This window comes from Solanum pennellii, chromosome 9, assembly GCF_001406875.1.
Source record: "Solanum pennellii chromosome 9, SPENNV200".
Taxonomy (NCBI): Eukaryota; Viridiplantae; Streptophyta; class Magnoliopsida; order Solanales; family Solanaceae; genus Solanum; species Solanum pennellii.
Genome location: NC_028645.1, coordinates 78744687 through 78795278, shown reverse-complemented (window position 1 = coordinate 78795278; position 50592 = coordinate 78744687). Strand labels below are relative to the sequence as shown.

The 50592-nt window shown below is 30.5% G+C and overlaps 9 protein-coding genes across 12 annotated transcripts; 8 read left to right on the top strand and 1 right to left on the bottom strand.

Moving 5' to 3' along the window:
- The first annotated feature begins 7042 nt into the window (after window positions 1–7042).
- LOC107029742 (2-hydroxyisoflavanone dehydratase-like) lies at window positions 7043–9109 on the top strand. Its single transcript, XM_015231189.2, has 2 exons — window positions 7043–7645; window positions 8319–9109. The coding sequence occupies exons 1-2, from the start codon at window positions 7114–7116 to the stop codon at window positions 8777–8779; spliced, it is 993 nt and encodes a 330-aa protein (XP_015086675.1). The 5' UTR covers window positions 7043–7113; the 3' UTR covers window positions 8780–9109.
- An 812-nt stretch (window positions 9110–9921) lies between these two features.
- Window positions 9922–11074, top strand: LOC107029868 (WASH complex subunit 3-like). The gene is made up of 2 exons (XM_015231317.2): window positions 9922–10221; window positions 10301–11074. The coding sequence occupies exons 1-2, from the start codon at window positions 10045–10047 to the stop codon at window positions 10685–10687; spliced, it is 564 nt and encodes a 187-aa protein (XP_015086803.1). The 5' UTR covers window positions 9922–10044; the 3' UTR covers window positions 10688–11074.
- Window positions 11075–11248: 174 nt separating this feature from the next.
- Window positions 11249–12377, bottom strand: LOC107030763. The gene is made up of 2 exons (XM_015232019.2): window positions 12055–12377; window positions 11249–11749 (listed from the first exon to the last, which is right to left on the bottom strand). Exons 1-2 carry the CDS (start codon window positions 12136–12138, stop codon window positions 11510–11512), a joined length of 324 nt encoding a protein of 107 aa, XP_015087505.1. The 5' UTR covers window positions 12139–12377; the 3' UTR covers window positions 11249–11509.
- Window positions 12378–16126: 3749 nt separating this feature from the next.
- LOC107031520 (protein FAR1-RELATED SEQUENCE 11-like) lies at window positions 16127–22357 on the top strand. Of its 4 annotated transcripts, none has more exons than XM_027919710.1 (5): window positions 16127–16284; window positions 17623–18674; window positions 19703–20146; window positions 20245–21144; window positions 21317–22357. In XM_027919710.1, exons 2-4 carry the CDS (start codon window positions 17706–17708, stop codon window positions 21103–21105), a joined length of 2274 nt encoding a protein of 757 aa, XP_027775511.1. In that variant the 5' UTR covers window positions 16127–16284; window positions 17623–17705; the 3' UTR covers window positions 21106–21144; window positions 21317–22357. The 4 variants fall into 4 exon arrangements, with proteins under 4 accessions (XP_027775511.1, XP_015088414.1, XP_015088413.1 ...); XM_015232928.2 differs by having other exon boundaries at window positions 21304–22357; XM_015232927.2 differs by having other exon boundaries at window positions 20245–22357.
- A 2454-nt stretch (window positions 22358–24811) lies between these two features.
- LOC107030832 lies at window positions 24812–27378 on the top strand. Its single transcript, XM_015232070.2, has 3 exons — window positions 24812–25512; window positions 26039–26419; window positions 26907–27378. Exons 1-3 carry the CDS (start codon window positions 25107–25109, stop codon window positions 27272–27274), a joined length of 1155 nt encoding a protein of 384 aa, XP_015087556.1. The 5' UTR covers window positions 24812–25106; the 3' UTR covers window positions 27275–27378.
- Window positions 27379–29052: 1674 nt separating this feature from the next.
- LOC107030749 (GATA transcription factor 23-like) lies at window positions 29053–29804 on the top strand. The gene is made up of 3 exons (XM_015232008.2): window positions 29053–29236; window positions 29326–29415; window positions 29501–29804. Exons 1-3 carry the CDS (start codon window positions 29216–29218, stop codon window positions 29705–29707), a joined length of 318 nt encoding a protein of 105 aa, XP_015087494.1. The 5' UTR covers window positions 29053–29215; the 3' UTR covers window positions 29708–29804.
- A 1611-nt stretch (window positions 29805–31415) lies between these two features.
- Window positions 31416–34681, top strand: LOC107030610. The gene is made up of 2 exons (XM_015231876.2): window positions 31416–31634; window positions 32498–34681. The coding sequence occupies exons 1-2, from the start codon at window positions 31497–31499 to the stop codon at window positions 33056–33058; spliced, it is 699 nt and encodes a 232-aa protein (XP_015087362.1). The 5' UTR covers window positions 31416–31496; the 3' UTR covers window positions 33059–34681.
- LOC107029524 (extensin-2-like) lies at window positions 33729–34784 on the top strand. The gene has a single exon (XM_015230956.2). The coding sequence runs from the start codon at window positions 33859–33861 to the stop codon at window positions 34324–34326; it is 468 nt and encodes a 155-aa protein (XP_015086442.1). The 5' UTR covers window positions 33729–33858; the 3' UTR covers window positions 34327–34784.
- A 9382-nt stretch (window positions 34785–44166) lies between these two features.
- On the top strand, window positions 44167–44990 carry LOC107029658. The gene has a single exon (XM_015231091.2). The coding sequence runs from the start codon at window positions 44378–44380 to the stop codon at window positions 44804–44806; it is 429 nt and encodes a 142-aa protein (XP_015086577.1). The 5' UTR covers window positions 44167–44377; the 3' UTR covers window positions 44807–44990.
- Window positions 44991–50592: the final 5602 nt, after the last annotated feature.

Below are 50592 nucleotides of genomic sequence, written 5' to 3'. Positions count from 1 at the left end.
GCATAACTGCTTATTTTAAAAATAAGTTTAGCACTTTAAAAAGTACTTTTTTAAAGCTGGTTTTATTAAGCCCATCCAAACGGGCCCTTAAAAGTTCATTTAAAATGTCAAAATGTCAATATTTTACAAAATAATTATATTCAAATATTATTATTTATTTTACCTTTTTTTACCCCAAAACAGTCCATCATTGAATCAAATTCTAAACCAATATCAGATAAAAAAAAGGAAAAAAGAAAAAAAAACCTATCCATTAAACTTCTTTTTCCGCATCATTCACGTTTCTTTTCCCCCATCATTTTATATTTTCTCTTTCTTCAAATTTCTTGGCAGATCAAGAAATAAAAATTATGAATAGTTTTCCTAATTTCTTTAACAAATATCTAACTTAACTCAAGAAATCTTTCAATTGTTAAAGGTGATATCGATTATTTAGTGATATTTACGTTGATTTTGTTCTTAAAAATATCGATTACGGATTCTATATATTACGAATTTTCCATTTTTTTTAATTTTACGTGAATTTGGTTAGATAATCATCAAATATTTGTGTTTCAGATTTTTAAGTCTTTTAAATATTTTTTTTGATTTTCTTGTGATTTAGTTTTAATATTTTAGATTTAGTAGAAGGTTAGTTTGGTTATATAATCATCAAATATTTATGTATTTCAGTGTTATTGTCTTTTTTTAAATAATTTTTTGTGATTTAGTTTTACGGATCGGGCGATTTTCTTGTCGAGTTTCAGATTTTCGTCGACGCTTTTTGGATGATTCGAAAAGACTCTTCTTGAATCATTGGAACTTGATGAATCAGTTGCCATATAGAAGTTTTTAATTGTTCATTCATTCTCAATTCTTAATAATTAAAATACAATTAATTATGTATTCATCCTAATTGCATGTGTAAAACAAAACTTTTATCTTATTTTGCTTATTTTGTATTCACAATATCTCTTTGTATACCAATAATTTGTATTTAGATTTGATTTCGTATTCGTCATAATGATATACCATCAAATTTTGTATTTATGTTTAATTTCGTATTCATTCTCAATTCTAAATAATCAAAATACAATATATTTATTTTAGGGATAATGCACAAGTACATCCTCAACTTATGTCCGAAATCTCAGAGACACACTTATACTATACTAAGGTCCTATTAACCCCCTGAACTTATTGTTAATTAAAGGGTGTGTCAAGTCAATAGTAGACAACTATTGATAAAATTTGGGAGTATTATGTCTTGAATAATGTTGAAGAATAGTTTTTAACGCTAAGAATAAAATGTGAAAAAAAATATAATTATCTTTTCTTAATATGATAAAAATAACAAGTAAAAATGAAATTAATTTTAAAAATAAATGACAAGAGTAGCATGTCATAACTTTAAACTTTTTTTTTACAATATATATATTTTCTATTATATAGAAGAGTCAAGTTAAGGACGACCAAGGACAAATTTCTATTATATAGAAGCATGAAGAGGAGGACAACCAAGGATATTTTTGTCAACCAAAAATAATTTCAAGTTTAGTTTAATTGTACCTAGTGTAATAAAATATTCAAATTTCAAAAAAACCAACAAAAATTTATGTAATTCCCAATGAATCCACCACTAAGTCAATAATTGTGGATTCTAATGGCCACACATGTACCAATACATTTGGAGGAGAAAAAGAAATCATTGCAAAGTTATATGGACACCATTTATTGATTTATTTTAGCTTCAAAAGCCTGTATATTCAAGTTGATACATTTTTTTAAAAAAAACTTTATTATTTTTGAATGTATATTTTTTAATGAGATTTTTTATACCAAAGTTCAAATTTAAGGGCTTTTAATCATTTCCTTTTTAAGTGTGGTTTGGTCATGAAAAAACTATTTATTTTATTGAAAAAATTTATAGTTGAAGTCGTTAAAGTTTGTGCAAAAAATATTTAGAATATAAATATAATTTTTCTAAAGGCATAATACATAAATATGTCATTTAATTTGGTTTATCTACCATTTATGTCCTTTAATTTTAGATGTTTACAAATAAAGATATAATCTAGTATAAAATTGAACAAGTTGACACTTGTGTTCTACTTGACGTCCTACATGACAATATAATTCACGTCTATGCGACATTTTATGTCGCTCCTACGTCTGTTATTCCCTACAATATGCGTGTATCTACTTCAACTTTAGAAAATCTGAAGTGCTTACTTGTGCATGCCCTAAGTTGAATGTCATAGATGTCAAACGAAGTCAAGTTAAAAGATATATTTATATATTATGTTTTTCTAAATATGGTTTATGTTCCTCAGTTTCTAAAAATTACTTGATTAATTTACATGAGAAATACAACCAAAGTGCACTAAATAAAATAATATCTCAAAATAAATAGTTGTATAATGTCATAGATCAGATCTCATATAAGAACTACCACATACTATTACAAAAAAAACACTTTATTTAAAAAAAAATTTAAGTTGAACTTGTGTTAATCTATTGATTTTGCAAATAATATATAACTATTTGAATGTATTTTTTTTATAAAAAAAAGGATCAGTTTTATAAGAATAAATAATTTGTGATAAAATTTTAAAAATGATAATATAGTTAGGAGCCATTTGGTTATTAGTTAATATTAGTTATGCATGATTTATTTATGCAGAATTTAGTTATGTGGTATTAGTTATGTAGAGATTACAACAATACATAAATTATTAAATGCTTAACATATTATTTACAATTAATAAGCAAGCAAATAGTATAATTTCACACACACAAAAAAAAAACTCTATACTTAAGTGGAATTTCTATTTTATTTCGGGAAAATGCACAAGTACCCCCTTAACTTATGACCGAAATTCCAGAGACACGCTTATACTATACTAAGGTCCTATTACCCCCCTGAACTTATTTTATGAGTAATTTTCTACCCTTTTTTAGCCTACGTGGCACTAGTTTGAAAAAATTAAGTCAATCATCGTTGGGCCCACAAGATAGTGTCACGTAGGTCGAAAAGGGGTAAAAAATTATTAATAAAATAAGTTCAGGGGGGGTAATAGTGTTAAATTTGACAAGATTCAAAAATGGATTAATGAGAAGATATGGTAGTTAGGAGGATAATTCTTCATTGGTATAAAAGTCAAACATAGCAACTATTGTAGGTGAAATTTAGGTGAACCATAAATTGATTTCACAAGTAAATGTTGACATTTTGACATATTGTGATGTCATGGATGACATCAATAGGAAGAATTCACTCCTATAAATAGGTAGCTCCTAATTCATTTGTAACACACCTCTCACTTGCCTTCTCATCTCCTAAGGCATTTGTTCTTCTTTCTCTCTTGTAGTATTTCACTTGTACTCTTTTGGAGTGAAATAAATATTGGTTGGTTGTGTCCGAGGAGTAGGCAAAAGAAAACAAAAGTTTGCCGAACCTCGTTAATTCCTGGCGTTCTTTCTCTTGTTGTCTCATTTACTATTTATTAGCTACCTTTAGATATAGTAGTTGTGATTCCATCACTCTCTATATATTCGGCTTCCGCAACAAATAGGACCTTAGTATAGTATAAGTGTGTCTCTGAGATTTCGGGCATAGGTTGAGGGGGTACTTGGGCATTGTCCCATTTTATTTCTCTAAAAACATAACTCTTTCTCTGTTTTGACATTATTACTCAAAAATCTTTCTCTTAAAAGAGATGATACTCAAACTGCTCAAAACTCTTTCGAAAATCTTAGTTTCCTCTCATCTTAAATGTAAAAATATTTCTTCTTGGGAATATTTAGTTCTAATATATCATTATAAAGAAAATGAACTCAAATCTACTCTTCCTCAACTCATATGTGCAAGTCTTAGAAAAAAATTAAAAAAAGTTTGCAAAAGACTTCTTAAAATAGGGTTTATGCTGAATTACGGGCGTGAGTGACTCAATTCAAAGACTCAATGATCTCTCTCATCTAAAGATTGTTCGACTCATAAGGTTTCATGTGAAATTATGGACATGAACTGCTGAACTCAAGGATTTCATGGGTAACATGTTGTAACCCCATGATTAGGAATATAATCCCTAATTGTTAAGGAACTCAATACTCAAGACTTAGAGATTGAAGATAATGTCGCTTTCAAATATACTCAACTTATGAAGTTTATGTGGAATTTATGGGCATGAATGATTCGACTCGACTCGAGTATCTAAATAACAATATGGAATTCATGTATACGATTCTTTTCATTCTCATACTTACTTTCTCAAAACTTGGCTCAAATCAATAGTTGATCTCAAAGGATTCACAATTGAACTCAAAGACTTTCTTGAACTCTACTGTTAGCTCTTTCTTGAATTAGAATTATGAATTCAAGAGTTATGGTTCATGATATGAAGGATCTCGATGATAATGTAGATCCATGAATACATTTTCATCATTCCCATACTTACTTACTCGAGTTTTGAAACAAGTTATTAGAAATTATAGAAGACTCCTTAAAAAGACTCAAAGGGACTTTCTCAAAAGATTCGAAAGAACTCTCAAGACTTAACTCTTAGTTCTATCTTGAATTTGAATTATGAATTCAAGGTTATTATTTTTGGTATGAAAGATACCGTAATGATTAAATGAGTTTTCGATAGTTAATCGTGATAAATGATCAAGAAAATATTATTTGAAAGCAAGTCCACGATACGGAGATGCATTTTAATATTTGATCGCGAAGTAATATATTTAAGATTGTAATATTGGGCTCATTAACGGGTCCTTTCATATCTAGTCTATTATATAGAATTGGGAGGACGACCAAGGGCAAAAATATAATTTCATACTAATAAAAATCTATGAAGAAAGATAATAAATAATTCTAGAATTATCTTTCTATTTCACACTAACAAAAATCTACCAAGAATGATAACAAAAAAAATTAAATAGTTCTAGAAACATCTCAAGTTATTTTTATTACCATTAACTTATTTGTTATTCACTTTCTTTTTCTTTTCTTTTGTGAGTTATTGTGATATTCATTATGCTTATAAAAAAAAAGCCTATTTTTTATATAAAAATATCATGAATTAATTATTTCAATATTTATTTTGGCTCTAATTAATATACTTGAAAATAAATTAGTGTGATAAAATTAATAATGTATATTAGGTTGAAATTGAAGAAAAAGATGTTAAAAGGTAACTTTACAAATAAACATGAATAGGATGATATATTTATATTAATGATAACCAAGAATAAAAATGTAATTTCATTCTAACAAAAATCTATCAAGAATAAATAATTCTAGAAACAAATTTTAATATATGAAGTGAATGATGATCAAAGGTAAAAATGTAACCTCATGCAAGCAAAAATCTACCAAGAATGATAAAAAATTAGTTCTAGAAACATCTTTAGTTATTATTATTAGTATTACCTCATTTTTGTTATTTCTTCATTTTTTATGAGTTATTCTGATATCTATTATTATATGAAAGTAAATAAATAATGATTACGCTTAACTCTTAATAATTATATATCAAGTATAATATTAGGTGGAACCAATCAAAATTAAAATTAAAATTTATATGTACATATAAATTTTGTATATTGAAATATTTTTTAAATTTGTGATTTAAAATATGCAATATAAAAAAATTAAAATTCAAAACTTATTTTCTTTTTGAAATGAAATAAAAAATAAGTTTATAGAAATGGAAAAGGAGGGAGTCATATATTAAAAATGAAATATATATGTGTTATCACTGAAATGAACTTTCATATATTATTATTTTTTAAAAAAAATTATTTGGCTTCCTTCTATTAATTTTTGCATATATGTGAAGTTTTAAAGATTTGAAAATTTAAATATAGAAATAATTATTTGAGAAATTTAATTCTTTGTTTTAATTTCTAATTTTGTTACATATTTGAAAATTACATAAAAAAAAGAAGCTTAAAAACACAATGTAACAATATAAGATATTTTTAGAAAAACATAGTTAAAAAACATAATGAAATTTTGTTGATTCCCTTATTTTTATCGAAACAAAAAAAAGTTACTTATATTGTTTGAAAATAACGTAAGAACTAAAAAGTATTAAAATGACAACTAAAAATATGTGAGAATCATATAAAAAATTTCGTTTACTTTCCTAAAATTACTTGTATCACATAAAAAAATGGAGTAACATATATTATTCAAAAATAACATAAAGGTACATAAATTAACAATTTAAAATATTCTTTTAGAAAACACATAAAAAATTCAGTTCACCTTTTCAAATTATATTTGTATCATATAAATTGAAAGAAAAAAATAATATATATTTGGCATATGCTGACACGAATATATAATATCTAGTATATATAAATAAATGTTCCACGTGAAAAGATACTTCGTCTAGATTAACGTGGTATACACTTCCAAAGTAGAGTATAAATAATTTATACACTTTAAAATTATGATTAATCCGTGAACATGATTTGACACGTTCAATAAAATATCCAATTCTCCAAATAAACTTTAAATATTACAAAAAAAAAATATAATTCGAAGTGCACAATGACTGATAATGTCTTCCACGTCTCAACATTGCAATATGAATCCATAATTTTAATTTTAAAATTATAAGATAAAGTTTTCTTTTCAGTTTTAAAAATTAATGAAAACAAAAAAATAGAGTAGCAGCATGTCATAACTTTGCTACTCCTTCTATTTCATTTTACGTGACACTTTTCATTTTTTTTGAGAGTCAAACAATTTAATTTTGATCAGATATTTGCGTATGAAATTTTTAAATTTTTGAAATGAAATTTATATATTTGTAAACTACATAAAATATACTATAAGTTATTATAATTAATAATTTAAAATATTTAAAGGATCTATATAAAACTTACAATCAAATACATATTTATTTAAATCTCAAAATACGAAAAGTATCACATGAATTAGGATAGAATTTGAGAAAGTATTTAATTTTGACTTGGTCAAAATCTTTGATATCTTAGTCCAACGTAAATATTCGCTCTTCTTTTTTTAAAAGAAATAATAGGAGTATTGGTTTTAGCTAACACATTATAAATTGGAAACAAAAAGAATCACAAAAAAAAAAAAATATCTTTCTTTCTTCCGCCATGGCTTCAGAGGACAACGAGGTACTCGTCGATCTCCATCCCGTTTTCCGACTCTACAAAAATGGCCGCATAGAACGTTTCAACGAAAATTTTAACATGTTATATGTTCCTCCATCGTTGGAAGATCCAGCTACGGGGGTCTCCTCGAAAGATATTACCATCTCAGCTCACGTTTCTGCGAGACTCTACCTTCCAAAAAATACTAATGTTTTTTGTAACGAAAAACTTCCTGTATTAGTATTTTATCACGGTGGCGGACTTGTAGTTGGATCTGCTTTTTTCAATGACATACATTATTTTCTGAATCACCTGGTTTCTAAATCTAATGTGATTTGTGTCTCACTAGAGTATAGATTAGCCCCAGAGAATGATTTGTCAATATTGTACGAAGATTGCTGGACTGGGCTTCAATGGGTTGCTAGTCATCACAGTGAAAATGACAACGGATCTAGTAATGCTAGTTATAAAGACTCATGGTTAACTAGCTATGCTGATTTTAACAGGGTGTTCATTGGTGGAGAAAGCGCCGGAGGTAATGCTACACGTTTTGTTTCAATTTATCTGTCTTATTTTTTAGTTTGTTATAGAAATAATGTTATTTATCATAGTTAGTAACTTTTGATTAATTATCAACAAGAGTTACGATGGAATGGTAAATATTTCATCTGTAACTAAGAGTCTCGAGTTCGAGCCCCCTTTGGTATGGAGTCGCCTTATCCAAGAGGTCTCGGGTTCGAGCTCCCTTGGGTACGGATTCGCCTTTGTTAAGGGAGCGCCCAATGTGGGACTTTCCAGCGCGAATCTGAATTTATTCGGGCTCCAATGTGAATATCGCACACCCGATGGAAAAACCAAAAAATTAACTTTTGATTAATTATAACATCTTAAGATTATTGTATTCAAATGACATTATAGTAAATTGTCTTCATTTTATATATATATATATATATATAATAAAGAAGAAAAGAATTTGAGATTTGAACCTGAAACCTCATGGTGAATATTGAATCCATCGTGAACGGCTAAGCAACCTCTAATCTTTTGTACAAAAAGGTTCCAAATCTATATAAATATACATAAAAAAAAAAGTTTGAATCCCTTCCACCCTTTTTCATCCTTAGATGACTCGAACTTAGAACCTTAGGGTTGAATGTGGAAGTTGCTTATTATTTGAGCAACCTTCGCTTATGTAATTTTTGTAACAGGTAACATAGCCTACCACATGGCTATGAGAGCTGGCAAAGAAAGTTTAAACGAAGTTAAAATCTCGGGTTGTATTCTTGCGTGTCCCTACTTTTTGATGCAAGATGATAGTCTTGATATGGAGAATAATCCAGCTTACCATATTTGGATCACCATATGTCAAAAGGAGTATAAATACTCGCCAATTGATAGTCCAATGATTAATCCACTTGCTGAAAAGGCTCCAACTCTATCGAGCCTAGGCTGCTCGCGGTTGTTTATGGTTATAGCTGAGAAAGATGTATTGGTTCCTCGAGAAATTATGATTCAATTTGTTGATGGTGTCAAGAAAAGTGGATGGAATGGTGAATTGGAGTTTCTTGAAGTTGAAGGTGAAGAACATTGCTTCTTTGTAAAGAATCCTGAGTTTGAGAAAGCTAAAGATGTCATAAATCGTTTTGCTTCTTTCATCCAACATAAGTGATCTTGAGTTTTAGTAATGTCACAAAGCTAAACGTGCAATGTGTTATGAACCAAGTCCAGCCCAATGTAGATACTAATGTCATACAAGTTGTTATTGGGCTGCCAAGAGTTATTAGGCCGAGAATGAACAATAAGGCCAGGTTAATTTGAGATTCGGGTTGAGTGGGCATGAAACGGTTCCGTAAAAAAGGATAGTGATATGTGATTTACACTTTGTTTGGTTTGTTGTTACCATTATTTCATAATGTATTAGTATTGTATGGTAGATACAACGTTTGGTTGGACTGTATTGTTTGTTGTTTTTTAATAACATTTTAATTGTTTGGTTTGATCGTATCGTACTGTAATGTAGTTTATAAATTTACTAAATATCCTTAATTATTCTAAGGTAGGAGGTTTGACTAAATTTAAATAATTAAGGTAAAAGGTAAAATAATATTTTGAAATATTATGTAAAAGTATAATTGAAAAAGAAATTAAGTAACAATGGGAGCACACCAAATAGGTTGTTCCATAAAATAGGAGTTTTCATTGTTACGTAACAAAGAAATTTAACAATACAATACAATACATTTTAAATAACAATCAAAACAAAATTGCAGGTATAAAAACGATACAATACAATACAATGCCTAACAATGATCCTAACATAGTGTAATAGGAATTATGCAAATTGTTGAGAAAAATGTCTAGTTCTCTCATCCCCTTTCTTTGAGTTCAACTTCTCATCCCTTTCTTCTTAGTGTGTTCTTAAATTGCTTTATAATTTCAATTATAAGTTTGTGAATAGATTTATTGATTGTTTGAATTTGAATTGTGTTGATCTTGCTATTGAATTTGCTACACAATGTCTTTGGTTAGGTGCACATCATAAATTTAAACTATATACTTTGGAACGAAGAAAATAACTTTGTTTCAAAACACGAATTAATAATAATCTTTTTTCTTATGGTTATAATAGACATTTTAGTAGTTTTGTTTTCCAACTTATTCCTAGCTAAGTTGTAAACCACACAAATATTCTGAGGTGGTTGGTTATATAGTTATACCGTAACTAATTATTCAACAAAGTATCAAACACCAAACGTTACAAATTCTACCTTCCCCTTTTTATAGCATCTCTATATATATACAACGAAAGAAGGTTCATTTCTTCGCAACGTCTCTATAAACAACTCGACCTGCATTGCAGGGAGGGCAAATTAATAACTACGTCCACCATTGTTTGTTGACAAACAGAGCGAAGCCATATTTTTGGTGGAAAGGATGACGGAAGAGATAGTCATGAACTCGACCAACAACATTGACAACAATAAAAAAACTCCGATGGATGACATTATTGTCAAACATAAGAAAAAACAGGGTGCTTTTGGCTTTCTCAGAGCTGCATCACTCAAGTTTCGTCGTCGTTCCCTTGATCTAAAACAACAGAAATTTACTCCGGTAAGCTTGAAAATTTCATTATTGTAGACACATATATAGTCATAATTCACTGATTTTAAATTCCGAATACATACTACAGGAACCCGCGCCCCCTGTTGATTCAAAGGGGGAAAATTGGAAAAAACTGGTAGGGTCCATGAGGCCTTTACATCTCCAAGACAACCAATCACCACCGAGTCCTCGTGACACTCAACCACCACCACCGGCGAAAACTACATCACTGCCTGTAGAATTCAGTGAACAATTTTCCTCAATGTACTCTCCAACGCCGTCAACGTCCTCCATTAGCACCATGAGTCAATATGCTTCAGCAAATAATCTACAAGATCTCTACGACGACGATGAAGAGGAAGAGGAAGAAGATCCTGATCAGGTATTTGATGCCATTGGAGGAGATGACATGATTGATGCAAAGGCAGAGAATTTCATTGCTCAATTTTACGAACAAATGAGACTTCAAAAATGATTCAGGCAATTAATCAAACACATACAAGGCATCAACAGAGCGTAATCGTAACCATCAAATTAATTTCCTTCATTTTGTAGTAGTAATGCTTTAAATTTAATTTAACTACTTCTTTTTTTTTAGCAAAAGGTATAATATTTCACAATTAACGTAGAAATATCACTGCCTTTTTTGCTTTAACGTCTCTTAGATATCTACGGTTAATTCGTTCCAAAGGGAGCAGAATTTTTTCTCTCTCTCAATATCAAGAAACTAGTGAAAGAAAATCCAAATTATTTGTGTTCTTTCATTATGTTTGTTCTAAATTGCTGAGGAAATTACGATGGATTACATCGTAATTAAAGAATATGTATCGAAATCTAAGAGAATTTTTTGTTTAAGATACAATTGTTGTTGCTCTCTTATTTTGCTCACATTCGTTGCCAATTTTTGGCCAAAGTTGGGTCTTCAATTTTATAAATCTACTGTCAAAGTTACCATATATCTTGAAAAATGATAAATCAATTTCATAGATTTGATAATCAAAAAAATCATAACGATAAAATTTGGCAAACCATTAACTAGAGGAATAATGACTTAAAACTTCTACGGAAAAAATAATCTCAATTTTAAACATAATTAAATAACATGCAAACAAATTAGAATTTCAATTTGAAAAAAAAAAAAACATCCCCCAAGTACTATATGAAATTAGACCAATCATCTCTATGTTTTCCACCCTCCTCAAACAAACGAAGAGACGAAAAAATATTCGATGCTCGTATTAGTAGAGTTCAAATGCTTAAAACATCTTATGTTAGTAGAGTCGGAAAGGATAATTAATCAATATCCATGGATGATTTCAGAGCATTTATTTTTGAACCATCTTAGTCCATTTCTAATTGAAGTTTTGACCTTTCCTTCAATAGTGTAAACTTTGTACTTAGCTATTCTCTTTCGTCTCTTCATCTCTGGATCATTGAATCCCCATGGCTTATTCGACGGTGGTGCTGCTGCCACCTGACTCGGCCACGTCCCCTTGCTCGTTACCCCAGCCAGATCCGGTGACCGAGCCCGATTTACCTATACAGGTGAACAGCAACAGAGCCAGAATTTTTATTAAGAAAATTTAAAGTATAAAAACATGAAAAAACAACATTTATTATATTTAATGGACCAACATTTAGATAAGCTTATTTTTTACCATGTAGATACTCAAATAAACCCCTTGCATTCCTAGCTTCGTAATTTAAGGGGTGTTATTTGAACTTCATCAAAATTATAGTTTAAAAATAATTATTCCTTTTATTTGCATATACATATATTTATCTTTGGATAATTACAAAAATTAATAGGTTCAGTTGAACATTCGCGTTACTAATAATTACCTGGTTGATGTTGAACCCCTTTCCGCTAACGATCTCCAATCTCCGGTCATCGGAACACCGGAAACTCGGCCGGAACTCTTCCATATGCAATATATTATATAAAAGTGCAAAATGTAAAATTGCCAAGAGAATATAGAAAAATTCAAGAATACATTTGAAATGTGAAATGGTAATATTGTAATAGGCTTTCTAAATAAACTATAGTACAAACAATTATTATTTTTTTCAAAAAAAAAAGTGAGACACCTGTAACATGGAACAGTACTTTAGCTGTAATTGGGCTAATTTATTTTTTTCAGATTAGATTCTGTAATGGTGGTAACCCAGTACTCGATGACACTTTTATTTTATTTATTTATTTGCAGCATTATTTAAATATGGTATTTTTATGACTATTTGGTACTATGGTGTTAAAATTAATTTTGAAAAATAATGGTTTTAGTGATTTATTATTATGTCGTGCAAACCTCGATGGTATCGATCTTGTCACCTTAAAAGTAATCATAATTAATTTTGGTTGGCCATGATGAGAAAAGTCCACAATTATTCTAGTTACACCAAAAGGGTATCCAAAGTGATGATTAATACTTTAATTAATAAAATTAATAAATATGACTATAAGAATTTCATGCACATTATTCAGAATATTCATTGAACATAGTTGTAAAGTTCTAAAATAACTACTTTCGTTTAATTTTAAAAAAATACTCCTTTTTGACAAGATTTTAATTTTGAATTTACACGTGACTTGTCTAAGACCACGTAATTAAAGGTTATGTTAGTATATTTGAATATAACTGTAATTTTGAATCATAAAATTAATTTTTTTAATTTATTTTCTTAAACATTATGTCAAATTGAACGATTACATGACAAAGGAATTATTTAAATTTGAAATGATTTTATTTTATTTTGGTTTTAAATTAAGTATAAAAATGTCATTAGCCTATTGAAAATAATATAACTTTTGTTTTCCTTCCATCTATAAAAAATTGATTCAAATTTAATCATTGAAATTAACCTTAAAATATTACTATATACTCCTTTCATTTTATATTAATTTAATTTTTGATATATTTTTTATTTTTAAAATTAATTTATATTCAGTTTTTAGATTATTTTTAAAATATTCTTTTAATTTTATATTTTATTAATCAATATTAAAATTAATAATTAATTAATATTCAATTATTTTAACATAAAAAATTAAATCAATATAAAATAAAAAAAATAGCCTGATTAATTCAGATATATATTGATAGCGTAAAAGATTTGTCAACCCACTAATTTTGGTCAAAGACACTCATGCCCACAAAACACCGGTCTCCAACACCAATCATACTTCCCAAGACATTTTAGCTAGTTAATACTTCCATAAAAGAAAATTGTGGTAGTGTAAGATAAATTTTAAATTCGTTAGATTCTAATATAAATATAAAATATTAAGTGTCAATTAAAATAATTAATATAAAAATATCGCAGTGACTAATTCCAATTAATTTTACATCTAGTTAACACAATTGTTTCAACCTTTAATATAGGTCAAATCTTAGAAATTTAATCTCAATGATTATCAAACAATTAAATTTTGAGTGACTTATTGGTACTATTCATGAGTTGCGTTTAATATTCATGTGAATCAATAGTACCTAGTCAATTCAAATTCGATATACGTCTGTTATCTTTTAATTTCGTTAAAAAAAGATATTTTTCATCATAAAAAATCATTGATGTCAAGTAGGTAGAAGAATGAACTTTTAAGGATAATCGGGGTCAAGTTTGTCTTAGATTACCCCATATTAGCTAAGTTTGAAAGTCATAGAGCTGTCAACTTTTTTAATGAGAGTCTGTCTCATTCTTAACTATTTATCATTCAATAAATGATGGATAAATAATTTATTAATATAAATATAATTTAATTTAAATGTTTGATACTTTATAATTCTACATAACCAAAGTATTAAAATGATATTTACTCTTGCCATTTTAACTATGGGAGAGATTTTATCCTTAATCCTTCCATATCTTTAAGAAAAAACTATTCAAACCTTAAGAGTATTCGAGTGCGTGTTCTTTGTTATAATTCAACTCAAATTAAAAATTTCTTTCTCACACGCACATATATGTTTTGCGTCGTTGCATTCATTTTTAAATATATTTTTAATGGTTAATTGAAACTCATGAATACGAGAGACATTTTGGTCATTTATCAAAAAATAAATCCATCACAATTCAAATCCCAATGTGAGAATAATTGAGAGACCTTTTCCTAGCCCAAAATCGTTAATTAAGATCGAAAGATTCAACTGAAAAGAAATCTAGAAGGAAGATGTGTATTTTTGAATAAGAGAACTTTGTTATTTAAGAAGACTCTTTGATTCAGTTTGTTTTTGGGTGGTTACAAAATTACTATACTTTGTAAGAATGATTCTAAATACTTTTTTAGATATATTTACAAGAACAATCTGGATAACCTTATCTTCTACCTATTTAATAAGAATGTAGATTTTTTTAATTAATCCCGAATATCTAATTTTCTAAAACATTTTCATTTGGTAGAGTGTATTAAAAAAATACTGCATGTATTAGCTTTGTGTATTACTAGTACCTTGTTTGGTACTCTTTTTCAACCTATTTATAAACTATATTGTGCATTAAGGTGTGTATGACTAATACGATGGATTTCTAAGAATTAACAATGCAATGCTTTTAATGCATGCGTTAACTCAATTAAAGACCCAATTACCCGTCAATACTTATATATATATATATATATATATCTTTTCCACTCATAGTGAAGTGTATCTTTGTAAATAATGTTTTTAATGCAATGCATTTTATTTTTAATGCATCAAACCAAACAATGCATAAATATAATCTATGTATAATTAATGTAAGCATAACTAATACATGCATTGCTACTGCAAGCATTACAAATACACTTTATTTTGCATTATACTAATACATTCTATCAAACAACCTCTTACACTATATTCTTAGATAATCAAGTAGCTATGAATCGTTTGACTTGAATACAAGTTATGATGAGTTAAGTTGTGCTGAAATTATTTTTTATTGAGTGTCTGGTTTGTTGTATTCAAAATAATATGCATCACATAAATTTTAAGAACAAATAATTTGTTTACAAAAATACCGTTTTAGGAATGTGAAAAGTGATTTATAAAAAAGGTTTAAAAGGATACCTTTGTCCCGAGATAAGTTATCACAAAATTACTGTATCATCTAAGGGGAGGGATAACTTATTCCGATGCTAACTAGTAATCCCAAAATAAATTAGCCTTAACTTGCCAGTCAAACAACAAATTAAGTGGTACTATAATTTAATCTCACGACTATTTACTCTGTGTTTGGATCATTGTTATCCATTGTATTGTATTGTATCGTTACTCTACCTACAATGTTTGTTTTGATTGTTACTTAAAATATATTGTACTGTATTGTTAAATTTCGTTGTTACGTAACAATGAAAACCCTTATTTTATGGAACAACCAATTTGGTGTGTTCCCATTGTTACTTAATTTTTTTCTCCAATTATATCTTTACCTAATATTTCAAAATATTATTTTACCCTTTATCTTAATTATTTGAACATAGTCAAATCTCATACCTTAGAATAATTAAGGATATTTAAGTAAATTTATAAATTACAATACAATACGATACAATCAAACCAAACAATTAAAATGTTACTAAACAACAACAAACAATACAACTAGCTAAACATTGTATCTACCATACAATACAGTACAATAAAATACAATACATTATGAAACAATGGGTAACAATGATCCAAACAAAGTGTTTAGTGTCATCCTCAATTACCTCCAAAAATCATCTTTATTTTTCACGCTTCTTCTCTATTGCAGGAAGGCTAAACCTACGGATAACACCTCATGTCTGGCCTCGATGTGTTATTTTAACACTTCTTTGCTAAGTTCGAGCCAACTTTAGATACCAAAAGATATTTAAATCTTTTTCCTAAAATACCCTTGTATGATTTTTACTAGTAAAATATTCCTTTTGGCTAAATATTTACGTTTTTGCCCTAACATATTAAACTGGACTACGGGGGTAAACCTGGCTTTACTCAAATCTCACAGTTGTTCAGTCGATTCCCGGCAACTCCATCTGTGCCAGTTCTGTGCCGCTCCGCCGTGGTTTCCACCGGCGTTCGTGTTCGCCTTCTCCGGCGACTTCTCCAACCCAAGGTATTCTTGTTATTCTATTCTTAGCTTGTGTAGATAGAGTTTGTGGATATTTGAAGCTTAATTTGTTAGCTGATTTATGTGCCAGGCCGGCTGTGCTAGCTATTGTTCTATGCCACAATCACAATCTACGGAATGAGAATATTAATTTCCTGTCACTGTTCTGCTCTATTCGGGCTCATTTTATGTGGTGTGTTGATTATTTGTGAAAATTTCCTTATCTGATATCTGATTTATTGTACTATGCTTTTCTGGAATTTGAAATATTGGTTTATTAACAGAGCGACTTGAAATGGCTTACTACGCCAGTGTAAAAGCACTCATGGTATTCATGTTCTATTTTACTTTAGGAACTATTTTACTATAAAGTATAATTAGTAGAATTGATTAATTTTGGCAGTTCTTCTTCAAATTGTTTTGTCTCCTTAAGGGCCTACGAGAGAGCTATGTGCGAAGCTAACAAGATGATGTTTTGATGATTAACAAATGATTAGTAAGACGCTAACAAGATGATGTTTTGATGATTAACAAATGATTAGTAAGACATACTCACTCTGTCCCAATTAATGTGATGTTATTTGACGTGGCTTGAAGTTTAATAAAGAAAGAAAGAATTTTAAAATTTGTCAGCTAAAATAAGTCATAGATATCTGTGAGGCTATAATCATCTCAAGTGTGAAATGAGCATTTTGAAGTTAAATTGTTACTACTAAATATACAAATGTTTCATTTTTTAGACTTACTAGAAAAGAAAGTGTGTCACCGAGGGAGTAACAAACATATGCAAAGAACCAGATGTCATACATGTCTCAAATAGAATGGGTAGTAGTTATGATAAAGAACTTCTTTAACATGTTTACTACAAGAGATGCTATCAAGAGTTCACTACAAGGAGTGTTTACAAGTTCCCCGAGTATTATCTATGTTCAGATTTGATTAGGGATAAGCATATTGATATGTTTAGTTTCTTTATGACTATTTTTATTGTATTATGAAAAATCCTCGTGAAGTACATTTAGATTTGGTATATCAAGGAAAATGAAGGATCCATGTAACACAGGGTATAGTTGCTCTTCACATAGTATTTGATAAATTTCAGCCTGCAACAGTGGTTGTATTGGTGAGAGTTGCTAATAGATATCCTTTTACAGGCTGCATGATAATAATCATGATGATCATGCCTTAATTTTTAGCACTTCAATGATAATCTAAGTGGTTCAGAACCTTCATGACACTAGACTCTTTTCTTCTTTTGTTTTCAGTTTTGTGCTTTTGCCTTCTGATCCATATCATTTCTTTGTGTCTTCCTCTCCTCTCTGCAACATTGGATGTTTTATACAGCTCGCTCTGCATTACTGGCTGCATATATAGCTTGTGAAGATGGTATTATCATATCCATAATCCAACTGTTCTAGAATTGGGAAATGCCCGAAATAACAAACATAGCAAAAGAAACATCTGAAAATGGGACAGATTCATCTCAGGATAACACTGGCACTGTTGAGGAAATGCCTGAGGATACAATCTTACAACAACAAACGTCTGTGAACCTTATTCCTTTCATTGGTCAGAAGTTTGTATCACAGGATGCTGCATATGAATTTTACTGTAGCTTTGCAAAACAATGCGGCTTCTCAATTAGACGTCATCGTACTCGGGGGAAGGATGGAGTTGGTAGGGGCATTACAAGAAGGGATTTTACATGCCATCGTGGTGGCTATCCACAACTAAAGCCTTCAGACGATGGCAAGCTGCAAAGGAATCGAAAATCATCACGTTGTGGGTGCCAGGCATTCATGAGAATTGTTAAAAGAGCAGATCATAATGTCCCTGAATGGCGGATTACAGGTTTCAGCAATGTTCATAACCATGAACTTTTAAAGTCAACTGTGATGCAGCTTATTCCTGCCTACTGCACCATGTCTCCTGATGACAAGAGTCGCATTTGCATGTTTGTGAAAGCTGGGATGTCAGTTCGGCAAATGCTGAGGTTGATGGAGCTAGAGAAGGGAGTTAAGTTGGGGTGTTTACCCTTCACAGAGGTCGATGTCAGAAACTTCCTACAATCTTTTAGAAATGTGGACCAGGATAACGACCCTATTGACCTTATCAAAATGTGCAAGGAGATGAAAGACAAAGACCTGAAATTCAAATACGACTACAAGATAGATTGTAATAACAGGTTGGAGCATATTGCCTGGTCTTATGCTTCATCAATGAGGTTATATGAGGATTTTGGTGATGCCATAGTATTTGACACTACTCACCGCTTGGATGTTTATGATATGCTTCTTGGGATATGGATTGGAGTGGATAACCATGGGAGTCATTGTTTCTTTGGTTGTATACTTCTTCGGGATGAAAATATGCGGTCGTTCTCCTGGGCGTTGAAGGTATGAAGCCGTGCAATCTTGTTTCTGTACCGTTAGACTAATTGCATTTATTAAGTGTTGAATTTTCTTTAAACCCGCTTAATTTTCCAGACCCAAACTGCTTCAAGTGCTTGAAATGCCTATCAGGTGCCTAACAATAGCAGTCTGCGAGAGTTCCCAGAAAATACTGATGAAACTAGTGCAAAAAATATGTGTTTTTCTCCTTGCTCTTACTTGCTACTTCATATGTTAAGAAGGAAAAAAGGATTATTCATCAGTTCAGATGTAATGGAGCTATTTACGATAACTGTATAAATTGGTGATGGAGGAAATAATTGAACTAAATTTTGTAATTAGTGTGCAAGTATATTAACATCAGATCAGATTCCAAATTTGAGATATGTTGTTTGATTGTTGAAGTACAAAAGGTCATATATAAGTTGCCAAATACTTCTGAGGCATCAGAAATGTTAGGAAGAAGAGGGTTCGTTCGGCTGTACCCAAATCATAAAAATTATGAGTATTTTGCAGGGGTAAATTAGTTGTTGCACAGGCTTTGTGCAGCTGATATATATACACGACATGTTTCAAGCTTAAAAGAAGAATATATCATTTTCTTCATAAAAAAAAGAAGAAGAACATGTTCCATGCTGCAGCTAGTTGGAAAATCTCTTGCTTGATAAATTATTATTCATTTGTTGGCTTGAACTTCATAATTTGCTGGACTCGCCTTATCCCAATGACGATTCTTCACCTTGGCTTTGTAATCTTTCTTTGAATTTCCTCTTTTCTGTTTTATGATACAAAAACTCACTACTTATATCTTTTTACCAATTATCCCCTCTCCTTATCATCTTTTGTTTGTACATATGTTTGTTACGGGCATAAGGTCTAGCTAGCCATCTCAATTCCATTCTGGTATGCATAAGCTACAAGCTTAGCTGTAACAATTTGAGATGCATCTTTCTATCCATAGCTTGCAATTCCTGTGGCTCCATGCTAATACGAAATCCCTTTGTTTTGCTTTGTTTCTCTAAAATTTGTGCTAGACATTCTTGGGCTTCATGAATGGCAAGACTCCAGGAACCATTTTGACTGATCAAAACTTGTGGCTCAAAGAAGCCATTGCCACTCAAATGCCAAGAGTAAAACATGCATTTTGCATTTGGAATATAACTTCGAGGTTTTCAGAATGGTTTTCGACACTTCTTGGATCCCAATATGATAATTGGAAGGCTGAGTTCCATCGCCTCTACAATTTACATTCGATTGAGGAATACGAAGTGGGATGGAATGAGATGATCGAAACCTACCGGCTGGATGGAAATAAACACATTGCCAGTTTATATGCTTTACGTTCATACTGGGCACTGCCCTTTTTGAGATCTTTCTTTTTTGCTGGAATGACGAGTACATTTCAGTCGGAGACTATAAATACTTTTATACAGAGGTTTTTGAGTGCTCAATCTGTACTTGGTAATTTTGTGGAGCAGGTGTGAGATTCTCATTTAACTTTTGTTTCTTCTAAAGTTTAATTATTACTCGTTTGATTCTTCTGCAATTCTTTTTCTGATAACTTAACATTCTGCAGGTTGTTCGTGTTGTAGATGCTAAAGATCAAGCAGGAGCAAAACATAAAGTACAAAGAATTGTTCAAAAGGTTCCCTTGAAAACAGGTTCACCAATAGAATCTCATGCTGCTAATGTTCTTACAACATATGCCTTCTCAAAACTACAAGAGGAGCTTGTTTTTGCACCACAATATGCATCACTGATGGTAGATGAAAGTTATTTCGTCGTGAGACACCATAAGGAAATGGGTGGGGGTTACAAAGTACTCTGGGTTCCGCATGATGAGTTCATTAGCTGTAGCTGCCATAACTTTGAGTTTACTGGTATTCTCTGCAGGCATGTGCTTCGTGTTCTATCAACAAATAACTGTTTTCACATTCCAGACCGATATCTGCCCATGCGCTGGCGTGAGTTTACATCCTCTTTGGCTAAGCCCACACTCTTATCCTTACCAAGTGATCATTTAGGAAAAGTTCAGTTATTGCAGTCCATGATTTCAACACTGATTAATGAATCAGTTGAAACCGAAGAACGCCTCAATGTTGTTTGTGATGAAGTTTCTACAGTTTTATCTCGCATGAAGGGGTTACCTACAGCAGCCAATTCGGGTAATGCTATTGCATATGAGAGCCCATCAGACTCGCTGATTCTTGCAGAGGTTGAGGATTCTGAAGGCATTGGTCAAAGCTTCACTTGCAGCCCTCACGAGTGTATAAATTTGGCAAAGTTGAAAGAGAGAGGATCCAGAGATGGACTGGATTTTTATGGAAAGAGGAGACGTTTCTCCATTCCATGTTGTGGACAGTATGGCCATGATGCAAATGATTGTCCAATGATGGAAGGTGAAGATTTGAATGGAGATAGACTTGGCTTTTTATAGCAGGAATGTTGTGAAATGGAGCTAGGCGCTTTGAATGAAGTAGGGAATATATACCATTTCTTCTGTTCATAACCGACAGTTTCTCCTCTCTTAATGCAAATGCTTTATATCTTTAAACTTTCGCGACCCAAACAATCGACTCTTAATATGCTGGAACACCACTTTCTGACCTACATTCTTTTTTTGTAACAAATGAAGGTCCTCCTTTCAGGGATCAAAGAAGGAGCGTTCTTATTTCTGTTCTACCAATCTCAACTCCTAAAAGAAGAGGAAAAAAGAAGCATTTAAGATATAGCACTATGATTCGCATGCCTCAACGGGGAAAACAGAGAGCGAGGTTAGATGATATAATATTGATATTTAGTTGAAATCCTATTGCTGCTAGATACATGTGATTCTTCTCTTTTCTTTCTCCCCTTCATCCTGTGATAATGGCATTTTGTGTTTGTTTCGATAAATTTTCAATCGTACAAGTTGACTAATGTACAAAAACGCAGGTCTACATTCCACTAGTTGGATATCTATTCTAAGCTTATGTAGTATATATTACGATTTAATACATGTATTCGGTTCAAACAACATTTACAAGCCTACCTATAGGATGTGATACTACTGTATAGACTGGCACTTGTGATGCCATAACATGATGAAATGAAACATTCTAGTAATTTTGATCTTCATCAGCTAAAGAAACTTTGCTTAGCCTGCTGGGCAATGCCTTAAGATCATTCATGTTCCTGACTTTTCTGGCTCTTCCTCGTCTGCTGCCTGAACCAAACACAGCTCTATGTGCCAACGCTTTGCCTAAAAGCCGGTACTCAGCCCTGGAAGCTTTGCTGTGGTCTTGTTGCCTTGTCTCACCATCATCACACTCCTCGTGGTAACCGCTGGTGTTGTAGGTTTCTGAAGCTCCATAAGTTGCTTTCTCAGCTGCCATTATATTAGAAAAACACCAAAGGTGGAGGAGTAGGATGGTGGTACGAAGGAAACCAAGAAGTGGATGAACTTTTTTATAATGGGAATAAATGTTTATAAAGAGTTAGGGGTTGGGGACAAAAGACATATATGAATGGGGACGGTTAAATTGGGTCGTTGATAGTGGTATTAAAAAGGTAAAGTTGGAAGAGTTTTGAAGCAAAGTTTCATATAGCCGAAAGGTTACAGCTTACGCTAATTCTATTGCATGCATTTATTAATGTCTCTTAAGTAAGAAGGAATAATATATTACACTTATAAAAATGCCTTCATCATAGTTTTACTGTATCTTCCTTTAATAATTGGCTGCCTTCATTATCATAGTTTTACTGTATCTTCATTAATATCACTAAAAGCATAGGTGGAGAGACTGAGTCGGGATTTGAAGTTCATGAGTTATGAATTTGCCATTGAAGCTATATCTCGTTTCGTTTTATTTACTGCTTTAAATTGTATATCCATCCATCAAAATAATAGTTTAAGCGAATATAATTATTTTTAGCCGTCCGTCTAAATGTGTAACTTGCCCTGACAACAAAGTATTAGTGGGATAGCCCTTTTTAGGTTACAAGAATCTCATTTTTTTCTTAATGGAGAGGATGCTTGTGCTTGACACTAAAACAATTCCTTATCTACCATCCTAAAAATTAGTATATTTCTTTACATGATGGTAATGGAACCAGAGGATTTGTTCTTTTTTTAACTACTTTACCCTTCTTTTTCACCTTATCTGGTGCTTTCTACAACTTTCATCCTCATCATATTCCCCACATTTTGGTCCCACTGTTAGTAGCTCAAGCCTAAAAGTTTTTTTTTTCTTCATAAATAGTTATAGTTTAGAATATAATTAGTAAACATAGCTACAGTTTTCATATTTACGGATCATAACTATAGTAGTTTTATCAGGCCGGTATCGGTTAGGGGCAAAGGCTATCAACGAAAGAGTTATATTTAGGTGGCGAATATTAGTTGAGTATCAACGTGTATTATAAAAACATGGAAAGAAATGTATCACCATACACGTGTATATTATGTATTTACTACAAATTTAGTATGTAGCTGCGTTCCCTAAATTTTTTAAAAATATTGTCATGTATTATAAAGACATTTAAAGTGCTTGCAATTTTTCAATTTTAATTTGGAATGCTCATCAATGTTTCAAATACAGTATTAATATATAAAGTAGCTTTTCTGTATGACTCAATATTTGCAGTAGAAAATTAAGCAATAACTTATGAACACCTAACAAATTAATTGACAGCTTAATGATAAGAAATGAGAAGAAAATTTAGAACCATCAAATTCCTTACCCTAATCTCGCCGCTGCTTTAACTTTAGTTAATAACTATATACTTTATTTCATTATATTGCTCATCTACATCATGTTTTCTTATTACTACTAATTGTCTTTTGTATTTTTATTAGGTCTTTTTCTAGTTTTTTTGTTTGGTCTCAAGCTGATAGTCTATCAAAAATAACCTTTGACCCACTTTACGTAAATACATTGAATATATTATCGTAGAGATACCGAACGTGTCCAAAAGTTTCCCGGTGTACTATTCATGGCTTGAAGGTTCTTAGAAACTTCCTAGTGAGCAAAATGAAACGATGAAATGAGTAGCCGTTGACCGTTGTGGCGCAAAACAAACACTGCGTCATTGGTGGTACAATTTCTTGTTCCCGTTTTAATTTACGCTACAATTTTTTTTAAGTTCGTCCAATAAGAATATCACCTTTTTATGATCACAAAGATAGATTGAGGGTCCGTTTGGATGGGCTTAATAAAATCAGCTTTAAAAAGTACTTTTGAAAGTGCTGAAACTTATTTTTAAAATAAGCAGTTATGTGTTTGGATAAAAAAGCTGACGTTGCTATGCCAAACGTGAAAAGGGAAAAATAGAAGAAAGAGATGTTAGGGTTATGTGGATAATTTGGAGATTGTATAAAAATATTAAGGGGAAAAAGATAAAAATGTGGTCAACTTAAAACAGCTTATAAGCTAAAAAAAAAAAGCACCCCTACCCCAGCTTTTAACTTTTGGCTTAAAATAAGTTTTTTTTAACTTAAAATAAGTTATTTTGAGTATTGTCAAACAGCTAAATAAGTCAATAACCAGCTTTTAAGTCAGTTTGACCAGCTTTTAAGCTGAGCCAAACAGGCTCTGAATCTAAAGTTCTATTTTACTCTTACTAAAATGATTTATAGTTAAACAAATGTCTAAAAAAATTTTGATCATGAAATTTAAATGTCTTTTTTTTCTTAAATTATGTCAGTCAAATGATGTCACATAAATTGAGATAGAGGAGATAGGCCCTTATATCTAGAGAGAGATCAAAATTTGAACTCTATCGATTAAAATTTAGGATAGTGACATCAAGACATGTTTGGACATGCGATATAAAATCATGATTTGAAATTAGATTAATTTAAAGTTGAAATTTTGTTTGAACAAGAAATTTAAATTTTGTAATAAACATAAAAACCCTATAGGTCGTAAAACTATCAATACTACTAAATTTTTATACAATCTCACTAAATGATCAAATCATAGTTCATAAGCAAGATATCTAAATATCCTAAAGCGTCGTCCTTCCTCTTAAAAAATAGTTACTACTAACTAGTTATTCTTTATTATAATCTTTTCACATGGTACGAATAATCTCTTTTGTAAAAGATACGATCTTTCTAAAAATTATAAAATACAAACTTATGAATCAAGCTTTATATGTTAAAATTCTGAAATAACAATTCATGCTTTTTCGAGAATTCGATATTTGAAATCATGATTATACATCGCATGTTCAAATGCAAGCTAAGTACTAATAACTAAATTCTGAATTTAATATTTATACATATTCAATGATTTTCTTGATACAAATATCAAGTTACGATCGGAAAAGATACGTAATCTTCTGGCTCAGCCATGCTTGTAAGTTGTACCAAGCTAGTAGTGACAAGAACTACTTTAAATAGCAATGCAAATTAGCTCCTGTAGCCTCACACGAAAAAAAAACTAGTGCTATTCAATGAGGGATGAAGGTTTTGATCTTAACAAACAAGATGAAGGAAGTAGAGCTATGAATTATTGGTGGAGATTAGCATCAAAGTTTGATGAGTGTGTAGAATTCAAGTTTGAAAAAATACAAAATTTGTCAAAATTGACACCAATACTTAAAGTGCTTAGAGAAATGGAGAGGCTATATTTGATGTCAATTGAGAGTTTTGATGAGCTTAGACAAAAGCTAATGTCTTATAAAGTAGGTGATTTTTGGGTGCCAATTGGTGGAATTAACAAAGAGGATTTGGATATTCCACCTGTGAATACTATATTGTTGGTTGGTTTTCATAATGCTGGCAAAAGTTCACTTGTCAACCTTATGTATAGTGTTCTTGGTCAATCTGGTCTCATCCCTTTTGCTCAAACTTCCTCAGGTAACTTCTCCGTTCTTTTTTACTTGTCCAGTGATTATCGAGTGCTTATTTTTACATCACTTATGTACGTTTTTTGTTTTCGCTTTGCTCTTTTGGTAACTCGAACTCTGAGGCTTTATTTTGAAAGTGAGGGTGCTTATCTTCCGAACAATTCCCTTTTGTCAATTCTCTCTAAATTTGCTAAAGTATACTACTAAATTAAAAAATTTATTTCTAGTATACTGAACAGGTAAAAGAGAATGAAGAGAGTAACTTATAAGGAACATTCGAGATGATATAAAAGAGAAACGTTAGTCCAAAACTAACTCGAATCGCTTATAAGAATCCTATATTGCTTTATTTGTTTCGTTGTATACGATACTCGACATATTCTCTTATTTAAAAGTTATTTAATGTTGTATATTTTGTACTTTATGCATTGTCTTACTGTCAAGGACGTGTTTTTATAGCCATAAAATACCACAAATTTTGTACATATCAATATTTTTTCTTTTTAAAACTTTAATTCTTGTAAAAAAAATCATAGGAAATGATTGTGGTTACACGACATTAACGATGGAGGAACACAATGTGCTAAGATCAACACGAAGTGAATTCTGCATCTACGATACGAGGGGTTTCGATTATGATAGAGTTGATGAAGCTCTTGTAGAATTGAAAGAATGGATGGCTCCTGATGGAGTACACCATAAGAAGCTGTGTTCCAGACAAGAAGATCATCTACTTTTACCAATGTTAAATAATGAATTGGAGGATGCTTCTTCTTCAATGTTCATAAAGAGAAGTGTCAATTGTGTTATGGTGGTGGCTAATGCTTATGAAATATATAAGTCTCTCAAACTTGATGATTTTAAGCCATTGGATGCATTGAAGCAACTTTATTGCTCATCTTCACTCAACAAATCTAGTGAGTTTTAATTATTAATTTTCTCTCATTACTCTATTACACATCTTTAGTCAGGTATCCTATCTGTTCTATTTTAACTGTCGCTTCAGCTTAAAAGATGTCACGTCCACATAAATTTAAGATCAAAGTTGAGAACTAGTATTTGATTTCAACTATGCTCTTAACATTAAATAAGTAGTCATTTTAATATTGCTCAATCCTCAGTAAATATTTTTTTTTAATGGAATGAAAGGGGTGAATTACAGTCCATTTATACCGTAGTGATGTGATAAGTTATCTCATATATATGGTGGGATAATTAATCCTGAAATAACTTGTTCCTAACTAAATGATCCTAAATGTCAGATAAAAATAACTTGTTACTCTCTTGAATTCTTAGATCTCTATTTCCAGTTGTTATAGTAATAAAACAAAAGTATTTTTAAAAAGTAAAGTATCAGTATATAGAAGTTAAACTCAGACATTCATTTTGTTATTCGTAATGCAGATGGGAACCCCATATTGATTTTAACTCATGGAGACAAGTTATCAACTGAGGATCGAATCGATTGTCGATTGAAAATATGCAAACATCTTGGTGCCTCAGAGACTAATGGAATATATGATATAGTTTGTGTAACAGAATATGGATTATTAGCAGATGAATATGATCCAATCTCAGCATATTCTGTAACTGAAGCTGTTTACAGATCATTACTTAGTTCAGACAGAGCCCAACTTGTCAAGAAAACATTTAAAGATTGGGCATTATTTGCATTGTCATGTCTTATGTGCTTTATAGCCACTGTTTTTGCCTTTCTGGCCCATATTTTCAATGTTTTGGCCCAAAAACATAAAGGCAAGTTAAAATGGTGAAGAATAAGCCAAATATTTGCATTTTCTCCTAATAACTATATATGTTTTCAATGGCTATGCATGGTTTGATTGTATCTGTTTAGTTATGAGCAATAAGTTTGCTTTGATAATATTGCCTATTGTTGTTATTAGGGGTGGATATTTCGACAATTAAGATTGATTATGAAAATTTTGATTTATTAGATTTTTAATTTTCTTATTTAAGAATCAGGAATCAAAAATATCGAATTCTAAAATCAATTATGGATTAGTCGGGATGGTTATTTCGAAACGTTCGACTTTTGAGCTTATTAATTGAATTTCTTTTCTTCCTCTTTATAAAAATGAACATCCCAATTAAGTATTCATGTCAAATTTATCAGTTTTCCCTTGATCTTTTTTCACAAATTTCAGTGTTAGATTAAATTACTCCTACAAATTTTTTTTTTTTTTGCCTTATCCAATCTATAAGAGAACGATTCAACTCGCGCTAATTAGTTGATGTTTTTTTTTTTACGACAAGAGAAACTTGTAGTCGCTATTTCTTGGATGCGCACAAGGTAAAACCTTTTGTTCCTATGCAATAAATTGCAATTCACATAGGATAGAGGTAACCCGTATTAGGAAAATTCGGCGCGACGAGCTCGACCAGAAGGCAAAAATCTCTTACTTATACTGTCAAGAGATTTCAAACTTGAGACTCTAATATAAAAATTCTAAACTCAAAAATGCATTTTTGAGTCTTCTCTCAATTTAAAGAAAAGCTACATGCAAACCCTAAAACTTAATGAGATCAGATCGGGCTTTAACAAAAACAAATATAATTCAATTAAAAACTTAAAAAAAAATTCACTTCAACTCGATAAATACCGTCTACCCAAAAAAAAATCTTAACTTTTAGCCCTGCCACTTTCCATTCGTTAGCGATACCCAGAAACTTTCGAACTTATAGAAACACACGCCCATGGTTTTGCTTTTTGTTGGAATCCCATCACAACACTTAAAAATCATATCATAAGAATTTCAACGGCTGAGATTATTCTGACTCATCTGAAAACTATTTGAATCACAAGGGTATTAATGTAAATTTCCACAAATCAGTAATCTAAATTTAACTATGATATCGTGTCCACAAAATATTACGGGTGTGTTTGGTAAATGTTTTTAATGGAAAATGTTTTTCTAGAAAATAAGTAGGAGTTGGATTTATTTTCTCATGTTTGATTGGTGAATAGAAAATATTTTTCGAAAATAATTTTTAGTGTGTGATTTATGAATGAAAAATGTTTTTGAGAGTTCTTTTATTTTTATTAAAGTAGAAAATAATTTATGAAACTGAAAATATTTTTCAAAACCAATTTTTATTTGGGGTGGTGTGGTGGGGGAGGGGGCAGGGGAAAAGAAGTAGGAGTGAAAAAAATAAATATTTAAACTTTATAATATTTTTAAAAAGCTGGCCAAAGGATGGATTATAAGTTTAAAAATAAAAATTTGAAGTTGAAAATATTTTTGAAAAGCAAAATTATTATTTTGGAGGGAGGCTGGCCGGTGGTGGATGGGATCAGGGATCGGATAAAAGAAATAAAATTTTAAAGTTGAATTTTTTAAAAAAAAATTATTGTTTTTCCCCAAAAAATATAATTTAAAATTGAAGGAGAATTTTAAAAAATATTTTCCTTAATTTTTAAAGAGAAATTTTAAAAAAAATAAATAAATTTAGAAATTATTTTTCAAAACTTTTATTCCAACTAAATATAAGAAAATTGGAAACACACGCTATATCGCCGTTTTAGCTTCCCTATCCCCTTATTTTCTCTATTCATTTCACCCTATTATTATTCCTAGTTCAAATTGTGCATCTCCTTTAGCCACATCAACACTATAAATCTTTCTCCCGCCTTGCAATTTAGCACGTTTAAAACAAACAAACAAACTCTGTGATTTTAATTAACATTTATAGTGATGGATCTGAAGGAAGTAAAGGTGAATCGCTAATGAAAGCCTTACTTTTATTTATTTCTTCTTTCTAATTTACACTGATCTCAATCTTTCTTTCTTTTTTGAATGTATAGAGATCAAAAGAAGCAGAAGCAATGAAATCATGTAGTTATTGTCATACCACAACAACACCTCTTTGGAGAAGTGGTCCATCAGGTCCCAAGGTAAAAAATAAACTTAGATCAATCGATTATTATTTCGATGAACGGGGACATAAATTTTAATTTATTTTTATTTATTGTGTTTTAGTCATTGTGTAACGCATGTGGGATAAAGTATACTAAGAAGAGGAGACAGATTTTGGGTGTTGAGAAGAAGAGGAGAAATGTTTATAAAGAGAAAAAGAGTATAGAAATTGGTAAATTGATGGGATTTGGAGGAAAATTAAGAGAAGAAGAACAAGCGGCGATATTATTGATGGCTCTTTCTTGTGGATCTGTTGGAAAATTATTTTAACCCTTTGATTTCTACTTGCAGTAGAAACTCATTGTAATTTTTTTACTAATTAATTAATTGACCCATTTTGATCTAAGAGTTTTTTTCTTCTTTTCAATTTCAGTTGTAATTGCTAATGTAGTGATGTTTTGAATTTTGATTCAAATTTTGAATTTTGTGGTGTTATTTGTGGAGGATCTATGCAGACTCCATTAATTTTCTCGACTCGAGGGAAAAATTGAATTTTAAAATCCACCTGATTTAATTACTCTAAAATAGTATTAATTTAATATAAAAAATTTAATCATATTAAATCACACAAAATATAATTTGGGGCTAAGGGGGAGTATGAGAATTAAATCATCGCCAAGAAAGTTGGTACTCTACTATCAACGTCATGTTTAATTTAATCACTGCTAAAAGAAAAATAACACTCTCTTCGTTTAAAAAAATAATCTTTTTCTAAAAATAATATTTTTATTTTAATTTTTCATATAAAATATTAAAGATTATAATTTTAATTTAAAATAATAATTAAAAAATTTTATTTTTTCTAAACTTCATTTTAAATTAAACTAATTCATTCTTTTTTAAACGACATATAAATTTTGGTTGGTGTCAATTGTGAGTTGGCAGCCGTAATAGGGTGCCAAAAAACATTTAAATTGGTACCTATTATCAAATAATGTTTGAAAAAAATTACTATTAAGAGCAATATAATAATAATAATAATCTGTTATAATTTAACTCGATTGAAATGAAAAAGTTTAATGATAAGAGTCGAAAACATTACTATTAAGAGCCGTTTGGCCATGATTTTTCAAATAATATTTAAAAAATAATTGGATAAATAGTGTTTTTATATATAATTTGTTATTATTTGATAAATATTTTAAATTTTCAAGCATTAGTTTTTTTAGATATTGAGCTAAATTTTATTATCTGGGATCTTTCAAAAATTGAAATTTTATACCATAGGTTTGTCTTTTATAAAAAAAAATCTCATATAGTAGTTGTTTGCGTTATATTACATAATCTTTTACCTTAACATCAAAATAGTGATGATATATTTAATGAATATGAAAGTGATGATATGATTGTTGATGAAAATGATAAACAATCGGCTCATGATAACAAAATCACGTGTTTTGTCTACTTCATAATGTATGAAATAATACTTGTTGCACTCACTTCAAACTATCACATTACTCCAGTGTTATAAACATTACTAGTTATTTGTTGTAACGAAAATCCAATTGACTTGTAATACAAATTTATGATTAGTTTTAATAATTTTTAAAACCTATGGACATAAATCATATTTTTTTCAAATACTATATTTTTGCCAAATACATAGTGTAATTTCATCCAAATAACATTTGTCAAAAATATTTAAAAATTTATGATCAAATGCTAACTGTCGATAATATTAAATCTCGTTGAAGGGAGTATCTCGGCAAATCCTTAATTATCTTAATTAATAAAAGTAGTAAAATCATAATATTGTAATTGTAACTACAACTATTTGACCCAAAATAAAAAATCAAAATCGTTAGGTTGAATATTTCTAGGCAATTCTGGATGAGAAAAAGTGTAGAATTTGACACGAAAGAGAAGGGTGGAGGAGTCACTAGAAACTCTAGCCACGTATAGATAAATTGACACGTTATCTAAATGCCTAGAGTGTCCATAAGTGACAAGTTTTTTAGTGTTGCTTTTATATAACCTCACCAAATTTCCTATACAATTATTAACCAAATTTGTAACGTTTACGTAAATATATTATAAAAAAATAAAAAGAAGCTCAAAAATGCAAACAAGATTGGCAATTTCTTCATCTACAAAACTTCATCGACTGTTATTGGCACAATCTCAAAAATACAAATCATTTTCCTCTTCTACTGGAGGTCGAACAGCTGATCCTGCCATCCATTCTGGACCTCTTGAAGTAAGTAAATTTTTTTTTCCTTTTTTACCTTTTTGGAGTTCGAGGTGAAGAGTGTTTATTATCCGAATATTTTTGATCTATCTAATTAACAAGTTCGATATTTGTTGAATCTGGCAATTAATATAGGTTAAAGTTATTAAATAATTACGATTCAGTTTGCCTAAGGTGTACTAGGCATAAATCAATCCACTTAAAATGATCATTGCACTATCTTGAACTATTTTTAATTGTATAGTTCAATATGATTCTTATTACACGGTTTCTACATGATTTTCCCTCCCACGGAGAGTCATTTCATAAAATATGATCGTTGGCCGTCAATATTTGTTAGTGATTTAAAATGAACAATTCATAAAAAGAAATCATTCTCGCGAAATATTCAAGTTTTAGCGGCAATTGGAACTCTTTGTATATATCTCTAGAATATCTCTCTAGAGATTTTAGCGGATTTAAAGATATTTAACTAAATGTTGCTAAATATTTTAGCATTTTTTATTAATGGATCTGTTTATTGCTGTATTTTTTATTACCGCAAAAAATTGTTTTTTATAAAGAAAAAAAGGTTATTCCCAACCTTTATCAAACATTTTTCAGCTTTTCAACTTTATCTTAAGTCGTTTTTAACTTTATTTTAAGTAATTTTTTATATTTATCAAAATAGGTTTGATCAACTTTTAAGTCAATTCAAACATTCTCTAAGTTAATCCGTGAGTTAGTTTTGTTAGAATGGGGTTTGCTTATATGGATAGTGGCAAACCTTTCCTGGTAGACTAATTTTTGGGATTGAGTTAGGTTCAGGTTATATTTTAGGGTGTCTTATTATTGTGTGTGAGAATAATTGAGTTACCATATTGTATTTATAGGGAGATGACTTGGAGGAATCCGTTAAATTTTCAGAAAATGAAAAGAAACAACCCAATATTAAGTCTGGTAACTCCAGGGATGCATTTGTGCCACCCAAATCACCAACTCAAAAGATCGAAAGCACAGGCGTAAATCAACCTATAGACCCTTTAACACAACAAAAACGCCAGAAATCTAGTAATGCTACCGAAAAAACTTCATTAGAAAATGTTAGCTGTGCTGGATTGGATGGTTGGCCTGACGAATCGAAAAGCAGGGGAGATCAATTTGAAGATGACAAAGAGTATTTTAGTCATCATAAGCCATCTCCATTAGCGGAAATGGAGATGGCTGATACGAGAAAGCCAATCACGCAAGCGACTGATGCGCCTCCGGATGATGGCATTCCTCTGTATCCCGCCCCTTGGGGCGGGATGATGGTGTGGAGGCCGGAACAATTGGATACGGCTGAAGAAGCTCTTTTGAGAGCTATGGAGATATGGAAAATGAATGCTATGAGAGGTGATCCAGATTCACCTCAAGGTAGGATTCTTAGAAAGCTTCGTGGTGAAAACTGGTGATTTATGCTTTATATGATGATTTAATTTTGTTTCCTTTTTTGAAATGTCAAAGACTCAAGGGTGTCAAGGATATGTTTTTTTTTTCGATCATTTGATATTCAGTACTTGTATTTTAATTTGATTAAATTTAGATTTGTGCTAAAAAGTCTCGCGATTTTTTAGGTTTGGGTAGGGGATGATTTTCATTAAAGGGTGCCAGGGGACGATTTTATTTTCATTAAAGGGGTGTGGGGGAGGATTTTCATTAAGGGTGTCAATAATATTAAAAAATTTATAAATAGGCTAGTAAAAAGCTTGAATACACGAGCTTATATATAGTAAAAAAATTTATAAATAGGCTGGCAGATTTAAACACACCTCATATAGTATTTGTGAGTACTTAGCCAATAGATTAAGCTTTCAGCTTGTTTCAACTTGTTTTAAGAAGTTTGAACACATTATCTCATATAGTGCTTGTAAGTATGGTTAGACTAATTCTTCTACTTATTTTAAGAGATGTTAATTTATATATTTATATTTATAAAATTAAAATTTAATCACCATATACAACATAATTTTTCGACGAAAATTTTGGAAGAGGGTCAGCCAAGGTCTGCCACTAGAGAGTAGTAGCTTTGAAGATAAAACTCTAGGAATGGTGCGGTCATCAATACACACCCATTCTCTTCATTATCTATCTTACCCCTTTTTTTAGCCTCTCACTATTATTGTCCTCTTCTATTGTGTATAGTACCATAAACAGCTCTTCTTTTTTACTTGTTTGTTTTTGTGCATAACCTCATTTTATCTCCTCTGTTTTCATGCAAATGGCTCCCCTGCATTTTCAATTTCTACTTTTCAGTACCCTTATTTTGCTTCTCAATGTCCAATTAACTCACGCCACGTCGACAACGGCAGACCGAATATCCTGCACAATGTGTTCTTCCTGTGACAACCCATGCCAGCCTATCTTCTCTCCGCCGTCACTGCCACCACCATCATCTAACTATAATTTTCCACCACCACATTATTTTCCGCGAGGTTACTCCCCGCAGCCTCCATCACCGCCTTATAATGGCGGAGATGGTGATGGTGATTACTACAATCCTCCGACTGACCCTTCCGTATACCCTATCCCACCACCTCCAAACCCCATTTTACCGTATTTCCCTTTCTATTTTCACAACCCTCCTTCACCTTATACAGTCGACTCTAAATCTGTTCAGTTCAAGAACAACCCTTACATCACTTCTCTCATTGTTGTCCTGCCCATTTTATTGTTTCTGTAACCACAAATTTATCCATATTAACCAATCAGAATATGTATTTCAGGTTCAGAAGCATTAATAATTGTGGTGTTTGGACAAGGTTAGGTACAATTCAATTAATCTGTTATGTACAGTACGGCTAATTTCACAAGGTATCTGTTACATCCATTTCAATAATAGATTTAAGAAGTCGAGAAGCTAGTAGTCGACTAAAAAATGGAAAATTTTCAGGATGTTTGATTTGAGGACATCCTATTCTACTTTTGCAGATTTGGTATGTAGAATAATACTATATAGTACGTACGTCTTACTTATTACATGTATTATTGTTGGTAGTACTCGGTTTTTTCTTGTTGTATACATATTAAGTTTTCTATTCTCTTTTAATATTCCTGAATATCCTACAATGTACGTCAAGATAGCAGTAAAATTTGTGTACAAACAATTTCTCTAATGAATATGTTATGTTTGGTCCACTATTTAAATATTGACATTAATAAAGAGTGCTAAAACCTTTACTGACACTAGTTAAGTATTATTAGAGTCAACGTCGCTAAAGTCTTTAGGAACATATACAAAGAGTGACAATTGCCGCTAAAAATACATATTTAGCGGCAATTGAAAATTAGTTGTCGCTAATGATCATTATTGTTGTAGTGTATGCGTGTGTGCATATATATATATATATATATAGAGAGTTTCAAGTCAAACTCAATATGCATTCACTTTTTGATTGTGAGTTCGAATCACTAAGGACATTAAATTGTGAAAACTCATAAGGGGTACAAAAAACTCAAGCTGAACAACAGAAAGTTGTTTAGATGTTAAATACTTCTCATTTTAGATCCTTAAGCTAAGTTTGAAAAATATAGATATATGGTCTAATAAGGTAGTATTTTTCTTTTTGAATATCATTGGAAATCCTTAAAACTAAGTGTAACATGTCTTGGAATCTATCAAAATTTAACATTTTTGTTGGGCTGAGGTGTGGAAGTGTTGAGTAAGACTGGTAAGGCAGGCCCAAAATTGATGAGGTCCAACTAGCTAATCCAGTTGTTAGCCCCTAACACCTTGTTTGGATGGTGTTATTCTTCACTGTATTGTATTCATATTATTAATATTTAATTAATTCCCAAACTACTTATTAAATCGGGAAAATTCTGCAGAATAGCAAATATTTACCCTATATCAGGTATTATAGCTATAGCTTAAGAAAATTGTAATTTACGGCTTCAGTTTTTTCAATTCTTGTTATTCGCCTGATTTGTATAAATTTAAAATTTGTATAATTTGGTTCCTGATTGTATAAATTTAGAATTTTGTGTATGTTTATCCTATTCATAACAAATTGCTCTATTTGTATATTGGCAAGCGAACTATACAAATAGATTTTAACAAAATTTTTATATACTTATCATATTTGTATATTCGCAAGCGAAACAAACAAACAAAATATACAATCACGACTTTCATAGTAGAATAAAATTATAGTTATATAGCACAATTATCGAAATTTTAATCGTAGATCCTTATATGTCTATTATATCGAAATTTTCTATATTAAATACAGCAGCATAACTAAAGTCAGTTGAACTGTGTTAATCAAAGAAAGCACTAAAATTTTAGCTTTTTCACCTTCTTTTTATCAGCATTCTCAGACTGACTGCCATGAAATGGGAATAAGAATAAAGGGGCAACTCGAATATGATTTCTATCGTTTTTCTTTCTATTTTGTTCAAAAATATACTCCTACTTTTTTCGAATTAAAAGCTATTAATATTTTTTCTTTGTTACTTAGTTCCTTCAATGAATTTCCTTCTCTCGATTTTATTTTAGGTGTGAATTTGAATTAATCAAGACGTTTATATTGTACTTTCACAATCAACTCAATATTTTGAATAAATCTTATTATCAAAGTCAACAATCCATTCGAACATTTTATTCTACGTTTAGTAACTTCCAATCAAGTCTATTATATTGTGGCAGAAGAAATAATTCATTCATAAAAGTTCACCAAATTCATATTAAAAAGATGTTTAAAAGAACATAGAAAAACAAGGAAAATCTACTATCATCAAAGATTGTGATGAAATGAATATGATTTATTGCACTTTTAACGGGGTGTTTGAAATATGAGCCCTAAGAATGGGAAGAATTAAGTAGGAAAAGTCTCTCCTTTTAATAAATCTTATACAATGCAAATTTAAATTAATCGAGATTCAAAATGAACATATATCAGCGATGAAAATCTAAAATGTTTATTGCATATTAGTCACTTTTTCCTAGTATTATTCTACGATGCTTTTTTGTCACCCTTTAAAAAATGGTCTTTACTCCAACTTTCCAAGATCACACCAAAAATATTACTCCTATAATCTGTATAATCATTTGATTTTAATGTGGAAGAAACTATTGGAATTATAATATATATANTACTCCTATAATCTGTATAATCATTTGATTTTAATGTGGAAGAAACTATTGGAATTATAATATTCCCACATTTTTTTTTGTGTGATTGGCAACCAATGTGATTATAAATAATATTGAAGCTTTCGAAACATGAACATTATTTATTATCAGTAATCAATCTAAAAATTTACCAAAAAGTTAAAATGCATGCGATAACAAGTACTATATTTAAAGTGAGAGTTTTTGCTCGAATCTGAATTAGTCGGATTATAAAAAATATATCACAAGAAACCGAAAGAACTTAAAGAAAATAAAACCAATTTTATGTTTCATTATAGAATAGATGAGTACATTAGTATCCAACAATAAGTAAATTTAAGTAAAATATTATAAATGATATAAAAACTAAGCATGTGACCCTTGTATTACACTTGAGCCACTTTATTGAATTCCACTACCTAAAGTGCAAAAGAAGGCTATTCCTACTTTCCCTTATAGAAGCATATGAGATGTCCTTCGAATCCAACATTAATTCTTTGTTTTTTGGCAATTTTGGTACACCATTTTTTATATGCACCACTTCTTGCCCTTCAATTTCTTCTTGCTAGATCTCTTCACATTGTCTAAACATGAAACTTACATATAATTATTTATAAGTAAACAAACATGAAATGTCATACATATCACTATGATTCTTTTTCACTTATGTTGAGTATACGAATAAAGTCTGACGGTAAAAATCAATTAGAATTAGTCATGGGAATACAACAAGACATTTTAAGAAAAATTAGGCAGACTTGACCTAAAACGAACGATATGACACTACATTAGCCCGAATGTTTTAAAAAGACATGCAATGGCAATTATAAGATAAGTAACGAAAGGTTGATTTTTGTATCGAGTGGATTTATTAGGGTAAGTTGAAGGTGGTGAAAAATAAGGATATATGGAATAAGGTGGTGAACGAGGTTGTAGAGAGCAATCTTCCGGGCATGAACGTCGTGCCGGTGGTGGAGGTGGTGGTGGACAATAATTGACCGGTGGTAGAGGAGGCGGTGACGGTGGTGGTGGTGGTGGTGGTGATGGTGGAGGAGGGCATAAAAGCGGAGGTGACGGTGATGGTGGTGGTGGTGGTGGAGGGAAAATTGGTTGACATGGATTTTCACAAGTGGTGCACATTTCACAAGCTATTTGGTCTTTGGAAATTGCTTTGATTGTTGACATGGCTTGAGTAATTTGGACATTGTTTAGTGAAAATGAGAAAAAAAGAAGAAGAAAAATTTGGAATTGAGAATTTGAAGCATACATTTTGAGAAGTTGTAATTGAAATGTAACAAATACAATAAGTTGATGGAAAAGGTAGGGGATATATATGAAGAGAATGGGTGCATGTGTGGGGTTGATGGACTAGTGCATGTTATTGAAGACCGCACTATTTCTAGTGTTGCATCTTATACGCTACCTACAAAATTTATATGACAAATAATCGCATCGAACAACATGTAAATTACACTAGATAAGCTTTATGTGATAAATAATTTATGAGCGCTGAACAAATATATTTTGAATTTCGGTCCTTCACACGAGTACTTTGTTGTGAAAACTTTATGATAACTTGTTTAATATGCAATAGCTCACAATGAGATGTAAATCGCGCTAGGCAAATCTCATGCGACGAGTTCATGGCTAAATGGCACACAGAAAATGTAAATCTCTCATTTTAAGAGGGCTTATTTATAAATATCTTTTAGAACACATGATAACTCAGTGGAATCTAAAATTTGAAACTTATAAGTTCTTAATTTTCCTTAAAGAGATTGATTTGTAAACACATAAACATCTATAATTTATTTTAGTTTCAAAACATAATTTACGTACATTATATGAATTAGGACGGAGAGAATATAATATAGGGTAAATTNTATATATATATATATATATATATATTTTTTGTGGAATTTCCAGCAGGCACGGCGCTCTTGAGGGGCACTCAATTTGTAAATCACCGTCCTAATTTCAAATGTAATTTGAGTTTTGAGTCTTTCTCAACTTTTCTACTATTATCACTTCTCAGGAAAAAAAAATAAGTTAATTGGCATAGTTTTAAGATTTTAATTTGTGATATATAAATGATTCAGATAATGACATTTTATGTTCATAAAACTAATAATTCATTGAGAATACTTTTATTCTAGGGATGTGCGTGACCTAAGTGGTAATTTTTTATTATACGTCAAAGTTTAACAACCTATATTTATGATTTCTCCGTAAAATCTTAAAATCAAACTTAAAAGGATCAAATATTTTCCCATAGAAAATTTTATTATTGATTATTTCCTTTGTTATTTTTATTGAATCGCTAAGATAAATAAAAATAGTTGTATTTTCACTACGAAAAAACTAGAAATTTTTTCTTAGTGAGAATTTATTTTTCAGAGTGCAATTTTGTAATGAGATAGTTAGGTGGAGAAATGGATACAAAATCATATTTTATTAACACAAAATTATCCTGGATAAAAGAAGTCTTTATTTCCAATAGTACACTGACTATAAGCATTCGTGTTTATCATGACAAAAATTAGTAATTTATGTTTAAATTTGTGAAATAAAAGTTGTTATTGTAAAATTGTAGTAATCAAAATGTTGAGAATCCCTTTATAGAATCGATTTTATCATCTCAAAAGATGCTTTATACTATACAGGTTGGCATGAAAGTTGACCCATTGGGATTCTCTTAACATTTTTAATTTGACAAATTCAAAATAAATTAAAAATAATTTTATCAATATCACCTTGACTAAATTATATGTCATCTAAATATGAAAGAATGAATAGAATATTTAATAGCAAAGATAAAATAGATATAAAATTCTAATAAATTATTTATTAATTTTATAAATTAAAAAAATATTATTAAAACCAGAATAATATACTAAACAAATAAAAATAAATCAACAGTAATAATTTGCATACTTTGAGAGTATGGGTGGGAGAAACTTCCAAGAACTCAAAAGAAAAGAATAATAGTACAAATGAGAATTGAAAGGATTTCATGGTATATTGTCGGCAGGGAACATGCACAAAATAAAGGGCAGAGTAGATGTGTGGATCCAAATGACAAATGTATGGAGAGGTGTACCAATATAATATATATATATATATATATATATATATATATATATATATATAAAACGTATTTTGATTAATTTTGATGAACTTAATGAGTTTTGATAAAGTATATCGAACCAACTACATATATCGTACTTAATTGGATCATGAAGCAAGCGAATAAACAATATAGGAACTTAGTTAAAGTTAAGGGTAACTTGGGGATACAGTTATTTATGATTGTCTGACTGTCTGTATGGATAAACTTATAACTTATGACTTATAAGTTAAAAGTCACATGTTAGAATTTTAATTTGTTTACGAAATGAAATATGGATCTTCAATCCTTTGTTTAACTCGAAAGGATTGTTGATATAGTATAACAAAAGTATTCTATAAAAAAGATAAGAGATCGAATCTCACATGATCCTTTCGCAATTTGGCAAAGTTTGGCCTTTGACTAGTGAGTAGACTATCCAAAAAGGGACGCTAGGGGTATTCATCACTCAGGTCCCTTTCTTAGTCCAAATCGTTCTACAAATTTGCCTAGTACAATTAATCTCTCGTGTAATTTAGAAATTATTACATATGAATAATTTACATAGTACGTATTCAAAGGATAGTATTTATGGGCTTCTCATGAAATTTCCATTAAGAAATCTTCCATATTTGCACTTGTACTTCTTCACATGAATATTTTTCAATTTTTTCTTAATTTGCATAATAATAGAAGAAATATGATGAAATATAGAAATTGTTCATTTGTCAATCATATTCAATTGGGCCATCAATTGTTAACGAGCCACTACATGTATATGCAAGGTTCATGGCCCAAATTCATGAACCTCTATAATTGATAAATCAATTCATAATGCTTATTAATCTGGAACAAGGAAAGATACACGTTACACTATAATTTTGCATTAAAAAAGAGATTAGATCTATTAATTCTAGCAATCGAATCAAATTAAATATATCATAAAGAAATTTTGCTTTGTGAAAAATATTTATTAGCATTCAACTTACACACCAAGATAAATCAGATTATAATGATTAAATAATAGTAAATGACTTGAGGATGTCAATCAGATGTTTGGCTAAACTTTTAGGGGAAAAAAATTGCTTTTAGTAAAAGTTTTTTTTTTTTTTGGGTAGAGTTTATAGTCTTACTTTTATGTAGAAGCTTTATTGAAATTTCCATAAAACATAAATTATTAGCCAAATCTTAAGCATATTTTTTTTATATAGATAATAAGAGAACTCCGTGATTGCTTCGCATAGGGTAAAATTTTGTTACTATACAATAGCTTGCAAATGACATATAGAGGTGATTCGCACTAGTCAAGTTCAATGCGACGAACTCAACTCAAAAGGCTAACTCCTTGCGGTAAGAGATTTCGAACTTGAGACGTCCATGACCAATATTTTACTATGGATACTTTTTATTTTACGTAAATCAATAATTAAGAAACTATTAATATATTAATTAGCTTTACTACTTTGTCTTTTATTCCTATCAATGCACATAAAAATAAGTTGAAAAAAATATACATGGAATATAACAATAGCTAGTTTTGAGAATTGTTCATGTTTCAGAGGCCATATTAATTCTTAAAGGATAAAATGGAAAAACTTAAAATTGATCAAGTAATATAGAATAACTATTTTTAGAAGATATCCACCTAATATAGACAGAGAGTGAAATACTTTTGATAAAAAATATTTTTAGAATATACAAATTTTAAAATTTTAACTAACCAAGCTAGTATTAATCAAACACAATTAGATATAGAATTTTATGTACAAATACATATCAAATTATCTACTCCCCATCTCATAATATATATGGTTGATCATCATACTAATATAGTTTGTTAAACACAATTAAATATAAAATTTTATGTACAAATGTGTATCAAATTATCTACTCCCCTATCTCATAATATATAAGTTTGATCATCATACTAATATAAATTGTTAGTATGTTTCGTATTAGTTGTTCACCTTACTAAATGAAGAAAATATTAATTGAATTTTCTCTATATAACTCTTGCAATTAATTCCCTTTTTAAAATATTCATATTTATTTATAAATTTTTCAACTAGTATTTCAAGAGGTAAATTAATAAAATTATATTTCTATTTATAATTTTTTAATATGTATGTAAAACAAAATAATCAACTAAGAGAAATTATTTATTTTACGTAAACATGAATAAGAGGGAAGTTTTTTCCTAATACGACACTAACTATTTATGATTTCCCCCATTAAATTTAAAGTTACAATTAATGTCATTTTCCTTCTATACGAAAGGGATAATGTTATAAATATAAATATATAAATAAAGATAATATTACATACGTCGTTATATATAAAGTCATACCAATGCTACTATTTTTAGTATAAAGTTAGTTTAACATTACATCATCCATTTCCAAATCAATCTACAGTGCCTACTCAATTATTATCACTTAAAATTTAGAATTATTGGTATATAGTTTATTAATTAAGAAGATAGGGACCATACATTATAGCAGCTAACAAAGTTAAGTTTTTTTACTTCTTCCTTTTCAGTTATTTAGTAGTAATCGCCCCCTCTTAAATTATTTGTCATTATTGGTTTTACTAAAGTCAAGATATGCTAATTTGAGAGTGTATTTTTATCATATTGACATGAAAAAGTTAATTTATATAATTTTTAAATATTTTATTTTGTAATAAAAAATAATTTAAAATATTTCTTAAAATGCATACAAATATTATAATAATAAATTATTTAAATCTCAAAATTTAAAAGATATCACATAAATTAAGACATAAAAACTCTAATTTCTTCCCTTAGCATCATTTAACGAGTTTATGTTTTTGTTTTCCACTCTGTATCGAGGGTCGTCGTAATTTCTAGACCACTAAAGTCATCGCTTGGGGCCTCATATTTTTGGGATTTTCATTTATAAAAAACAATTACTTGTATATGTTAATTTTTTCTTAAAAAAATATATATATATATACTACGAATGCAATGATTTCTACTAAGGAAATTGCACATGAGAAGAATATAAATTTGAATGGCAAATATCCCAAATACTAGTAGTTTTTGTTAGTATTTGGGCTAAATCCTCATTATTCGAGATCTTTTGAAAGTTGAAAGTTGAAATTTAAAATCAAATTTTTATTTTTACAAAAAAAACCCTTTATAATAGTTTGTTGTATTACATATTTTTTTATGTGAACACTAAAGTAGTGACGAAATAGACATTGAATATGAAAGTGATGATATGGTGATTGACGAAAATGATGAACAATCGGCTCAAGGTAATAAAATATGTGCTTTTTCTATTTCACGATGTATGGAATGATGCTTGTTGCACTCACTCCAAGCTACCACACTGCTCTAGTGTCATGGACACTACTTATTATTTGTTATAACGAAGATCCAATTGACTTGTACTATAAATTTATGGTTAGTTTTTATAGTTTTTTAAAACTTATCGGTACAAATCATATTTTTCTTAAAAAGTGAAACATATTTCCCAAATAATATGGTCAAACACATAGTGAAATTTCAGCAATATTTTCACCCAAATAATATTTGCCAAGAATATTTGAAAATCTATGGTCAAACGCTAGCTTAGAGTTGATTACTTTGTGTATATGTAGAGTAGTTCAAACTACTCTATTTTACTTCAAAATAGATTTGAACCAATTGAAGCATACGAAATATTTTTAATTTTGTATTTACTGTAAAATATTAAGATCGCTAGATGATTAGATATTATCTTAACCTTTAACTTTTTTTAATACATAATAATTATTTTGATATTGATGATATATTTTTTTTTAAAATTAAAAGTATGTAGAGAAATAATACAAGTAAAAAATAATGATGTAAAGAAAATGCTTAATCAAAAGAATTAATAGTATACTATGTTTACAAAAGAAGCAATTGTATAATCTGTTCGATATATACAAAAGAATCAATTATATAATATGCGTTCGTATAAAACAAGAAAAGAGAGAGACAAAAGAAAACTGGACAGAAGAAGATTCATATTTGTATAATTATAAATGTATAAGACAAAAATATATGCATTTATATTTGAATATGTACAATTTTACTCTCACTTTATATAAATATATGTATATGTATAATTTTTTTTATTTTATACAAACACAAATATAATTCTTACTTGATAAGAATAATTTTATTATAAAGAAATAAAATTTAAAAATTATTATTAAAAATGAAAAAATATTTACCACATCACCACGATGATAGGTACATAAAAAGGAGTAGTTTTGCGTCAACCATGAGTCAGAAGGTATTAATATCCCGAGTGAAATACAGGTAAAGTTGCAACAGATATTAATTACTCTTATCTCTCTCTCACCAATTTCCATTATTTCTTTATACTCACATTCAAAGCTAATTGCAGTTCATCCTCCAAATTCCAACCTATATTTCTCTCTCTATCATTCTTCTTTAATGTATATTACCATTTGATCCGATCCAATCCGATCCGATCCTTTTTTCTCTAGCAGACAAAAAAAATGGAGGGAGTATCAACCAGGGTTTACAGAGGATTAAAGGGTTACTGGAGAAGAAGAGGTTATCAGAAGTTGAATCGGAACAACCGGGTCGACTTATCAACAGAAGGTTCGACCCGAAAACGAAAGTTCTGGAAGATAAAGTTAACCCCCAAATTGAAGCTGAAAATCAATTTTAAACGATTTTCGCTGAAGAAGCTTCTTATTGGACTGCGTGATGCTTATGTGAACGCGATGCTGAGGGTTGCGAATACTCGAGGATTCGGCGGCGAGTACGGCGGCGGAATCGACGGATTTGGGGTGCGGCGAGTTAAGGAGTACGATGAGAAAATGCTGGTGGAGATCTATAAGTCTATGATTATTGCTCAGGGAAAATTAGGTACTCGTGCTGCTGCTAAAATTGGACCTGAGATTAATGTAAACGGTAATTAATCAACTAATCATGAGTATTCATCTTCTTCCTTTTGAGATTCTGTTACTTAATTTTAAAAAAAAAATGATGGTAAATCTTGCAAACCGGAAAAAAATTTATTGTAAATTGTAACGCTGTGTTGCTCCAAATGATTTTGTCGCCTCTTCGATTGGCTTATACATATCTCGATTAATTTTATTATAAGATCTACCACCTACCATCATAAAGATGCTGTTTATGTATCCCTCTATTTCGTTTTACGTATTTGTTTCAGTAAAATGAAAGTTTTCTCATACTTTTCTTCCTACTCCCATTAAAACGACAATAGCCCTTTAGAACTTTCAAAAATATTATAAATAAAATTATTTTAATTAAATATTTCTTAAGTAATATATTAATTAGGGCTATTGGGTGAATGGATTCTCAATGATTTTATAAAAAATTATTGAATTATTAGTTTTTAGATTGCAATAATTTATTAAGTTAAAAGGTGTCTAAAATATGTTATGTAAGTATAATTTTATTTGAATATAATATTTTATTTTGACGAGAAATGTTTGATTGAACACTTTAACCATTATATAGCTACGCTACTCATTATTTCTTTCTCATTTTATCCTTAGTAAGTTATTATTCTTCAAGTCTATGAACATCATAATTTAGTAATGAGTCTTATAATAATAATAATAATGATAATAATGATATATCAAGTATAGTTTCACAAGTAATCAAGAATGATAAAAATGATGTGTATGTAAAAGTTTGTTCTTAAGAAGTTATTTTTATTGGAGATAATGCACAAGTACCTCTTAATCTATGTCCGAAATCTCTCTCAATTTATGTTTGAAATTTCAGAAACACATTTATACTATGTTAAGGTTCTATTATTCCCTTGAACTTATTTTATTAGTAATTTTTCATCCCTTTTCGGCTTATGTGATGCTATTTTGTGGGCCCAATAATGATTGACTTTTTTCAAGCTAGTGCTACGTAGATCGAAAAGAAATAGAAAATTATTTATAAAATAAGTTTGGGAGTAATAGGACCTTAGTATAGTATAAGTGTATCTCTGAATATCGACATAGGTTGAGGCCTGAGGAGTACTTGTGCATTTTCTCTTTTTATAACAACAAAAATAATATGAAAGAAAAAATTATTCAAATAATAAAAAGATTAAAATTATTTTTTTATTTATTTATTAAAAAACGTATAAAAGACAAACACGACATTAATCGAAATCGAAAGACAAGAAGCGTACCATAAAAAATTTGGCAAAATGTAGGGAATAATTCATGATACGCCGCTACTTTAGGTAAAGCTATTGATTACTAATTGGTGGTAGAATTAATGACATTAAAGCATTATATAAGTGAATCAATTAATTTGACTACCATCCTTATCAATAACAATAGTGATGACATCAAATAATAAAATACTATGTTAGTGGAGAAAATAAAATTGTGTAAATTAAAAGACGAAGTAACATGCTTCTAAAATTCCATTTGAGAATGATGGAAAGCAATAATACATACAAAATACATCATTCTCTAAGTTGACAATTTGGTAGTTCATAATGATGGTTGGTGAGATAAGGGCATGATTATGAACTTGATACTATTAGTTAAAAAAATAATAATTATTATTTTATCAAAGTAAATTTTATCTTAATCTCGTTATCTCGAAATAAAATTTATGTATATTTTATTCTTTCGAAATCTTGTATGATAACTGATAAGATTGATAACGTGTTATATAAAAACTTACTAAAATTAATATACTAAAAGAAGAAAATTTAGGAAGTAATATTATTTCAAAGGTGTATGTATATGTTTCATACAGTGACTATTTATAGCCATACATTAACATCAATAATGGGAAGGTGTCATATGGCATGTATACACAATCAATAGTGATGCCACCTTTCAATTGTTGGGCCCACGTGGCACTCCAACTATTTTACAACACTCCCCCTTGGATATCTATGTAAAAGAAAGTACATAGATATACATAATACGCATTTTTTTTGCTGCCTCATTAAAAACCTTTCTAGGAAAACCCAGTGGGACAAAACCTAGACTAAGGAAAAAAGAGTACAGTGCGTATTTTACTCCCCCTGATAAAAACCACGATTCAGATGGTTAAGTTTTCGCATTCCAATTTTGTGAACCATCTTCTCAAGAGTTGAGGCTGGTAAATGTCTTGGTAAATAGATCTGCTGGATTATCACTTGAACGAATTTGTCGCACATCAATATCACCATTCTTCTGGAGATCATGTGTGAAGAACAATTTTGGTGAAATGTGTTTCGTTCTATCTCCTTTTATAAAGCCTCCTCTTAATTGAGCTATGCATGCAGCATTGTCTTCAAAGAGTATTGTGGGTATCTTGACGTCACACTTCAAACCACATCTTTCTTTGATAAAATGTATTACTGATCTTAACCATACACATTCTCTACTTGCTTCATGAATGGCTATTATCTCAGCATGATTTGAAGAAGTAGCGACAATAGACTGCTTCGTAGATCGCCATGATATAGCAGTACCTCCGTATGTGAACAGATAGCCTGTTTGTGATCGAGCTTTATGTGGGTCAGATAAATAACCTGCATCTGCATGACCAACAAGATCTGCACTATCTTTGTTAGAATAAAACAGACCCATATCACTAGTTCCCCTTAGATATCGCAATATATGTTTAACTCCATTCCAATGTCTTCGTGTAGGGGAAGAACTATATCTTGCTAACAAATTAACAGAAAATGCTATGTCAGGTCTCGTAGCATTAGCAAGATACATAAGTGCCCCAATTGCACTAAGATAAGGTACTTCTGGACCAAGAGGTTCCTCATTCTCTTCTTGAGGTCGGAATGGATCCTTACTCACTTCAAGTGATCGGACAACCATTGGAGTACTTAATGGATGTGCTTTGTCCATGTAAAATCGTTTCAAGATTTTCTCAGTATAGGCAGATTGATGGATGAAGACCCCGTCTACTAAATATTCTATTTGTAGTCCAAGACAAATTTTTGTCTTTCCAAGGTCTTTCATCTCAAATTCTTCCTTTAGATATTCAATTGCCTTTTGAACCTCTTCTGGAGTTCCAATGAGATTAATGTCATCAACATAAACAGCAAGAATAACAAATCCCAATGTTGTTTTCTTAATAAATATACAAGGACAAATGACATCGTTTATATAACCTTGTTTTATCAAGTACTCACTGAGGCGATTATACCACATGCGCCCTGATTGTTTTAAGCCATATAATGACTTTTGTAATCTGATTGAATATATTTCCCGAGATTTTGAACTACATGCTTCAGGCATTTTAAGTCCTTCTGGAACTTTCATATAAATTTCATTATCAAGTGAACCGTAAAGGTAAGCTGTAACCACATCCATTAGACGAATTTCAAGATTTTCATGTACAGCTAAACCGATGAGATATCGAAAAGTTATTGCATCCATAACAGGTGAATATGTTTCTTCATAGTCGACACCAGGTCGTTGAGAGAATCCTTGTGCAACAAGGCGTGCCTTGTATCTTACAATCTCATTTCTCTCATTTCTTTTTCGTACAAAGACCCATTTATAGCCAATTGGTTTAACATCACTAGGCGTTTGGACTACTGGTCCAAAAACCTCACGCTTAGCAAGTGAATTCAATTCTGATTCAATTGCTTCTTTCCATTTTGGCCAATCATGTCTTTGTCGACATTCTTCGACGGATAGAGGTTCAAGATCCTCATTTCCTTGCATAATGTTAAGTGCAACATCATATGCGAAAACATTATCCACTATGATTTTTGATCGATCTAAACTTATCCCATCACCTGTAGAAGAACTTATTGAGAGTTCTTCATTTACTTGAGTCTCGGGTTCACTGATTTCTTCAGGAATATCAGGATTAATCAGATCTTGAATTTCTTCGTGAAATTCTTTTGTAGTGTCATTTTTTGTACTTCTTTTTCTAGGATTCTTATCTTTTGAACCCAATGGTCTACCACGCTTCAGGCGTATTTGTGATTCAGAAGCTATGACACTTGTAGATGGTCCTTTTGGGACGTCGATTCGGATAGGCACATTTACTGCAGGAATATGTGACTTTGTTATCCTTTTTGAATCAGTAAATGCGTCTGGCATTTGATTTGCTATGTTTTGCAAATGGATGATCTTCTGGACCTCTTGTTCACACACAGGGAGCGTAAATCAAAATGAGATAATGATGAAACTTTCCATGCAATTTCACTTTTAAGTTTTTTTTTCTCTCCCCCTAATTGTGGAAAATTTGTTTCATCAAATCGACAATCTGCAAATGTTGCAGTGAATAAATCTCCCGTCAATGGTTCAAGGTAGCGAATTATTGAGGGTGAATCAAACCCAACATATATGCCTAACCTTCTTTGAGGGCCCATCTTGGTGCGCTGAGGTGGTGCTACAGGCACATATACAGCACATCCAAAAATTCGAAGATGAGCAATATTTGATTACTAGGCCATCACCAATGAAGGTTAACATTGAATCCCCTCAATTTTTAGAACGAATACATGGGGATATTTGTGGACCTATTCACCCATCTAGTGGGTCGTTTAGATATTTTATGGTCCTAATAGACGCATCTTCAAGATGGTCTCATGTGTGCCTCTTATCATCTCGCAACTGGCGTTTGCAAAATTATTGGCACAAATAATACGATTTAGAGCGCAATTTCCAGATTATCCCATTAAGACAATTCGCCTCGATAATGCTGGTGAATTCACATCCCAAGCTTTTGATGCTTATTGCGTATCAGTAGGGATAAAAGTTGAACATCCTATAGCTCATGTTCATACTCAAAATGGCCTTGCTGAGTCATTTATTAAGCGCTCACAATTAATAGCAAGACCTGCCACGACCTTTTTCACGCCTAGATTGGTGAAAATTTGCCGTATTTACTTCAGGAAATGGCATAGAACCAGTAGGTCGACTTTCATGGTTTTTCATCAGTAAGTCATTATGTTGTTCAGCAACAAGGAGATGTGAAATTAATTCGGAATATTTTTTAAATCCCATTTCTCGGTATTGCTGCTGCAGAAGCATACTTGAGGTAGGAAAAGTGGAAAATGTTTTCTCCAACATATCATTTTCAGTGATATTTTCTCCACATAATTTTAATTGTGAGATAATTTTAAACATGGAAGAGTTATACTCACTGATAGATTTAAAATCTTGAAGTCTCAAGTGGATCCAGTCATAACGTGCCTGTGGAAGGACGACCAACTTCAGGTGGTCATATCTTTCTTTTAAATTGTTCCACAATACCAGAGGATCCTTAACAGTGAGATATTCCATTTTCAAACCTTCATCAAGGTGATGACGGAGAAATATCATCGCCTTGGCACGGTTTTGATTCGATGCTTCATTATTTTCTTGGATGGTGTCTGCTAGACCCATCGCATCAAGATGAATTTCTGCATCAAGTACCCATGATAGATAGCTTTTTCCTGATATGTCTAGAGCAAGAAATTCAAGTTTAGAGAGATTAGACATTATTAAGAAAAGGAAATTTATACCTCCGAGGCTTTTAAAATCTTTACTTGAACTGGCAGAGACTCGTGCTGATAACGTGTTATATAAAACTTACTAAAATTAATATACTAAAAGAAGAAAATTTAGGAAATAATATTATTTCAAAGGTGTATGTATATGTTTCATACAGTGGCTATTTATAGCCATACATTAACATCAATAATGGGAAGGTGTCATATGGCATGTATACACAATCAATAGTGATGCCACCTTCCAATTGTTGGGCCCACGTGGCA

Coding starts and splice junctions, on each gene's coding strand:
- LOC107030832 (XM_015232070.2), top strand. CDS start 25,107: ATGAGGGATGAAGGTTTTGATCTTAACAAACAAGATGAAGGAAGTAGA. Junction 25,513..26,038: donor TTTTGCTCAAACTTCCTCAG/GTAACTTCTCCG, acceptor AAAAAATCATAG/GAAATGATTGTGGTTACACG. Junction 26,420..26,906: donor ATCTTCACTCAACAAATCTA/GTGAGTTTTAAT, acceptor TTCGTAATGCAG/ATGGGAACCCCATATTGATT.
- LOC107030749 (XM_015232008.2), top strand. CDS start 29,216: ATGGATCTGAAGGAAGTAAAG. Junction 29,237..29,325: donor TGGATCTGAAGGAAGTAAAG/GTGAATCGCTAA, acceptor TTGAATGTATAG/AGATCAAAAGAAGCAGAAGC. Junction 29,416..29,500: donor GTGGTCCATCAGGTCCCAAG/GTAAAAAATAAA, acceptor ATTGTGTTTTAG/TCATTGTGTAACGCATGTGG.
- LOC107029524 (XM_015230956.2), top strand. CDS start 33,859: ATGCAAATGGCTCCCCTGCATTTTCAATTTCTACTTTTCAGTACCCTT.
- LOC107029868 (XM_015231317.2), top strand. CDS start 10,045: ATGACGGAAGAGATAGTCATGAACTCGACCAACAACATTGACAACAAT. Junction 10,222..10,300: donor AACAACAGAAATTTACTCCG/GTAAGCTTGAAA, acceptor TACATACTACAG/GAACCCGCGCCCCCTGTTGA.
- LOC107030763 (XM_015232019.2), bottom strand. CDS start 12,138: ATGGAAGAGTTCCGGCCGAGTTTCCGGTGTTCCGATGACCGGAGATTG. Junction 11,750..12,054: donor AGGGGTTCAACATCAACCAG/GTAATTATTAGT, acceptor TCACCTGTATAG/GTAAATCGGGCTCGGTCACC.
- LOC107029658 (XM_015231091.2), top strand. CDS start 44,378: ATGGAGGGAGTATCAACCAGGGTTTACAGAGGATTAAAGGGTTACTGG.
- LOC107031520 (XM_027919710.1), top strand. CDS start 17,706: ATGCCCGAAATAACAAACATAGCAAAAGAAACATCTGAAAATGGGACA. Junction 18,675..19,702: donor CGTTCTCCTGGGCGTTGAAG/GTATGAAGCCGT, acceptor AATTTGTGCTAG/ACATTCTTGGGCTTCATGAA. Junction 20,147..20,244: donor TTGGTAATTTTGTGGAGCAG/GTGTGAGATTCT, acceptor AACATTCTGCAG/GTTGTTCGTGTTGTAGATGC.
- LOC107030610 (XM_015231876.2), top strand. CDS start 31,497: ATGCAAACAAGATTGGCAATTTCTTCATCTACAAAACTTCATCGACTG. Junction 31,635..32,497: donor TCCATTCTGGACCTCTTGAA/GTAAGTAAATTT, acceptor TTGTATTTATAG/GGAGATGACTTGGAGGAATC.
- LOC107029742 (XM_015231189.2), top strand. CDS start 7,114: ATGGCTTCAGAGGACAACGAGGTACTCGTCGATCTCCATCCCGTTTTC. Junction 7,646..8,318: donor TGGTGGAGAAAGCGCCGGAG/GTAATGCTACAC, acceptor TTTTTGTAACAG/GTAACATAGCCTACCACATG.